A 69,921-nucleotide genomic window follows, 5' to 3' on the forward strand; every position below is an offset into this window, starting at 1 on the left:
ATCCTAACTAATATAGGACGAGAATAAGATTGTTGACCTGCCCCTCCACATCCCTCAGGTATACTTGAATATTCATGAGTTAGAAGCCTGAGCACAGGCAAAACTGGGAGACTCTGTCCACAGAGTATAGGACCCATGACTGTGGGTACATCTTCTAGAGGTGAATGGTTGTGTTGCTCCCATTTGTGAGGGCACATGTAGAGCTGATTGAAAAGGTGACAATCAGAGGAAGCTCAAGCCACAGAGCTTTAACTTCCTCTCTTCTTCTTACCCACACCGACCTTAGTCTTTCCCATGTTATTTTATCTCATCTGGAAGTGGAGAAAAATATTTTACTTGAAGCTAAGTGAATGAGACTCCGACATGGAGATTATCAGAAGCAGCAAAGGCATAAGACGGCATGCTGCCACTGAGGCAAGATTGCTCCTCCCAGGGCATGAGAAAAGAGATGGTAGTGTCCATATAGGGTTGCCAACCTAATTTTCTAAGCTTTTGAAAGAGGGACATCTGGGCTTGTATTTTGGAATACTTTTTAAAGCTCTGTTAAGGTATAATTTGTGTAATTGACATGCAACAAAGTGCACTTATCTATTGTTAACAATTTGATAAGTTTTGACATGTATAAAGTCATGAAACTACATTGTGAAAATCAATTTATCTGTCACCCACATTTACTTTGTGCTCATAAAATCTCTGCCTTCTCCAGCCTTCCAGGCAATCATCAATTTTCTTTCCTTTACATTAGGTTAGTTTGTATTTTCTATAAGGCATTATTAAGTATATGGTTGTTGTTTTTTTTCTGTACTTGTTTTGCTTCATTCTGCATGCTTATTGAGATTCAACAATGAGCTTATTATCTTATCTTCAGGCAATACTGTAGTTGGTCTTCAGCCCTTTCTCTCAAGGATGAGAGAGAGATCTTGAGGAGAGAAGAAAGAGTGAGGCCTAGAAAACACAGATAAAAGGTGTGCTTGTCTGTGGATTTAGAGGAAGAGAAAGAGTTGATAGATGGCAAGAGATGCTGAGGGGACACTGGAGGATGTGAACGCTGAACCAAAAAGTTAGGAAGGTTGTTCTTTTTCTACTTCTGGTGTGAACGTGTCTAAGGCTCATAAACTCTAAAATCTGACTTACCTACATCATGATCATAATAGCTAATATTTATTGATCATACATTGTGAGTCAGGTTTTTTTAATTTTAGAAGATATTTATTTATTTATTTATTTATTTATTTATTTATTTATTTGAGAGAGAGAGTACAAACAAAGGGAGAAGCAGAGGGAGAAGCAGACCTCCACTAAGCAGGGAGCCCAACACAGGGCTCTATCCCAGGACCCCAGGACCATGGCCAGAGCTAAAGGCAGACACCTAGCCAACTGGGCCACTCAGGCACCCCATGAGTCAGTTTTCTAAGCCCTGTGAATGTCTGTGTCTGTGCATGGTGATGGCGAGGTGGGTAGAGAGAAAGAGAAAAAAGGGAAGAATAGAGAGAGAATCATAATAATAACCCTTCACAGAGATAGTGAAGGCTCCCTGCATGGAGCCTGCTTCTCTCTCTGCCTGTATCTCTGCCTCTCTCTCTCTCTCTGTGTGTGTGTGTGTCTCTATGAGTATGAGTATACACACACACACACACATTCTTCCAGAGTGCGCATGGAACATTCTGCAGAATAGATCATATATTGGGTCATGAATCAGGTCTCAACTGATACCAAAAGATTATTCCCTGCATATTTTCAGACCACAATGCTTTGAAACTGGAACTCAATCACAAAAGGAAATTTGAAAGGAACACAAACACTTGGAGGTTAAAGAGCATTCTACTAAAGAATGAATGGGTCAACCAGGAAATTAAAGAAGAGTTTTAAAAATTAATGGAAATGGATGAAAATGAAATCACAACTGTTCAAAGCCTTGAGATACAGCAAAGGCAGTCCTAAGAGGAAAGTATATTGCAATACAAGCCTTTCTCAAAAATTAGAAAAATCTCAAATACTCAAGCTAACCATACATTTAATCTAAAGGAGCTGGAGAAGGAATAGCAAATAAAACTTAAACCCAGCAGAAGAGAAATAATAAAAAATAGAGCAGAAATCAATGAAGTAGAAACCAGAAGAACAGTAGAACAGATCAACGAAACTAGAAGCTGGTTCTTGGAAAGAATTAATAAAATCAATAAATCCCTAGCCAGACTTATTACAAAGAAAAGAGGAAGGACCTAAATTAAAATCATGAATGAAAGAGGAGAGATTGCGACCAAGACCAAGGAAATACGAACAATTTTAAGAACATATTATGAGCAAATAAATGCCAACAAATTAGGCACTCTGAAAGAAATGGATGCATTCCTGGAAACCACCAAAATTGAAACAGGAAGAAATAGAAAATCTGAAGAGACATATAACCAGCAAGGAAATTGAAGGAGCAATGAGAAACCTCCCAAAAAGCAAGAGTCCAGGGCCAGGTGGCTTCCCCAGGGAATTCTAACAAACATTTAAAGAAATAATACGTATTCTTCAGAAGCTATTTCCAAAAATAGAAATGGAAGGAAAACTTCCAAACTCATTCTATGAGGCCAGCGTTACCTTGGTCCCAAAACCAGACAAAGATCCTATGTTCCTGATGACATGGTTGCCAAAACACTCAACAAGATACTAGCCAATAGGATCCAATAGTACATTAAAATGATTATTCACCAAGAGCAAGTGAAATTTATTCCTGGGCTTCAAGGGTGGTTCAACATTCACAAATCAATGTATGATACACCACATTAATAAAAGGACAAGAATCATATGATCCTCTCAGCTGATGATGAAAAAGCATTTGACAAAGTACAGCATCCTTTCTTGATTAAAACTCTTCAAAGTGTAGGGATAGAGGGAACATAGTATCATAAAAGCCATCACTAAAAGCCCACAGTGAATATCATTCTCAATGGGGGAAAACAGAGTTTTTCCCCTAAGGTCAGGACCATGACAGGGATGCCCATTCTCACTAGTGTTATTCAACATAGTACTAGAAGTACTAGCCTCAGCAATCAGACAACAAAAAGAAATAAAAGTCATTCAAATCAGCACAGAAGTCAAACTCTCACTCTTTTTTAGATAACATGATACTTTACAAGGAAAATCCAAAAGACTCTATCCCAAAATTGCTAGAATTCATACAGCAATTCAGCAATGTGGCAGGATATAAAATCAATGCACAGGAATCAGTTGCATTCCTATACACTGAGACTGAAGAAAAAGAAATTAAGGAATCAATCCTATTTACAATTGCACTGAAAATTCATAATATACCTAGGAATATGCCTAACCAAAGAGGTAAAGGATCTGTACTCTAAAAACTATAGAACACCTATGGAAGAAATTGAGGAAGATACAAAGAAATGGAAAAACATTCCATGCTCATGGATTGGAAGAATAAATATTGTTTAAATGTCTAAGCTACCAAGATCAATCTATACATTTAATGCAACCCCTATTAAAATACCATCAACATTTTTCACAGAGCTGGAACAAATATTCCTAAAATTTGTATGGGACCAAAAAAAAAACCCCAAAATGCCAGAGGAAGGTTAAAAAGAAAACCAAAACTGGTGGCATTGCAATGCCAGACTTCAAGCTCTATTACAAAGCTGTGATCATCAAGACTGCATGGTACTAGTGCACAAAAAGACACAGAGGTCAATGGATCAGAATAGAGAACCCAGAAATGGACCTTCAACTCTATGGTCAACTAAACTTTAATAAAGCAGTAAAAAGTATCCAGTGGGAAAAAGACAGTCTCTTCAATAAATGGTGCTGGGAAAATTGGACAGCCACATGTAGTAGAATGAAACTGGACCACTTTCTTACACCATACAAAAATAAACTCAAAATGGATGAAAGACCTAAATGTGAGACAGGAATTTTTCAGAATCCTAGAGGAGAATGCAGGCAGTAACCTCTTTGCTCTAGGTCGCAGTAACTTCCTGTTAGACACGTCTCCAAAAGCAAGTGAAACAAAGGCAAAAATGAGCTCTTGGGACTTGATCAAAAAAGCTTCTGCACAGCAAAGAAAACGGTCAAGAAAACTTAGAGGCAACCTACGGAATGGGAGAAGATATTTGCAAATGACATATCAGAGAAATGACTAGTATCCAAAATCCACAAAGAATTTATCAAAGTCAACACCCAAAAAACAAATAATCTAGTAAAGAAATGGGCAGAGGACATGAACATATATTTCTCCAAAGAAGACATACAATGGGCAACAGACACATGAAAAAATGTTCCACATCACTTGTCATCAGGGAAATACAAATCAAAACCAGAATGAGATACCACTTTACACCAGTGAGAATGGTTAATAGGACAGGAAACAACAAATGTTGGTCAAGTTGTAGAGAAAGGGGAACCTTCTTACTACTGCTGGTGGGAATGCAAGCTGGTGCAGCCACTCTGGAAAACAGCATGAAGGTTCCTCAAGAAGTTAAAAATAGAGCTACCCTATGACCCAGCAATTACACTACTAGGGATTTACCCCAAAGATACAAATGTAGAGATCCAATGGGCACCTGCACCCCAATGTTCATAGCAGCAATGTCCACAATAGCCAAACTGTGGAAAGAGCTGAGAGGTTCATCAACATATGAATGGATAAAGGAGATGTGGTGTATACACATGATGGAATATTACTCAGCCATCACAAAGGATAAATACCATTTTACATCGACATGAATGGAACCGGAGCAAAATAAGTCAATCAGAGAAAGACAATCATCATATGGTTTCACTCATATGTGGAATATAAGAAACAGCACAGGAATCATAGGGGAAGGGAAGGGAATCTACCATTCAGGGAAAACCGAATGGGTAGTCATCAGAGAGGGAGAAAAATCATGAGAGACTCCCAACTATAGGAGACACACTGAGGGTTGCTGAATGGGAGGTAGCTGGGGAATGGGGTAATTGGCTGAGAAGGAGGATAGGTGATGTAATGAGCACTGAGTATTATACAGAACTGATAAATTGTTGAACACTATATATGAAACTAATGATGTAGTCTATGTTGGCTAATTGAATTTAAATTTTAAAAAAAGAATTTGGGGTGCCAGAAGCAAATTCGTGATCTTAGTGAGTGAGAATAAATTTGGGAATGAGGAACCAAAAGTCTGGCTCTAATTAGCTATCACTTCTTTGATATGACTGCTGACTGGGTGGATCCACCCAATGTATTAATTTGTGCTTTAGTGTCAGTATTTCTCCTAGGATGGTTTTGTCTATCACATTATGCTGGAAAAGTGAATGTTGGTGGCATTTTGTTTTGCTTATTTGTTTATTTGAACTCATTATTCTTAGGAAATATCCACTAAATTATAATATTATGAACTTTAAAAAGGCTCTGTGAAACAAACTCAACCCTATTTTGAGGTGGTTTTTTTTCAAACTTGTGTTAGATTCTGTTGTAAACAGAATATTGTAAATATTTTTAAGAATTTTTGTATCAATATTAATAAGTAAATTCATTTAGGTTTTTTGTTCTCTCGGTTTTTTTTTTTTTTAAGATTTTATCTATTTATTTGAGAGAGAGAGAGAGAGTGCACAAGAGAGCATGAGCTGGGGGAGAGGCAGACGGAGAGAGAGAGGCAGACTCTGCTGAACAGGGAGCTCAAGGTAGGGCTCAATCTCAGGACCCAGGGACCATGACCCTAGCTGAAGACAGCTGTTTAGCCAACTGAGCCACCCAGGTGTCTCTCATTTATAGTTTTTATTTTTGTGCACTGTCATAGTTTAACATTGATATTATACTTACTTCACTAAAAGAATACTGTTGGAATTACTGCTCTTGAACCATTTAATTAGGATTAGAATTCTCTCTCTTTTTTTTCCTTTAAAGTCTTTATTGTATTGCCCTAAATATCAGTACCTGGAGCTTTTACGGGGGTAGCTCTTTTACAATTTTTCCTGTTTCTTCATTGGAAATATTCTATACAAATAGTCTACCTCTTTTTTTTTTAAGATTTTATTTATTTATTCATGAGAGACACAGAGAGAGGCAGAGACATAGGTAGTGAGAAAGAAGCAGGCTCCCCACAGGGAGCCCAATTGTGGGACTTAATCCCATATCCCAGGATCATGCCTTGAGCCATAGGCAGACACTCAACCATTGAGCCACCCAGGCGTCCCACACATAGTCTACCCCTAAAGGGATTGGTTTTGCTAAACTTTTCAAGACAATTATTCATTTAATCCAAATTTTCAAGTGTATTTTTATAAAATTGAACAAAGTAATCTATAATTTTCCCCTGTTCATGTATTAATTTTGTCCTAGTCATTTTTTATTTTCTCTACTTTTCTTGATTAGGTTTGTCAGTGGTTTATTTTACTGAAATTTCTTAAAGCTTTTGAATTTATTCTATTTTTCCATTTTCTAACTCTTTAATTTCTGCTTTATTTTTATTACCTGTGATTCATTGTATTGTTCTTTTCACTTAATCTTGGTTTCATTCTTTCCTTTAATCAATTTAAGCAATTAAGTCCATGAATTCTCTGCTGAGTACTGCCTTAGCTATATCCCATGACTTTTGATATATGATTTTTAATTATAATTCTTCTAGAAATTTTTCATGTTTGTTTTTCTCTCTGATCAAGAAAGACACAGTTTCTTTAAGGTTCTATGTGGAGAAGTATTTCTCTTTCCTGATTTTTTAAATTGTTATCTGGCTTGTTCCATTATGGTCAGAGAATAGTATCTATATCATTTCTACTTTTAGGAACTTATTGAGGCTCTTTGTACCATAGTATGTAGTCCATTTTCATTAATGTTTTGCTGGAATTTGAAAAGATGTATTCTGTACTTTTAATGAAGAAGTCTTAATATAGATCCATCAGATCTAATTTTATACTGTTGGAATATCTTCTGTGATCATACTTATTTTTGTTCACTGAGAAAAGCAAATTAAAGTCACCTAATATTAGTACATTTCTGAATGTTTTCCTTGTATCTCCCTTAATTTCAGCTTAATGAGAGTTACTTATGTGCTGTCTAAACTTAAATGCACATCTCTTATGCTCTTATATACTCATTATGAATTTTACATTTTACATTAAAAAGTGCCTTCTTGTCTCACTCAATTTTTTCCGTTTGAATTTCGCCTGTTATAACAATGGTGTTGTGACCTCTGTTTCTTGTTTGCATTCTTTTGTTATGCCTTTCCCATGATTTTATTTTTTGAATAAACAAATGAAACTTTCTGAGTCACTCTTAGGTGTGTTTTTTGTATATTACAAACAGTAGTTTTTCTTTCAATCTAATCTAAAAAGATTTTTATTTTATATATCAGTTAAGCCCATTTGCAATTTTAGCAAAGAAATTCAGTGTAATTTGTGATTTGTGATACTATTTTCTGTTAAATATACCATTTATATGAGTATTTTTTTTAGAAAATCTTTCATTGTGCCTCGTGTTTTCTAAGTTGCAGTTTTTCAGATATTTTAAATGGTGTATATTTTGGGATTGTCCTGATAATTTTATTCTTCATTTAGTTTCCTCTTTCTTTAGTTTCTGTTGGTTATGAACATCATAAAATTGACAGCCTAAATCCTCTCCTTTTCCATTTTTTTGTGTTTACCTTTGTACTCTTAATGTGTTCTAAATGCTAATACTTGGCTTATCCATTTTGTGAGATAATTTTAGACTCCCAGATAATTATACACAAAGTCACCAATAGGTTTATCCTACATCCTTACTCATTTTTCCATTTAATCTGTAATTATTGAGAAATAAGTTTCTGTTTGTCAATTTCTTTTTATAATTCCATCTATATTTTCCTACATATTTTGTATGTATATTTTGTGCTATTTTTTGCTACGTGTAAACTGATCTGTTTTAATATAATGTTCTAGTAACTTCTTATCATTATTCAATGATCATCTTTCTACTAATTCTTTTGATGTTAGACTACATTTCTAGGTATCAAAGTAACTACAAACATTGTCTTCTGTTGGTGTTGATTGTTTATATCTTATTGCATGTTTTGATTAACCTTTTCCTGTCTTTAGGTTTTCTTTGTGATTAATGGGAAGTGTGTAACTGGACTTTGTGATCCCCTTACTGACTGCTTCACCTTCAGTGATACATGGTCATCTGCCACCCAAAAGTCAACGATCCTCCTCCTGACATCAGAAGGTCAGAAGGTCAGTGGTAGTCTAATGCTAGGTCACCATGCCCACATCATTTGCCTCACTTCATCTCATCACATAGTCATTTTATCATCTCACATCATCATAAGAAGGGTGAGCACAGTAGATGAGATATTTTGAGAGACAGAAGCAATACATAACCTTTATTACAATATATTGTTATATTTGTTCTCTTTTATTTTTAGTTACTGTTGTTAATCTCTTACTGTGCCTAATTTTTAAATTAAACCTTATCATAGGTGTGTCCATATAGGGGAAAGCAAAGTATACATAGAGTTCAGTTACTATCTGTGGTTTCAGGCATCCATTGGGAGGTCTTGGAACATATCCCCCACAGATAAGAGCAGGACAACTGTATTATTAATCCAATCTGAAAACCTCTTTTAACTTCAAATTTAATATATTTACATATATTGGGATTACTAAATTTTCTGGATTTGCTTCTACTAATACTGTGTTTTCTATTTTGTTATGCTCTTTCTTTGCTTCCTTTTTTTCTCCATCACATATTAAATTGATAACATTTTTAAGTATTCTCTATTTTCCTCTTACAGGCATAGTAATTTTAAATTTTAATTATATTAATTAAGAGTTAGCCCTACATTTAAAATTTTTTAATTTAAATTCCATTTAATTAACATATACTGCATTATTAGTTTCAGAGGTAGAATTTAGTGATTCACCAGTTGCATATAACACTCAGCACTCATCATATCAAGTGGCCTCCTTACTACCCATCACCCAATTACCTCATCCCCCCACCCATCTCCCTCCAGTGACCCTCAGTTCATCTCCTATAGTTAAGACTCTTATGACTTGCCTCCCTCTCTGTTTTCATTCTATTTTATTTTTCCCTTCTTTCTCCTATGATCCTGTTTTGTTTCTTAAATTCCACATGAGTGAAATCCTGTTGTATTTGTCTTTCTCTGACTTATTTTGCTTAGCATAATACCATCTAGTTGTATCCATGTCGTTGCAGATGGCAAGATTTTGTTCTTTTTGATGGCTGAGTAGTATTCCATTATATATATGCCACCTTTTCTTTATCCATTCATCTGTCAATGGATATCTGGGCTCTTTGCATAGTTTGGCTGTTGTGGACATTGCTGCTATAAACATTCGGGTGCAAGTACCCCTTTGGATCACTATGTTTGTGTCCTTTGGGTAAATCCCTAGTAATGCAATTGCTGGGTCATAGGGTAGCTTTATTTTTACTCCTGCATTTTTAACATCACTACCTAAATTAGCAATATCCAAAGTTAAACTCTACCCTCCTTCCAAATAAGGCAAAGACTTAATTTTTTTTAAAGATTTTATTTATTTACTCATGAGAGACAGACAGAGAGAGAGAGAGAGAGGCAGAGACACAGGCAGAGGGAGAAGCACGCTCCATGCAGGGAGCCCAACGTGGGACTGGATCCCCTCTCTCCAGGATCATACCCTCGGGCTGAACGCAGCACTTAAACCTCTGAGCCACCTGGGCTGCCCAAGATAAAGACTTTCGAATGTTTTACTTTATCTGCCTCATTCTCGTGCTGTGATCATTCCATCATGTCCTTAAATTTAATAGTCATAATTGTTGGTGATTTTTATAGACATTTTTCATTCCTCATGCATATTTTAGGCAGATGAGTTGTTGTTGCTGTTGCTTTGTATATGTGTATGTTTCTCATCTTTGTTTCCTGTGTCCTAATTTTTCTTGCTGAATTTAGTATCCTTATGTATGTGGTAATAAAAGAAAAACAAATGACAACTATGATATGATGTCACTTTCCGTAAGATTGACAAAATCTAAAAAGTTAACACTGTGTTGGTGAGAATATGGGGAAACAGATAAACTCATATTGCTGATAGAACTGTGCATGAATATAACCTCTGTAAAGGCAATTTTTCAACATATATCAATATTAGTAATGTATATACACTTGGACTCAGAAACTCCCCCTTTAAAATTTTATCCTATGGATATTCTTGCACATGTGTATTATAATATCTATAGAAGGCATTGCTTATATTAGTTAAGGACATCCAACCGCCCAACTACCCATCAATAGGAGAAGACAAGCTAAATGAAATATGATACTTCCATAAAATAGAATATATTTATATTCTATATATATATTCTATATATATATATTCTATATAGCCATATATTTCTAAGTGTAAAAAATAAAGTTCAGAACAGTGGATCTAAGGACTTGCTCTTTGTGAAAATAGGGAACAAGAGTATATACACATATTTGCTTAAATATACATGAAATTTCTCTAGAAGGATAAACACAAGGCTTACGCATGAGTTGTGTATACAAGGGGTCTTGGTAAACCACGAGAAGGATGGGAGTGAGGGTTTCCTCTGCATACCTGTTTGTGGCTTTTGGATTTTAAATCGCATTAGTGTATTGCTTATTTGCATAAATGATATTTTAAAAAGAGAATAGTAGGAGAATAAGCAGATAGAGGAAATATAGGTAACTCTTTTGAGGAGTTTTGTAGTAAAGCTGGGCAGAGTCCATCTTTTCCAAGCTTTGTGACCCAGGCAAGTTAGTAAATGTGCCTAAATCTCCATTTTCTCATTCTCAGAACTAATACAGTAATATCTGCCACTTAGGATTATCTTAAAGTAGGAAGATATATGTCAGGCACTTAGCCTAGTACTTGAATGATTATTGTCATTAAAGTTATTACAATTTATAAGTACATAAAACTCTAGTTTCAAAACCTAGTATTTGCTAGGATCATTAGATGGACACCAGACTCAATCAGATGGGTGCTTTTATTGCTCACTTGGCACCAAAAACTGGGAAGATCTTTGTTTTCCTCATTCCCTACTTCTCCAAGATTCTGACAACTGTACTCTTCCTCCTCTTGAATCACAACTACCATGTGGACTACAAGTGGCTATCCGACTCAGCTAGGGCATAATGGACTTGGAATTCAACACTATTTCCACATAGGGCAAAGTAGATGGGGTGGGAGGTCATCTGGGAGTTCCAAAGAAATCCATGAGACTTTCCTAAGGTTTCCCCTCTCCATTCATATCTTCCTTTGGAATTAATAAAATATGACCTAATGGGAAAGATTGACAAAGGTACATAAGGAGGAGAAGTTAAGTGGTGGACAGATGAAATGGTGTTAGATGGTAGGCAGGGTGATTACTATTATCTGTGGTTACAGGACCAGAGCACACTCGTTGGTATTTGCCTAAGTTCCACACTTTGACCTCCAGGGAACATTTTCAGAATGTGTCCCTGATATAGGACCTACTTAGGAATTTCCCTGAGATAACCAACTTTCCAGACCTTAAGGTCCTGAGATTTGCCACATCTTTCTGAACTGCCCCACTGGATGTCTGGGTTTTCTTCCCAGCTCGATCACTGAGTAGCCATGCAATTTCAGTCCAGTTTCTCTTTTTGTAAAGTAAGATTTGACTGCTATGTTACTTTTAAGATGCCTTCTGGGCTTAAAGTATTAGGAGTCTATGGGTGTCACTATACTGAGGATATCAAAGAATTTTAACAGACCATCTTCCATGAGGAAGATGCCCTCCCCATGAGGGCAACAGTTTCCATTAGGTTGGGAGATACAGGAATTATTATTCCCATCATATACATAGAGGAAGGACGTTTGGTTGAGGGGGGAAGGAATTAGGCCAGATTTCTCTCTCTCCAAATGGGTGAGGGGATGGGATAAGTAGGTGACAGACATGAAGGAGGGCACATGATGGGATGAGCACTGAGTGTTATATAAGATTAACGAATCACTGACCTCTACCTCTGAACCTAATAATATATTATATGTTAATTAATTGAATTTAAAGCAAAAAAAAAATGGAGGAGAAGGAAAAAAGTGGGTATTTCATGGTAGGTGATATTCAAGACACAAAAAGCAGACTGAAGCAAAGGTTGATCTGCATAAGAAGCTCCCTACTCTGACCCCACCCTATTCCCAAGGGTTGCCAAGCAGAAAAAAAAAGGCAAAACAGCAGAAGTTCTGGCTAGTTCGTTTGAGAACTGGAAAGTACCTGCTGTCTCTGGGAATGTGAAACTTTCTCTTTCCTAGAATAGGAACCTTCAAAGGTAAGTCCCTCCCAAAAGGCAGTAATGAACACAGCCTTGAATCTTCAGTGGTTGGCATGTGAAGGGAAGACTGAGAAGCTTTACTAATTTGTGTGGTCTACTATGAATCGAGCCCTGTGCCAGGGAGTTGATATAAAGCTTAATAAGATATATGGCCTTCCTTCCAGGAGCTCATGGTCTAGTGAAAGAACGGAGGGGTGGGAAGACAAAGAGTTTAATCCTTGAAAGACGTAAACCCTGGAGTGATAGAAGAGCCTGGAGAGGACACTTTCTCCAGACTGAGATCAGGAAAGGCTTCCTTGAAGACCTGACCCCTGAGTTCAGTCTTGAAGGACTTGGGGTAAATCGGAAAGGGTAGTTCAAGAAATGGCAAGCACACACCATATGCAAAGGCACAAAGACATGAGGAGGGCAGGGAATTTGCCACAGCTGGAGCTTAATGCAACAGAAAGGGTGCTGTGAGTGGGCTGCACAACCTCGTATGCTCTGAGGAAGATGTGAGCAGAAAAGGAATGAAGAACACTTGAAGGATGTTACAGAAGTGACGTTGCCCTGTGTGTCTGCTAGAAAGAAAAATGACTTCACAAAGAATGGCCAGAAGACGTGAACCAATGGAGGGGAAGGCTCTTTGGAGATGGGATTGTCTAAGACTAAATGAAAGTTATAATAACAACAGAACTAGAGAGAAAGCAGTGATTTCAGAGCTATTTGCCTGATCTGATTATGGATTCGAGACTATGAACACAGGATATACATAATTTATTGTTTAAGATTGTGGACTCAGGGGTCAGGCCTAGATTCAACTCCAACTCCACCACTGTGTAACCTTGGGAAAGTTATTTAATCTCTTTGAGACTCAGTTTCCTTGTCTGTAAGATGAGATAACCAATCTCACAGGGTTGAGGAAAAGGACTAAAATGTCTGAAAAGCATTCAGCATAGTTCCTATTCACATTAAAACTCTATAGACAGATGTTATTAATGTTTTATTAACACTATTAATTAGGAACCTACTCTACCCCTCCATACCTTAGCCTCCTCCAAAATATCAGACATCAGTGTGAATGGGGAAAGATACAGAAAGGCAACCTCACAAATATTTATGTCACATTGGGTAATATCTATCTCAAAGAACACATAAGACACAAGATAGCTGGCAAAATAGTAGCTATGGCAACCTCTGGGAAATGAAACAAGGGTTAGTTTTACTTTTCTTGATGAATACGTGCTATTTACATAATAAGGAAAATATTTTTAAATAGATGTATCATGCCACAATATGCTATGCAGCACCAGAGAAATGAGGCTCTTGGACACAGACAGCACCACCACCTCTCCCCACCTCGACTGCCAGCCGTGGTAGGAGCACACATGGTCCAAACTTCCATCATGCCCCCAGCTCCAGGAGCAACTATCCAGGGGCACAAGCCCAGGGAAACTCGGAGCACGAGCTACTCTGGATCATGGAGATGGCCAGGAGAAGGGCCCTGGAGCCCTGGGGCCTCAGTCCTCCAGTAGCTGCTTCACCAGGCGGGAATAGAGGTCTTGCCCCTCCAGGATCTGTGCATGCTCTAGCAGCTCTCCCTCCCTGAGCACCAGGATCTGGTCAGCACTCTGCACAGTCTCCAGCCTGTGAGTGATCACCAGCACCGTTCGGTCCCCATGAGATTTCCAATCCTGCAGCTGAAGAGGGAGGATCATAATACCTCAGAGAGGTAGGAACAGGGGCACCTGGGTGGCTCAGTTAGGTAAGCATCTGCCTTTGGCTCAGATCATGATCCTGGAGTGCTGGGATCAAGCCCCAGCTCCCTGCTCAGCAGGGAATCTGCTTCTCCCTCTCCCTCTGTGCTCATCCTGCTTGTGTTCTCCCTCTCACTTTTGCTCTCTCAAGTAAATAAATAAAATCTTAAAAAAAAAAAAAGAAAGAAAGAAAGAAAAGAAAAGTAAGAACAGGATGGGCACCATATCCCAACTGGGCACCATCTCTTGTAGCATCAGGTAAAGGAGGTGTGAAAGATGAAAGTCAGGAAGAGTAGATGATAGAGTCTACACTGCGCTTCTCTCTCAGCTGTCCTACTGCAGGAGGCAGGTAGTAAAGGAAGCTGTGGAAGAAGGGTGTCTCCACACCCCATGTCCTCCATTCCACTCCCTGCCCCCCGGGGAAGCACAGACACCCCTCCACCAGTGATTACCCTCCACCAGTGAGCCGTTCATCTTCTCTCTGCCCAGTTCTGTGTAGGCTGATCCTTCAGGGGTGCTCCTCAGGCGCCCACTGCCCCCACCCTCCCACACCAGTACTCACAGCGGGCTCACACTGGACATCCAGGGCACTGGTGGCTTCATCCAGGATGAGGACTCGTGGGTCCCGCACGAGGGCCCGGGCAATGGCCAGGCATTGTTTCTGTCCCACAGCCAACTGGTTCCCTTTCTCCCCTACATCTGAGAAAACCGAGAAATACCTTTCCTCAGACACAAGTGGCCTCAACAACATCCTCCCCAGGAGCAGGGACAAGTGCACACCAGCAGTTCCACTAGCACCCATCAGGAGTGCTCACAAGAGAGCAGGAGCAGGGAGGACAGGGCCTGCTAGGCTGCCCTCAGAGAGGGAACACTACCAATGGCTGTGAGGCTGTCAGGAACAAACCAGATGGGCAACTTGAGAACTCCTGGTGCTGGAGAAGGTGGGGAAGTCGGAGCCAAACATCGGGCAAGGAAACAGCAGATAGAGTCACAGGGACACAACCCACGCCCCCACGAAGCAGCTCCAGGTCCTCCACTGACTGAAGTTACCTGTATATAGTCCATGTTCCATCTCCTGTATGAAGCTGGCTGCGTTGGCAGCCTGGGCAGCTGCCAGCACCTTCTCGTCACTGCAGCTCTGCAGCCCGTAGGCAATGTTGTCTCTCACAGAACCTGAGAACAGCACAGGCTCCTGCCCGACTGAAACCACCTGTGCAGAGGAGATGGGAGCATGGGACTGCGCATCAACCCCCGTGGCAGGGATCCCCTTCTCCTCTTGGCCTACCTCTCTCAGAGTGGACTCCTTGGGTTTCTTCCCACTGACCCCCCCTTCCCATGCTCTCTGCACACGCTTCTTCCCTCCTCTCTTCTATCCCTCCTCCTCCTCTATGACCACCCACCTGTCGGTGCAGGTAGCCATGCTCATACTGCCAGAGGGGCTTCCCATCCAGCAGCAGCTGCCCCTTGGTAGGCTGGTACAGATTCTGCAGCAGGGCAGCCACGGTGCTCTTACCAGACCCATTGGGCCCCACCAGCACCGTCATCTGGCCAGGACGAAGGGTGAAGGTCAGCCCCTGGAAAGGCCAGGCAAGGGTTAGAGGCTTACCTCAGTTCCCTACCCTTCTCTCTCTGTCAAAGGTAAGATCAACTTCTCAGAGGCCTTGCTGCCTGAGAGCCACGGGTCCACATTCCCTCCTTGTGGCCCCTTTCAGGCACCTTGAGGACAGACTGGTCAGGGCAGTTGGGATATGCAAAGGAGACATCCTGAAATTCCACCAGGCCCTGCAGAGTGGGAGGGGCCAGCGTCCCCGGAGGATGCAGGTTTGGCTTTCGTTCCAAGTACTGAAACACCTTCTCAGCAGCCCCTATGTTGCTGAGCATATCCCCACACATGTACACCAGGGTCTGGAAAAGAGAATTGGAGGAGTCAGCTAGTCAAATGTTGCTTCACCAGAAACCAACTCCCCAGCTTTCACACACTCCCAGGCCACACTCTGCCCAAGCCAGGCTTCTCCTTCCCTCATCCAAAAAGGATTGCCTACTTGAAATGTGCAATTTGGATGGAATGTAAAGGCAACCCAATACCCCAGTGTGCCAATTTGCAACACAAAGGATAGAGAGGTCCATACTCCTCCTGTTCAGCGCTCCTTCTATCCCCAGACCTTCCAATTACTGTTCTGTATTACTTGTGCACAGTAAGTTCTGTTTTGCCTAACTAGACAGGGAGCTCCTTAAAACCAGACGCTGTGGGCAGCCCCGGTGGCTTAGCGGTTTAGCGCTGCCTTCTGCTCCAGGGGTGATCCTCGACACCCGGGATCGAGTCCCACGTCGGGCTCCCTGCATGGAGCCTGCTTCTCCCTCTGCCTGTGTCTCTACCTCTCTCTCTCTGTTTCTGTGTCTCTAATAAATAAATAAAATCTTTAAAAAAAAAAAAAAACAGGCACTGTGCCCACCTCATCTTTGCAGCCAACAGAGTACCTAGCACAGTTCTCCATACATAAAAGACATCTCACAAATATCTAGGAAAATTATAAAATAAAGACCAAGATGAAGTAACTATTTTTGAAATCTGGTAAATATAGGAAAAAAACTAAATGCTATTCCACCTTTCCTACTCAGACTGTACCACTGGTTTACCAAAGAGTGGATGAAGAGAAGTCTTCTTTCCTGGATAGATGTATTCCAGCGAATAAATGGAGGAATGGTAAAGTGTCACTGTCTTGCAACCCCTAATAATGGACCTAGGCAATGAACATTGATGGCTGATGCTACCTCAGACATACATGAGAGAGATAAATGTAATATATACACATATGTTACATGTATCAGACAAGCGGAAATATAAACACTGTATTTGATAAATTTTAGGAATTACTGATTTGAACTTTTTTGGTGTGATAAGGGCTTCATGGCTATATTTTTTAAATGTTTATGTTTTAGAGACATGTATGTACCGAGGCTTTTATAGATAAAACTGTATCTTGAATTTGCTTCAAAATAATATGGGTGGGGGTACAGTTGAAATAGATTGGCCATGAGTTGATAATTTTAAAGAAGGTAATGGGTACATGCAGGCTCATTATAGGTATTTTGGTTTTTCTGCATATGTTTGAAGTCCCCCATAACACAATCAGTTGGGATTTTGTTTCATTTGTATTATATTTTTAAGGGGAGCAAATAAAGCTCAAGGCTCACCAGAGAGAAAAATGGGGGAAAAAAGAGTATGCCCAGGCTCCTGACTTACCTGCACATAACGGCCCAAGTCCTCTTGGTAGAGCAGAAAGGAGAGCAGCCCACCTTGGGTGAGGTCCCCAGCCTGGATCTGCTGCCGTCCACAATTCAGCATCAACACGTGCATGCCCAAGTGCAGCATCTGGAGGGCAAAAAGAAAGGCACTGAAAGAGTCCGCATTCTTTACCTTCTCCACTCCTACCACGCTGAGCAGCAGGGTCCCCAGGACGCCCTGAAGTTTCCCATCGCTCCCCCGGCCCCACACTGAGTACTCCTGCCAGCCACCAGCCTCTCACCCTCTGAAAGAGTAAGTAGAGGGCACGTTCCAGGTCTCGTTGCCACCACAGCTGCCGGCATCGCTCCACCGCCTTCTTATACAGACAGACCTCGTGCTCCTCGGCCCCAAAACTGCGCACAGTCTGCAGCCCTCCAACTGCCTCCTGCACCACCTGTCCTGCTTTCGCCACAGCATTCTGGATTTCCCGAAGCACTGCCTGCAAAAGCGGGCCAGGGGATGCAAGGGGCTGATGTAGCAGAAGACAGGAGACCCCTATGTCTCATCCCTGCCCTGGGGATGCTCCACTCATTGACCTAAAAATATCAAACTGTCCTTTTTTCTCCTTCCTCACATTTCTTTCCAGAAAGACTAATGAGTAAAGAGGGAGGAAAGAAAATATGATGAGCTCTCAGTGCTGGATAGGGCAGGGGATACAGGCTTTTTCTGCTCCTTCATTTAAGGTAATTCACACCACCCTCACTGTCTGAGTGAAGAAAGAAGGGATAATTTTCCTAAGGAGCCACAGCTAGCTAACTGGGATAGGGACAAGGTGGGAATGACACTCAAAATGGATCAAAAACCTAAACCAGAGCTAAGACTCTTAGAGGAAAACATCAGGGCAAAGCTTCATGACACTAGATTTGGTGATGATTTCTTGGATATGAACCCAAAGCACAAGCAACAAAGAGGGAAAAAAACAGATAAATTGGTCTTCGTTAAGATTAAAGAAGATTTGTGTATCGAAGGACTCTATCAACAGAAAAGGAAACCCACAGAATAGAAGACAAAATTTCCAAATCAGGTATCTAATAAGGAGCTAATATCCAGAACACTGAAAGAAGTCCTACAACTCAACAAATAAAACACAACCCAATTTTTAAAAAATGAGCATAGAACTTAAACAGACATTTCTCCAAAAAAGATACAAAAGTGGCCAACAAGCACAGGAAAAGATGTTGAACGTTAGGGAAATGCAAATCAAAACCATGGTGGAAATAAAAATCACCTCAAAAATATAAGAATCGCTATTATTCTTTAAAAAGCAGTGCATAAATGTATACAACAGAATTTCACTCAGCCATAAAAAAGAAGGAAATCCTGCCACTTACAACAACACAGATAGACTCTGAGGGCATTACACTAAGTGAAATAAGCCAGACAGAAAGACAAATACTGTATGATCTCATTTATATGTGCCATCTGAAGAAAAAAAAAATCATAGAAAAAGAGATCAGATTTGTAGTTACCAGAGACCAGAGGCAGGGGTAGGGGATTTATTGGAGGAAGGTGGTCAAAAAGTACAAACTTCCAGTCTTAAGTAAATACAGGGGAAGGTAAGAAAGAAGAAACAAACTGAAGATAACAAGTATTGGAGAAGGATGTGAAGAAATTGAAACCCTTGTATATTGCCAGTGGGAATGGAAAATGGTGCAGGCACTGTGAAAACTAGTACACTGACGGCTCTTCAAAATATTAAAAATAGAATTACAGTCAGATCCAGCAATTCTACTTGTATCTATCCAAAAGAACTGAAAGCAGAGACTCAAGCAGATATTTGTACACCACGTTCACAGTAGAATTATTCACAAGAGCCAAAAGGTGGCAGCAACCCAAGCGTCCAGCAACAGAAGAACGGATAAACAAAATGTGGTCTATGCCTCCATGGAATATTAGCCTTAAAAACGAAGAAAATTCTGACACATGCTACAACATGGATGAACCTGGAGGACATTATACCAAAGTAATAAGCCAATCGCAAAAAAACAAACACTATACAGGGATCCCCTAACATCCCCACATACCTGATGGCGGACATTGTACACCTTTTCAGCAGTTATTGCCAGAGGCACCTTGAGCAGAGAGAGGAGGGCAAGTCGAGGTGACAGGCTCAGCATGAAGCCATACAACCCCACCACTTTGACCAGACTTCTCAAGAGCACATTGGCATTAAGAGGAAGCCAGCAGCTCATCAATTTGGTATCTGAGCTCAGTCTTGAATTCAGCTCCCCTGTAGAGGACAGTGCCAGTGAGGAAACCAGGTATAAGGCAGAACCCCAGGGACTCCCCGTCACAGCCTTCCCCATTGACAGAGCCTCCACTTCCAAACACCCCCCTCACTTGCAGAGACCAGTGGAGGCCACCTCACTCCCCTGTCCCAAAAGAGAGCACAGAAGCTCCTTGCCCTGGCACTATGGGTACAGGTGGGAAGAGAGGCTGTTTACGGGTGGAGGTAACTAAAGGACAAGAACTGTCCAGGGGAATCCTAGACCTGGACTCCAGGCCCCACCTGTCTTAGTCTCCTGGAAGAAACCAAGGTCCTGGCGCAGAAGGGAGGAGAAGAGCTGCTCCCGGACCCGCACATTGGTTCTGGACATGATGAAAGTGAAGCAGCTCCCTCGGCAGCCAGCACACAGTGAGCTGTGGAGGAAGAAGGAGATGGGGGAAGAAGGGGACACCGGTGCAGAGAAGGAGAGAATAAGTGAGAGAAGCAGAGGAGAAAGCACAGAATGAAAAGAAATATAAGGTTGGAGAAAGTGTACCATGAGAGGCAGAAGAGAAGCAGAGAGAGAGGGAGACAAGGGGAAGGGCAGGAATAAACAGGGGGAGGAGAAACAGGCCAGGGAGAGCTAGATGTGGGAACAAAATCATGACACGTACAAATTCACGAGTTTTTATGGAGCTCACTCCATGCTAGACATAGGGAAGACTATAATAGAAATTAAGAGATGTTATCAAGAGAAACAACCTCTGGCTGGCTTCCATCTGGTCTCCTTCAGATCTGTCCCTCCAGTCTTCCCCCTCTGTCTTGGTTTCTTTCCTTCCCACCCCAAAGTCCTTCTTCCTACTTTATTGTAGGAATTGCAGCAATGAATTCCCTTGGCCACCCCTTCTCTGGAGCCCCAGAGACATGCTATTCCCTCATCTCTACCGTCCCTGGAGCTGAGGATTTCTCTTAGACCAACCATTTTTACAGCAAAACTTAAAGGAAAAATGTGAAAGCAGAGAAGCAAGTATTTCACAAATATGGTTTCTATGTTTAGAAGGCTGTTGGCACAGTCAGACATAAAATGAGGAGGGTTTGAGCTCCGGCAATCACAGAGAGAATGGCCAGAAAAGAGCCGCAAGAGAAATACCTTGAAAGCAGAAACCATTGGGGCTAGTGTCTAAACATCAGGATGGCATCAACATGGGTGTTATACTATATGTTGGCAAACTGAATTTAAATAAAAGAAAGAAAATGAAAGAAAAAAGAAAGAAAGGCATCAACAGTACTGATGCTTGGAGCCTAGGAAACTGATTGTTTCATATGTGGAAATAAAAGACGGGGCCACTTTCAAGAAGACCAGAAGGGAGTATTAATACATTTGAAGCTCTGGGTATGTGCAGTGTAAGTTAAGAGTGGGTTTTATCCAATGAGAATGTCAAGGAGGCAACTGGATTACAGGATTGGAGCTGGGTGTAGAAATATGGATCTGCAGAGAAAATCAAAGAACTGAGTCATGAGGAAAGGCTGTATTTAAGGGTCCAGAGAAGGAGAATAAGTTCTGCAGGGGCGGTAGATTGGATTGGCAAGTAGAAAGGGTGTCCGTAAAAACTAAATGAAGAAAGAGATCAATAATAATAAGAGGCTATTCTAAGGCCAAATGCTGCAAAGAAGCAAAGAGAACTGAGGACTGAATTAAAAAAAAAAAAAAAAGGCAGTGAATTGATCAATAGGAAGTACACTTTTGAGTAACTGCTTTCAGCAAACAGCAAATATGGATTGGAAGCATAATTTGGTAAATACAGGGATTGAAAGAATGAATGGATGAGTGTGTGAAATAGAATGGTGAATAAACAACTCACACATATTTTAAGTATTTTATGCTCGGTGTACAAAAAGGACCTGACAACAGAGCTAGGAAATGGACAGCCGTGTAAAGATGAGGCGCTCGCAAACGGATCCAATTGAGCATCACCTACCTTCCAACGGAGAAGAGGCACATGAAAAAGATGGCGGTGGCAAAGGCGTCAGGGTCGAAATCACCTCTCAGGATATCAATGACACGACCAGAATAGTAAGGGATGACCGTCTCACCTGAGAGAGGTATGAAGGAGAACAGATGACCGAGCTGGCACCAAGGGCCCTTGCCCACCTCCAGTTCCCAGGGCCCTCTTCCTGACTCACCCAACACAGCAACAACAAGGAAGAAGAGGGCTGCGACGAGGTAAGGCAGGTCTGGCCAGGAGAGCCTCAGCAGCCTCCACATCAAGTCTGTTTTGTTCTCCTGGCCCTGCTCCTTCTCCCGGGCTTCCGGGGAGCTCAGCAGAGCCCACATTGCCCAGCTCAGCCACGCAGCCCCGTGCCCCACCAGCCGCCAGCTCCAGGGGGCCGAAGCCACTGTGACTAGGGGGGCGCTCAAGAGCCCTGGGGCCAGGGCCCTCAGGGAGAGGAAGAGCGGAGTCCCCAGGCAGAGCGGGGGCAGCAGGGTCCCCACCTGTCCCAGCAGCCCCCCCACTTTTAGCAGCCACCAGAGCCCGCCAAGCCGCAGGGTCCCCTCCAGCCACAGGCCTGGAAGCCCCCGGGGAAGGCGAGCCCCCAGAGTCCCCTGAAGCAGCCAGAGCAGAGCCCAGTCAGCCAGCAGCAGGAAGGCCCAGGGTCTCAGGTCAGGGGACCGCATGGCGTTAGCTGGGGGAAGAAGATGAGCAATTACAGAGGTGGGGTCCCCATCTTTGCCCTTATGCTCACCACCCCGACTAGGCCCAACCTGTCCCTCGGCTTCTCATTTTACCCAGTCGTACCCCAAAAGGCCCGCCTGCGTCCCCGGGGCCCATCAGTACGCCCCGCTTGTGACAGACAGAGGGCGTCCCGCCCGCGGAGGGAGCCTCGGCCCGTATAAAATTCTCGCGACCCCCCGCCCGCCGCCGCCGCCGCCGCCGCCGCCGCGTTCCCCGGAGCCGCCTGCGCTCCCCGCCCGGCGTCCTCGCGCTGCCCGGGGGCCCGCAGAGAGGGCGCGGGGGCGCCCAGCGGGGGCGTGGGTCGGCGCTCGCGGCTTCCGGCCGCGCGAACCCACCGGCGGCCTCGGACTGCAGCTCCGGAGCGCTCTCCGCTACGTGCCGAGCACCGGGCTCGGAAACGCGCTCGCCTGGCTCACCTTCGTCCGCGCCGGCGACACTCGGCAAACGGGGTGCCCCGCACCCAACACTTTCACTTTCGCTTCCCCAGACCGGGCCCCGGTTCCCAGCAGGGCGACCAGCGGGGACGCGCGACACCTGCCGATCGCCGAAGCCCAGGGCGGAGCCGGCGCTCGCTCGCCACGCCGGGCCGCGAGCCTCGAGCCTCCGGCGCTTAGCAAGTTACCCCGGAACAGAAAGCTCCTGCAAGGGTTTTAAATTGTTATTAAGTGAAATAAAGCTATTTCAGGGACTGAAATGCTTTGTAATTGGAGAACAACTGGGTTTTCTTGCCTCAAGCTCTGATTCTCAAGCTCCTACTGCCTCAGGCTCTGATCCTATGTTGAGAACTGCCTCTTCTCCAATCCAGGCGCCAGTGTTAGGGTCTGGGATCAAGACAGAGCCAGATCCTGAGCGAGAAACACTCAGATCTCTCCTAAATATAGGGTTCCAGACACTTTCACCAGGGCCTAAATGGGTTTCCACTTGCACAGATTTTGAGCTGAAAGGCCCTGATTCTTTTTATCTTCATCTGCTCTCCTCAATACGGCACCTTGAGCAGAGGACGTGTTCAGAATGCCTCTAGGTCGTTTCAAATTATGTTCTCGGAGCACCTCTGTCATATGAGGAGAATGGACTTTGCTTCCTGGTCTATTGTACATTAAGCCCTAAACAGGATTCTATAGTTCCTGCCTGACCCACAGCCCATCTATGGAACATGCTGGTTGGTTTATCCCAGAAATAGCTCTTCAGATTGAAACTACCTCCCCAAAATAAAATCTTTAAAAAGGTGGAGTGTGGTAACTCGGTGGCTCAGTGGTTGAGTATCTGCCTTTGGCTCAGGTTTTGATCTCAGGGTCCCAAAATCAAGTCCCACAACAGGCTCTCTGCAGGGAGCCTGCTTCTCCCTCTGCCTATATCTCTGCCTCTCTGTGTGTGTCTCTTATGAATAAATAAATAAAACCGGAAGGAAGGAAGGAAGGAAGGAAGGAAGGAAGGAAGGAAGGAAGGAAAGAGAGAGAGAGAAAGAAAGAAAGAAAGAAAGAAAGAAAGAAAGAAAGAAAGAAGAAATTGCCTCTCCAACTCAAAATATCCCCAAAGGTAGGATCACTTGAATTCCAAACCATCCTTTTGAAATGTTACTAGTATGTTTACCAGTGACTTCCTTCTAGTTTAAAGGCAGGGGTGGAGGGGTATTTGAAGTAAAGGATTATTAAAATTTCTCCAACCTCGCCATTCTGGGATTTTAAGAATCTCTTCAAAATGGGGGGTGGGGGGTGGGGGTGGGGGTGGGAAGCAAGCTCTGTATTCAGCTGCTAACTACTTTCAAGTTTTTTCTTTGACTCACTCTCCCTAAGAGGTGACATTGTCTGTGCTCCTTGCAGCTCCAGCATGATTCAGAAAACCTCATTATGTCTGTCTCATTTTCCTAACCTGCTTACTTTTCCCTCATATCTCCCTCCTCAGGGAGGGAGTCCTCTTCCTCTTCAATCATGGTCTTGTCATCTTGCAATTGAGCATGACACATCATGAAATTGAACCCCTAATGTCCAACTTTGCATTCAATATCCAGTGTCCCCAAACTATTATTTGAAGTAAATGTATCATGCTTACAATCACCATAGACATGTGAAATAGAAGCTTTTTCAGTGGACTCCACAAACTCAAAGACAGTTGTTCTAGCACTCTACTCCCAGACACCCAAACCATTAATAATGGACCACACAGGAGTCTTCAGGTTGTGTCCCTATAAGGAGAACCCTGACCTAAATTAAATGGCACATATGTGTCCACAGATCTTGACTGACCTTCCTGAGGGCATGGAGAAATGAGCTCGGAAGGAAAACCCAAGAGAAAGATTTGGTGAGGCCCCATTTCGTAGGTTGGGGTTCAAGTCTCTTCTCAGGGAAAGCCTTTCTATCTCCCATCCCCTTCCCACAATCCCAGCCCCAACCCCACTCACCCAAGACACAAATGAATTTATAACCATTTTCCTTTATTCTACTTAGTGGGGCACCCAGAGGGTGGGGTAGGGGGGAGCTACCTGAAACAAGAGAACACACAGGAAGGTAAACTCTACCCTACCCCCACTGGCCCCTGGTTCTTTCCCTCGGGGCTCAGGTTAGGCTTCCCTTTGCTCTGGGGTATAAGCCAACCCAAGTCCCTGAGTTGACCAGGTTTTGCCAGAAAAGGCATGCCCAGCCACCCCTGTTACTGATTGGCCTCTTGGTATTGGTGCAGTAGTTCATTGACATCTGTACTTTCCACTTTCACCCAACCATCTTCCTTCATGTGGTACACTGTGGGCAAATGAGAATGAACATGGAGTCACCTTTCACTTCAAGTTCCTGTCATTGATGTTATGTGGAAGATGACAACATCATAGGCCCAAACATACCCTCAACACATACTTTATTACTGAAACTTCAATGCCCCCTCTTTGGATGCCAAAAACCTCCTCCTCATGCCTGAGTGGTTCAGTCGGTTAAGCATCTGACTCTTAGTTTTGGCTCAGGTCATGATATCAGGGTTGTGAGTTCGAGCCCCTCATCAGGCTCTGCCCTCAGCGTGGGTTCAGCTTGAAGATTCTCACCCTCTGCCCTCCCCGCCCACCACCCACCACTCTCACACATGTGCTCTCTCTCTCTCTCTCTCTCTCTAAAATAAATAAATCTTTAAAAAGATTTTCTTTCTTTCTTTTCTTTCTTTCTTTCTTTCTTTCTTTCTTTCTTTCTTTCTTTCTTTCTTTCTTTCCTTTTTAAAGATTTATTTATTTATCTCTACCACTCTGCCCTCTCTAACTCTCCCAATCTCAAATCCCCCTTCCCCACCCAGGAGGGTGGTAGCATTGGTTTCTTACTGTTGATAATACCGCCAGAATAGCTGTCTCGGTGGGTGGCATAAGTAATAGCCCTGCGGCCCAGTTCATAGGCCTCTTCAGGGCTGAGATTGGGCTGATAGCCACTATCCATGACCCCATAGGCATAAGTGCTCCCACTGCCAGTGGAGAACATATTTCCTGAGAGCCGAGTCCCATTTTCATCCACATAGTAGAGTCCAGGACCCTATAGGAAGCAAGAAGTTTCCAAGTTGGAGTCGGAGAGGGAGTTTTTAGTAATATACAGGTTCAAGTGTGAGCCATAAAAAGTGGATAAAAGAATAAGAACTACCCAGAAACATTTGAACTAGGAGAGCACTTTCGTAACAACCATAGAACTTTAGGGGGGAAAAGTTGGAATCAGCTATTTCAACAAAAGGAACAAGCTTACAAAACAATGGTCCTTATCTGGACCCAGAAATAGTCCATGGATATGCTGGAACAATTCTATAACCCAGTGTTCTATGTGCCACCCATCCTTTAAGCGAGGGGATGGAAGTGTATCATGGGGAATCTGGTCTCTCATCAGTCGAGGGGGAATATGAAGAATGGAGAGCACGTACCTTCTTATCCCAGCCACAGATCATACTGCCCATGGAGAGGCCCATGCCCCGGTACTGGTACACCATGTTGGAGAGCAGTTTGGAGGCTGCTGACACTGAGATACGCTCCCCGTTCCGCAGGTAGTACAGCCTGGGTACAACAGGGTGGTGGGGGCAGCAGATTCAGAGGTGGCAGGAGAAGGCTAGCTGTCTGAGCAGCCCACTTGATGTGCAGGAAATAATTAAAGAGACAAGCATTTAAGAAGAATGGTTTTGGGATCAGGGAGAGATCTGGAATTTAAAGAATCTAAACCACATAAAGAAATCCTAGTAAATGACACTGTCCCACCAGGGTTGATGATGTCAGTGCTAAATAACTGATAAATTATCTGGCTTATTGGCAAGAGTACAAGCTGAGATCTGGGACAAGGTTTTTAATCACCAAAAGGCTCTTTTGGTACTAATGCTACATTAGTACCAAAATGCTACATTAGCACTGGGGTGAAAGGATGAGCAGCAGTGATCTGGAGGTTCCAAGATCCAGGACTGACCACTGGGCTTAGGAGAGCAATAAGAGGCCTGGCCTACCTGCACTCTTTGGCCAGCAGACGCTCCCAGTACTGACAGTCTGCAGCACAGCCAGACATGGTGCCAAGCAAGGAAGGGTTAATCTCAATCACCTTGTTAACCCTTGAGGAGCCTGCAAGAAGATGGAGTTTTGAGAGAGGTAGATTGACCCCCACAGCTCTCCCTGTGTGTCCAAAATCAGTATCTTCTTCTGCTTTGGTGCAGATGTTGGGCTCCTGCTGAGAGGCACCCCAGCTCCCCATATTCTACCGGGGGGAACACACACACTCACTAATATAATTCCCAGCAGTAGCCCGAGAATCCACCGCCACAATCACTCCATGCTGGAACTTGAAGGCCAGTGTGGTGGTGCCATGGACCATCTCATTCCGAATGTTCTTTTCTCCATTCTCACCAAGGGACTGGAAGAACTCAGTGGGCTAATGAGAGAGAAAAAGCAGAGAAATGGGCCCTGCAAACTTCTGAAACACAGGGCTCTAGGAAAGGATAAGGATTTACCAGGATTTGGGAGTGAGAAGATAGGCAGAAATTCTCCAACCATTAACAACCGGAAGAGTTAATAACCCATCTCTACAAGGATGTGACTTGGGAAAAGGAAAAGAAGAAGCAGGTGACGCCAGCCTTTTCCATCTTCCCACTCAATGGATAAGAAAGGAAATAAATGTTAACCGTAACTAAACATTTTAAGGCCGACTTTAATGCTTTTTTTTTTTCCATTCATAGGTCATTTAACCCTCACAACACGTCTTATTAATAATATCCCCATTTTACCGAAGCAATGCCCCAGACCTAGACGAAGTGATTGAGCCAAGACACACAACGTTGAGTGGCTGAGAGAGGCCAACAGTCAAAGTTCCCGGGTTTTCCGAGGCACTCCACAGCCCCTAGAGCAAAGGACCGCCCCAGGAGAAAGGCTTGGCGATTCTGGTCTCCCTCTGGTCTCCCTCCACCACACCTCTAACTCTTTGTCCTAATCTTTTCTAACCCTGAGCGGTCAGCCCCAATTCCCACGTGGCCTCCTCCCTGGCACCGGGTTCTGGAAGGTTCTCCTTCACTAAAGGATGCCCCCTCCCCTGGGTTCCCGGCGTCTGGGTGGTCTCAAGGGCGACCCTCCACTCCTCTGCGCCTCCTCCCCGCCTGCTAACACACACCCCCCTTCCCCGCCCGGGTTTGCTTCAGGGCCCCGACCTGCATTCCCCGGGGGACGGCGAGCTCCGGAGATCGGAGGGAGAAACTGTAGTGTCCGGGGTCCGAGCGCAGCTGGCTTCCCAAGGCGGGGAAAGCGCAAGCCTTCCGCGGCCCTCGGGGGGGCCCGCACACCTCCAGCAGCGCCATTGTCGCCCAAGACCGAGAAACCGTCGGAGAAGGAAGCGAAAGCGAAAGCCCCGCAGCCCTAAGGGGAGGGAACCAGAATTTCTTCCACATCCCCCTGCCCTTTCCAAGAGGAGGCCAGTGGGCGGCTGGAGACCAGGGATATCGTATTGGGAACAGGCTCCTCTCTCCGCCCTTACGGCGGCTGGGGGAGCACAGGGTGTCAGACGGTCAACGGACGGGGCGAAGGGCAGCGAGCGGCTTCGAAAGCCGCCTTGGCGCTGAGATTCCGGCGGGCACACCAACACGCCGCCCCGCGGGCGACCCCTGGAGCAGCTACCCCGGGGGGGGGGGGGCTGTTACCGCCCAAGGCTTAGTTAGCCCCGACCAGAGAGCTGCAAGTCAGCAAGAAGCTGGGGGCACTTTTCACCTCCGGGGCTTGGGGCGTCCGTAGGAACATCATTTTATAAAAGTCGGGGAAAGAGGAGTAGGTGGGGGCAGGTTCTGGGGCAACCGGCAGCAGAATATACTCGCAATGTGGGGAAGGCGGCACCAGGGCGAGGACGCAGTCTCTGAATCTTTGGACTTGGTCCTTCAGGGCCTCTCCTCGTCCGACGGGCTCCCTAACCTACGGCCGCCCGCAAGAACCGCCCTCTGGGCGCGCACCTCCTCGCAGGACTCTCGCTCCTCTGAGCACCACGGAGGATGTCCTCTAAACGCCGCCCCTCCTTGCAACCCGGCTGGGCCTAACCTACCCGGCAACTGTTAACGTCACACACCGAGGCCCTCCCAGAATGGACGAGACTCACTAGACAACCCCGCCCATTATGCTGAAAGGACCCGGGCAGGTGCCGCTTCAGAGAGGAGCGAGCACTCGAGCACTGGGGGAAAGGACCAGGGCGGGGGAGGTGGTAAAGTCAGTTTCTCGGTCGGCGCGCTTGCACTTCCTCTAGCTATGCTCACTCCATCTTCTACTTCAGAAAGGCCAGGGCTTTCTGCAGCTGCAGCTGCTAGTGCTTGGAGGGTGCCATAGCCCACTCTGGTTCATCCTAAGGGCAGACGTGGGGGCATGGGAAAGTGGTGGGGGCAACCGTAGGAAACAGAAAACTTAAGGGAGGAGATGGCCCACTTAGGACTGTGAACAGCATTGGGGCTGCTGAAGGAGGGCGACACCAGAAAAATGCATTGCAGAAGTTGATGAGCCATTTGGTATGCTGAACACATGAGAAACCACAGTACGAAACACCAGTATCAGTTTTATTATAAATATCGAGAATCCAGAGTGTGTTATGGGTCAGCATATGACATTAGCCATATTGGAAAGCAGCCGATCTTCCCTTCTCTGTACCTATTAAAGTTCTTATTTTCGGGGTTCTATCAACACCAAAATCCTGGCTCTACACTCAGTTACACTAAGGTGTTCTAGATCCTGTTTTCTTCCAAGAAATCTGCATCATCAAGAGTTGTTTGGAGAGGGCGCAACACTCATGGCAGAATTTTAGGTATCAGTTATGGAGCTGTGCTCTAGGATGTCCCTCCTCCTAGAAGCAGCTGCCTCCTGTGCAGCTCTGGTAAGCCCTTTGTTCCCAAATTCTCCATTAGAGAGGTGAAAAGAAGGGAGGGAGAGAGCCTATGCAGGTCTAAGCAGTCTTTCATTCCGGAACACCTGACCCGCCAGGAGCCTGCATCATAGTCCAGAAGCATCCCCTCCTCTCCATGAGCTGCTGGTAGGTTCCTGCTTCACAGATGGTGCCTCCTTCCAGAAAGAGGATTTGGTCAGCCTGCTCCAACAAGCTGAGACAATGGGTGATAAGAAGCACAGACCGAAAGCGCCGCTCAGGACTTTTGTACAGGAGTTGCTTCACCTGAGAAAAGACACAGACTCTGTCAAGAGCCCAGGGAGACACCTGTGTTCCAGAGCCCAGACGGCTCTCACCAGCATCACTGCCACCTGTGCCAACAGCCCCAAAGAATCGAAGATTCTTGTTCTGAGTGCTTCTCTGTCTGACTTTTGACTTATTAAAGACTACTTACATGAGGTGGCAACAGTAGAATAAAAGTTAAGAGTCCTAAGATGAAACCCATAAGAAAAGAGGGAAGGGTATCAAATAGTCTCTTCTCTCTAGTATAAACTGGGAATTTTATATTCTGTTGTATTTTTTTTATATTCTGTTTTAAAAGAAACATAACTCAGTGGCAAAAAGAATGAGCATTCAGATCAGGCAGGCTTGACTCTGGGTCCATGCTCTGCTACTCAACAACTCAATGACATTGAGTAGGTCATTCAACCTCTTTGTCCCCTTTTTATCCTCTATATAACAATGCTCCAGCTCACAGGCATTCACGGTGAATAAATGAATGAGATAGTAGAAAGAAAGGGCTTAGCAGCATGTCTGGCACACAATAAAAGAGTAAGAGCTCAACTGACATTAATGTTATTAGGATGGTCAGGATGCCTGGGTGGCTCAGTGGCTGAGTGTCTGCCTTCGGCTTGGGGCATGGTCCCAGGGTCCTGGGATCGAGTTCCACATCAGGCTTCCTGCAGGGAGCCTGCCTCTCTTTCTCCCCGTGTCTCAGGCTCTCTCTGTGTCTCTTATGAATAAATAAATAAAATTAAAAAAATATATATATATATATATAATTAAGATGGTCTTCTTATGTTTGGCTTCAGAGATTTAGAATCTTTAGACAGTCTCTTTGAATTGGATCTTGGGGAGCAGCTATCGGAAACTGAGGATTGCAAGGATTGATTTAGATAATTATGTTAGTACAACCATAAGTGAATGAAGGAAGATTGGGGAGGTAGGGATATAGTAGTCACTAACAAAATGTCTCTCACCCGCAACTGGCTGTTTGCATCAAGGGCACTGGTAGCATCATCTAGGATGAGTACACGTGGTTTCCGGATCAATGCTCGAGCCAAGGCCACTGCCTGTCGCTGACCCCCTGAGAGCTGGCTCCCAGCCTCGCCCACCTCTGCAGAGACAAGAGCCAAGGTGAGGGCTGGATAACCCACACACCTCCACATATACACTCACACATATACACACCAAGGACTGATGGATACAGCTGGATAGGGAAGGTTCTGGGAAGGTGAACAAGTTCTGAGAATGGGGAAGCCCATAGGAACAAGATCCTACAGCTTCAAAGTGATGTCAAGGGGTTGGAAGAACTACAGAATAAAAGTTTCAGCGAAGATGTCTGGGAGGGGATATGAGCTGAAAGAGCACCTGTGTCATAGCCCTGCGGGAGTTCAGAGATGAAACTATGGGCTCCAGACGCCATTGCAGCAGCTATGACTTCCTCCATAGTTGGCTTCTGGACCAGGCCATAGGCAATATTTTCTCTAAAACTCCTTCCAAATAGCTGTGGCTCTTGTCTCACTGCAGCCACCTAGGACAAAATACATGAAGAGTCATAGGGGCAGCCCAGGTGGCTCAGCAGTTTAGCGTCGCCTTCAGCCCAGGGCCTGATCCTGGAGATCCTGGATTGAGTCAGGCTCCCTGCATGGAGCCTGCTTCTCCCTCTGCCTGTGTCTCTGCCTCTCTCTCTCTCTGTCTCTCATGGATAAATAAATAAAATCTTAAAAAAAAAAAAGTCATAGAACAAGGAACATAGGACTATGGTTATCTAGAGATTGACAACTCAAAATCTTTATTGAAAGCATATCACAAAATTACTCTCTCTCTCCTGACACCCCATCTCCACCCACGGCCCTCCTTTCAGAGTGCTTGGTGAGAGTGTTCAGTGAGAGTTCTCATTCGATGTCCCCTGCCCTCCCCTCTGCCATCTTCTTGCTCACCTGTGTGTGCAGGTAGCGGTGCTCATATTGGGGAAGGGGCTCTCCATCCAGCAGCACCTGCCCCTTAGTGGGCTGGTACAGATTCTGCAGCAGGGCAGCCACAGTGCTCTTCCCAGACCCATTGCGCCCCACCAGCCCTATCACCTCACCAGGATGAAGGGTAAATGTCAGCGCCTGGAGGCCAGAGAATCAAAAAATAAGAGACACAGTAAAGCCTTTAACCTTGAGGCTGTCATTGTCTTATTACATGGCATGATGTCTTACCCCTAGGAAGAAAGGGGGGGAAATTGGAAAAACATAGCAATTCCTACTCTCCCACAGGCATAGATTTCTGTTCCTCAGGGATGACGGCTCCCCAAGGAGTAGAGATGGAAGGTGAGGCAAAGGCCAGAGCAAAGACCAAGCACCACTATGTCACACCCTTGATATCAGATGTCAAGAGAAAACAGAAAGAAAAAAAAATCCCATTCTAAATTACAAATGGAAAGAAAAGGAAGAGATAGAAGATGAGAGGCAGATTTTGCTTCAGCAGTTTCTTGGGATGTAAGACTCTTCTCCTGGAGAGCCTCTTCTCCCGTCCCCCCTTAGAAATCCAAGCCGTTCTAGAGTTTGGGGCAGTTGTATGGAGTAGACGGGGCTCATCTTTGCCTTTGAGGGGTTAGGAAGTTAGGAAGGATCTATCTGGACCTTGTGTTAGGCAGGCTGAAGACAGGACCAAAGTTTAGGATGGTAGAGGTGAGAGTGAGGCTGGTGGAAAACAAGGATTGGTAAGTTGTACCTGCAGCACTGGGACATCCGGATGGTTTGGGTAGGCAAAGGAGACATCTTGAAACTGGACAAGGCCCTCCAAATTTAAAGAAGTCAAGACACCACTGGCAGGACAGCGAGGGATCCGGCCCAGGTATTCAAATATTTCCTTTGAGGAGCCCACAGCCTTCTGTACACTGGGGTAGGTGGAGAATAGTGCCTGGAGGAGCGGTACAACTACTGAGAAGAGGAAAACAAATCTGCTTGCCAGATTTATGTGATATGACAAGGATAAAGAATGGAAGGAAGGTGACACAGACGGTGATGAGACCAGGAACGAAAAGCCCTGGGGAGTGACAATGGAAGGCTCTCACCTCCACAGCTGAGGTGAACTGGATCTGGTAGAGAATAAACGTGACAAGGTTCCCGCTGCTTATAGTCCCATTTGTCACCAGCTGCCCACCTATGTATAGAATTCCCACCTTCAGCAGCATCCCTGAGATCTGTGGAAAGACCACGGGGGCGAGGGTGGGGGGAGGGATTGTGGTTGAAAAATCTAGAAGGGGGTGCAAAGAAGCAGACTCATTAGCATTATGGAGATATCAAGTTCTTTTCCCCCAGGTAACAGCAGGAGGCACCACGGGGGTAAAGGAAGCATGCACCAGTGGAGGCTCCATGGAGTCTTGCTCAACTATGACTGTCCTCCCCATCACTGCTGTCGTCTTGTGTGAGGAGCATGTGGCTCCTCACAAAAGGCTTTTATTAATGTAATGTCACCTAATATTCATAGCAAGAATCCTACAAACAAGGTTACACTATTCCCCCTTTTAAAAATGAGAAAACATGGGCACCTGGGGGGCGCAGTCGGTTGAACATCCGACTCTTGGTTTCGGCTCAGGTCGTGATCTCAGGGTCCTGATATTGAGCTCTGCATTGGGCTCCCCACTGAGCAGGGAGTCTGTTTGCCCTCTCCCTCTCCCTCTGCCCCACCCCCTGCTTCTGCTCGCTCTCTCTCTCTCAAATAAATATATAAATCTTTTTTTAAAAATAAAAATAAAATTAGGAAACAATCTCAAGAGAAAATAAGTTACTAGCCCATGGTCACAGAGCTAGTAAGTGGCAGCATTGAGCCAGGAATTCCTGAATGCTGCTCTCAGACTCTTTCAATGATGTAACAGATGTCCCTCACCCTTGGCTTCTGCTATTCCCATGGCTCTCACTAGCACATCCACATAGTCCCAGCAGGATGCTGGCACAGGTACAGGAATTTATGATTCCCCGAGTTCTGCCTGAGAGGCAAAGGGAGGCCCTGTGACTGGAAGATAGGGCATCTCCCCAAAAGATGGCGCTGGGTGGATTCGGTGTACCATGGTGACATGAAGCCATCCAGCAGGTCTAAAAAAGACGGAGGCAGTTAAGAACACTAAGTAGGGTAATTGAGCTCCAGCCTGGTAGGATGAGAACACCAAACCACTGCCGGGGTGTGTGGAGCAGGATTAATGGAAAAGGGAATGGAGTCGAGGCATCTCAGGGACAAGGGAACAGGCATTCTTCTCCAGGTGCTCACATTGGTGATCCAGAGGTTGACTGCATAGGCCAGAGCCTCCTTCTGATGGAGGGTATTCATTTTCTGCAGCTTTTGGCTAAACTTCTGGGCCTCACACTCCTCATTGGCAAAGCTCCGGACTGTGGGCATTGCTGACAGCACCTCAATGGCCACCTGGCTAGACTCTGCTAGAGATGTCTGCACCTGTGTGGCCAGCACCTGCAGAGACATGGACAAGAACTGTCACCCAGGTTGGCAAGCCATCAGGGACACTACTAGCACCTGAGTTGCTTAGTTGGAGATTAAAGGTGAGAAGAGGCAGGTAGATAAAGGAACGAGAAAGGGGCACAAACGAGAAAGGGGCACAGTTATACCTCCTGGATACTGAAGAGTTACAGTGGAGAGGAAATTTTTACTGAGAAGGGTCACAGGGAATCATAATCTTGAGAGTGGTGATCATGTTCATAAAGATGGATTGTGGGCAGAAGTTAGAAGAGAAGACACAGAGAGTATGGAGCCCAACACTGAGCAATCTGGGGACATGGACTACGGGGACAGGGAGTCCCATGGAGATGGGGAATCACTTGAGGGTGCCAGGAAAGAAACCTCAGAGGAGTTAAATCCACCCAATCTGGGAAATGAAGGACTGCAACTCCCTGGACATACCTGGTGCCATCTTCCTAGCTTCTTAGGCAGAAGGAAAAGCAGAGGCAGGGTGACCAGGGTGACCATGGTGAGGGACAGTGACTCCCAGAGCATGAGCCCCAAGAGACACAGCCCCCGTACCAGGTACCACAACAATAGGCTCAGCTTCTCACTCAGAGACTCACTCAGGGTGGATGTGTCCTCTGTCACCCGAGAAGTGATGGCTCCTACCAGGGGTTGGGGAGAAGAGAGAGGATGAATGAGAGGTTCAGAGTGGTGGGAGGGACTAGCAATGACCCAGGGAGGCGGGAGGGGGGGTGGAGGGGGAGTAGAGAGGGGGTAGAGGGGGTGGGAGGAACATGGTGTTCTGAGGAGGCTGAGGAGGACAAGGTAAGGGGAATAGGGGAGTTTAGGGACCTCCATGCAGGGAGAATGAGTATTGGAGAGGAAAAACCTGGCCAAAGACTTTTGTTTTAACTATAAAGAAATTGATTCCTATGTGAATTTCCATTTCTCTGACACATTTCTGTTCCTTAAAGATGTATACCCCATGCCGCACATGAGGGCGAGCTGGTCACATAACAAAGCTGGACAAAAAACAGAGAGTGCTGCTAGAAAGCAGTCCAGAAAACTCTACTGAAAAAAAAAAAAAAAAAAAAAAAAGAAAACTCTACTGAGCTCTGGGCTGGGAATCAAAAAATGGGTTCTATCAAGCTCATCTCTATCCATATGTGACCATACCAATTTCAGCATTTAGGGTCTGGGCCTCAGGTTCCTTCTCTGCAAAATAGGCAATTGGACTCTGTGATCTCAAAATTTCCAGGTCTTAAATTCTATAGTTTCTATCTAAATATACGCACAGGGATATATTTATGGAAAAATCTTAGATGGAAAAATTAGGTTTTTCTGAAGGTAAAGAACATAATACTCTTGAGGTATACCAAGAATAAGAAATGACAATGTGACAATGTGTGTCTGTGAGAGAGAGAAAGATCATGGTTATAAGTAAAAGATGGTATATGGGGAATATAAAGAGTATACAGATGTGTAATGAGTTTCATGAAACACCTGTTTGGTTCTGTTGGAAAAACTCTGTTTCCTGGCGCAGGACAGCCTGAAATACCTCTCCCTGCACCTGGCTGTGCACACGACCCATGATGCTGTTATAGACTCCATCACCCAAGAACTCCAGCACTGCACTAGAGAGAGATGGGGAGAAGAAGGATCAGGGTGTATTCAGAGGACAGAGAGAAGGTCCCAGAGAAGTGCACTCTGGACAGCACCGACTTCCAGCTCCCTCTTTTTCAGGGTCCCCCATCCTCAGCTTCCAGCTGCAGCCCCCAGACCTGGTGGTGGTGAGAATGGACATGAGTGTTATGTTTCGTGTGAAAGCAGAGGCCGTCTCATCTTGTAAAATCCAGTCAGTGAGGTGGCCAGTGAAGAATGGAATGGCCATTTCTCCTGGAGGGGAAGAGGAGGGAGGGGTCAGCCACAAATACCAGGTCTAAGCAGATCAGTTCCAAGCAGACTGTCTCCTCCCCCATCCCACTCTTTCACCTGTCACCAGGCAGAAAGAGCACACTGAGGACCCAGCCCTGCACCCTGGAACCCACAACCCTGAACCCCAGGCCCACCAGACCTTCAGGGGGTTATTTAGGAAGACCAGAGGTCATAGGGCATGCTGCCCAGAAAAAAGGACACTTGCCCAGGGTGGCTAGTCCTAGAAGACACTGGAGTGGTCTTCTCACGACCGGAGCCCGGTCGCCTTCCCCTGATCCACATTTCCCAGAACCCACACCAACCGATCTCACTGCCCCTTAGTAGGATTCCTGCCCAGACTCCAGGGCCGCCCCTCTGCCCCTGCACCCTCTTACCAAGACTGGAGAGAACCAACAGGACCAGCAGGAGCGGCAGGCGGCGCATCTCTGAACCCAGGCAGCCTAGCAGCCGGCGGACCGCGTCCCCTGACCCCCCCTGCCTTCCCGGCGCCCAGAGTCCGCTGAGTTTATGCCACAGGGCGGCTGCGGACAGTGCTGCCAAGTAACTGAGGGCGAACACATCCAGGCGGCTTCCCCAGTGCAGGAGCCTGGGGCTGTCGGAAGCCCGGGGAACTCTCCACGAGCGCAGCTCTCGGAACAAGGCGAGGCCGGGCAGGGCCAAGCCCAGCGCCGCCGCCGAGGGCTGCAAAGCCGCCAGCCAGCCCCCGAGTCCTGCGCTTTCGCTTCCGGAGCCGCCCGCCGCCCCGAGCACGCCGCGGGCGCCCAGCCACAGCACAGCCCCGCGGCTCAGGCCCAGCACCCAGAGCCGGAGCAGGGGCAGCGCCGTGGGGACCAGCACGGAGCAGGCGGCGGGGAGCGCCTCCCGGAGCAGCACCCAGTCGGCGAGGAGCAGCAGCGCTACCCCCAGCCACGCCAGGGGAGCTCGGGACGAGCAGGGGCGCCCGCCGGGACCGGGGGGCCCTGAGCCGGCCATGGCAGGGTGCTGCCCGAGGCTGTGCGGCGAGAGGGCGCTGAGGCCCACGGCCGGGAGCGGGGCAGGGCGGCGGGGTCTCGGAAAGTCCCGGGACCCGAAGCCTGAGGTTTCGCGGAAAGGGAAACCGAAAGCGGCCGCGGGCTCGGGAGGTCCGCCCGGCTGCAGGGGGCCGCCCGCGCAGACTATTTTGGGAGAAGGCGTGGAAAACAGATCCGAGGTTCTGGGGAGCAGCCTGCGGCCCCGCCTTCTCCACCAGGCACACCCGTCCCTCCTTTCTTTGCTTCCTCTGGCGAATTCCACTCGTCGGACTCCCCCCGACCCCGACCCCACCCCCAGCCTCCGGACCGTGTTACCCCAGCCCCTTCCGTCACCCGTCTCCGGGCAGATCTGCCCCGGGTAGGTTAGCGCGGGCGGCGAAGCCTCGCGCCCGGACCAGGCGCCCCTAGCGGGCGGGGCGGAGGCGCGGGGCTGGGGGTGGCGCCCTGCCGCGGTCCCGGGACGCGGAGCAGCGCCGCAGGCTGCAGGCAGCGCGGCGCCGAGATGCTGCGGGCGGGAGAAGTCCACACTGGGGTGAGGAGTCCGGCTGGGGGTCAGCAGAGAGGGGGAGGAAGGGGAGCGACGGGGGCGACCCCAGAGGCTCCGCGCAGTGAACGCGGGGACTAACAGCGAGGGGGAGTTTGCACCAGCCGGTGCTGGCAGAGATGCCCCGCGTTGAACCCAGGGCGTCCCTGCTCTGAAGGGGCTCGGGTGGGCGTCCGCGGAGGCACTGCGCGCGCGAAGCTGGGGGCGGGGGGTGCAGGCGCTTTGGCTCCTAGCTGCAAGCACCAAGGGAAGCTGCTCTAAAGCGCTTTCGCTTTCACCTCCGGACTATAGAGAGGGGCTGAATAAATCAAGGGAGGCGGTTGGAGAAGGTGCAAACTGATGCAGAAAGGGTTCCCTGGTGAAGTGGGGCAGCACTCGGGCGAGGGCAATGTGGGCACTGATTGAGAGGGGGCAGCGCATCACACACACCTTTGATACACTGGCCGGCCGCTGGGTTACTCAGAGCCGCAGCCCTGATAGCGGGGTTCCTTGCGAGCCGGCGGTGCCCTGCCCGTCCTCGCCCAACAAGGCTCCCGCTTGGCCCAGGGGCTGCCATGCTCTCTTCCCTGCGTCCTGCCGGCCTGCCCAGGGCTGCCCGGCTTCTGCTCCCAAACTCCTGCCACAACTGTCCGCTTGGGGGTGGCTTTACTTTAGAGAATGACCTCTGGAGTGGGGCTGCCCTTTTTCAATGGCCCTCAATTCATGGTGAATCAGTCTGTGGGAATGCACTTGCAGGGCAATGGCCCTGGAGCCTGGACCTACAGAGTGATGAGGATTCACTGAAACCATTTGTCAGGTGAGCAGTGGGAAATAGGAAGCAGAAGTCAAAACAAGAGATGGGAGTTAGACCGGGGCGTTAGTCCCAATCTGCTATTAATTCTAGGTGACCTTGACTAGTCAGACACCCTCCTCCATGATTCAGTTTCTTCATTTGAACCAAGGATCTTTAAGGCTCTTTGCAACTCAAAAAGGAGTAGCAAAGGTAGCCTTATGCCTTTCACCTTCCTTAATTCTTTTCCTTAATTTCTTTCCTTGACCTGAAAAGTCAACTCAAACTCCCCAGGCAAATACTCTCTTCATACAGAGCTCTTCCCCTGGACTGAGATGCACATTGACCTCTTGATCAGAAATCCTTAAATGAGGGGTGCCTGGGTGGCTCAGTCTGTTAAGCAACTAACTCTTGATCTTAGCTCAGGTATCCATCTCAGGGTCCTCCTGTGTTCAAGCTCTGTGCTGGGCTCTGCGCTGGGCATGGAGCCTACAAAAGAAAAGAAAGAAAGAGAGAAAGAAAGAGAGAGAGAGAGAGAGAAAGAAAAGAAAGAAAGAAAGAAAGAAAGAAAGAAAGAAAGAAAGAAAGAAAGAAGAAAGGAAAAAGAAATCCTTAAATGAAACCATTTTTTATTTTATTTTAAACCAACTCATGTGTTCCTAGGCTGCCTCCTTCCTTCCTTAATGCCTGACCCTGCTAACCACCATACCACTTGTTGATTCTGTTACTTAATAAACTGGTTAAGGAGTGTGGGGGTGGAGAATTAGGGCCAAAAAAAAAAGACATGAGCTTGTTTCCCAAGGTCAGAGTAACCTTCCCTGTGTTGGGTCTGACCACATCTGCAGCAACAAGCACATGTGGTGGTCATTCACTTGTGGGGCTGCCTCAACCACCAGTGATTGGAAGCACCCCATCCCTCCTCCCTACGCCCCGAGCCAAATGTCTACCTCTGCAAACCTCATCCTCACCTCTCTCCTTATGGTGGGAAGGATTCTACTTAGGACGGTTGGGGCCTAGAGATAGGATTCTTTCTATGTTGTTGCCACCACCAGGCTCTGACATTCCCCTGCAGTTGGGAGAGGAGATGGAGATAGTGGAGAGATAGAGGGGATATCCTATACTGGGAGTCAGCTCTGGCCTAAATTGCTAAATGATCTTGAATCGGTGACCTCCTTTCTCTAGGAATGTTTCCTCATCTGTAACATGAGGGAATCAAAGCTCTTCCTGCTATGACATTCCATCCTCTGTGTCTCCACAGACAACCATCATGGCGGTAGAGTTTGATGGAGGTGTTGTGGTGGGTTCTGATTCCCGGGTATCTGCAGGGTAAGTACCAGTCAATGTGAATGCTTCTGGAAGGAAGCCAATGGCCCCAAGTACAGATTTTTTCTTACCCATTCATGAAGATATTAGTAAAGTGGAGCTTCGCAGAAACTGAGTTAACCTTTTAGAAAGGCCCCTATAATGAGATACTGGGCAAGTGCTTGGGTCCCTAAATTCATGGAGAATCTGGGGCCTAAAAGCTTATGTGGCCTGTCCCTGCAGGGTTGGGTATAAAACAATAGGGTATGAGAAGAAGGTAGGATGCAAAGATTTCAGCCTTCCTTTTATGTTTAGAGATAGAAAAGACGGCTCTGCCAGGAAGATATTCTGGTTTTTCATCCAGCACATGTTGATCTAGTTCTGTCTCCTCCATTCTGTCCAGTTTCCCCCTATGCAAAATGAGTATATGGGATTAGGTCAATATCACTTACTTTACATCCCATAGAACACATAACTTTCTCAAGATGGATAGAGCAAAGAAGAATTGCTTAAGAATATTATTCTTAATTTACTATTTTTTTTGTTTTAATTAAATCTAAGCCTGAAAATAAGTCTAACTTTGATCATTACTTGCTGTTTCATTTGAGATTATTTTTTTTCCTGTTTTTTTTTAATTTTTATTTATTTATGATAGTCATACAGAGAGAGAGAGAGAGAGAGAGAGGCAGAGACACAGGCAGAGGGAGAAGCAGGCTCCATGCACCAGGAGCCCAAACCGCTACGCCACCCAGGGATCCCTTTTTTTCCTGTTTTAATCCAAGTATTAAATATCATGGACTCAGGGATCCCTGGGTGGCTTGGTGGTTTAGCTAGCGCCTGCCTTTGGCCCAGGGCGCGATCCTGGAGACCCGAGATCCCGGGAGACCCGGGATCGAATCCCACGTCGGGCTCCCGGTGCATGGAGCCTGCTTCTCCCTCTGCCTGTGTCTCTGCCTCTCTCTCTCTCTCTATGTCTATCATAAATAAATGAGTAAATCTTAAAAAAAAAAATATCATGGACTCCAGTGCTCTACTCTTGTCAAATAAATTTGGGAAACACTGATTAACCTAAAAAATTCTGGCATTGCTAATGTTGCTGCCTGCTGACTCCTTCCCCGCAGAGAAGCAGTGGTAAACCGAGCATTTAACAAGCTGTCCCCACTACACCAACACATCTACTGTGCTCTCTCTGGCTCCGCTGCTGATGCCCAGGCCATGGCTGACATGGCTGCCTACCAACTGGAGCTCCATGGGTATGAAGCTTTGGGGATCTTCAAGTCCACACTCACTACAGTTCTCCCAACCAGCAAACCCTGAGACAGTGTCATTCCTGTTCCAGGAACACTGCTATGAAAAATGAAAATTTCTCATTTGGGCTCCTGTTTTTATTAGCTTTGAACTGGCACTTGAAATCTGGTTTCCGCATCTGTAAAGTGGAGATAATTAATAGTACCTACCTTACCTCACCGGACAGTTTTGTTGAGAATCAAATGATCTATGTGAAAATGGCTTGAAAATTGTCAATCACTATCCTACTAGAAATAGCGAGAAAGAAAATGATGGTGTGCCCACCATATGCCAGGCAGTTACTGTGTGAGAGACCAAGGTCATTAGTGCAGAAGTAAAGCTTATTTGGTTTTACTCACATGGGCAAGGCCCTTGCAGCTCAGAGTTATATAACTGGGAGAGGGTGGGTGGGACAGTAAAGGAGGAGAACGTTGAAATCTCCTTACCAGTTAGGACCTGTGCGAGACTCGGCCTCCTGTGCATGTGGGAAAGGAGCTGGAGTTTGAACTATTGCAGCTCTAGGTTTCAGGTTTCACATGTCACCTGGCAGGGACGATGGTAATGGGCACAGAAGGGGGGAACTTCAGGAAACTCTATTGACCCCTATTACTAATATTTCTTTTAGGTTGGAACTGGAAGAACCTCCCCTTGTCCTGGCTGCGGCCAACGTGGTGAGGAACATCAGTTATAAGTACCGGGAGGACCTGTCTGCACATCTCATGATAGCTGGCTGGGACCGACGAGACGGGGGCCAGGTGAGGGTCTTCCCACGTACACCCTCCCTTGGTGTTCCTCAGTACCCTACAGAGGGCGATCGAGGTTATATGTCATTCCAGCAATGGGCTCCAAAGACCCCGCCTCTAAAAGTGTAGTATAATCGCAACCCATGGGGGTAGGAGACCGTGGGGCTTCATTGCAGAACACGGAGACGCGCTGACTGTCTCAGTGGCAAAGAGAGGATTGACACTTCCATGGTCTAACCTGAGGATGCCTTCCGCAGGTGTATGGAACCATGGGAGGAATGCTGACTCGACAACCCTTCGCCATTGGTGGCTCTGGCAGTACCTATATCTACGGTTATGTGGATGCAGCCTATAAACCAGGCATGTCCCCTGAGGAGTGCAGGAGCTTCACCACAAATGGTAACTCACCAAGGGGAAGGGTACCTGGGGAGGATTTTTAAACATGAGAAGGAAGAAGAGTATGAGGAATATATGGGTGACCATTCAATTTAATGTCCAAACTGGAACACTTTGAGTGTGAAAGGAGCAGGACAATGCTAAACTAGTTGGGACTTCAGAACCAAAGGCATCAATCAGGACTGTTCTGAGTACCCCAAATTCAAATATACGGTTACTATAAGAATCAGTGGTGTGCTGGAGCTGACTTGGGCCAGCTCATGAGAGCCAATTGTTAAATATCCAATGGTTCCTGAGCTGCTTATTTAGCTGTTTATAACTTGAAATCAATCATGGTAGGAGTTTTGAGTTTGGATACCAGGAGATGTTACACATAAAGGGTTTTGTGTTGTTTTTTTTTTTTTTTTTAAGTTGATTTACTAGCACATTACTTGATGTGTGTTCCAAAGAGATGGGTTTTGAGGTCTGAGAGTGGTAGTAAGCATATGAGCGGGAGAGGAATGTAAAGATTTCTGAAGCTAAGTTATTCTCTCTCCCCCTCTCTACCCTGAAACCCTCTACAGCTATCGCTCTGGCCATGAACCGGGATGGCTCCAGTGGGGGTGTCATCCACCTGGTCACTATTACAGCTGCTGGTGTGGACTATCAAGTAATCTTGGGTAACGAACTGCCAAAATTCTATGATGAGTGAATCTTCCTCCCTTCATTATTTTGTAATAAACTCTTTCAGACCAGAACCTGGTATGGTCAATGGAAAATGGGTGCTCAGGGGGATGAAGTTTAGGTGGGGGCTTCTTCCTCCCAGATGTTAGATATCCTTTCATAATGACTTCATTCACATTAGAGATCAATACAAGATAAATGCTTAAAACTTAGGGATTTGTATATTTCAAAGGATGATAACAATAGCCGAAACACTGACTAAGGCATTAGCTTAATGCTTATAAGCTTTATCTCTTATAAACAAACAAAAGACCTTTATAGCTTATACTACTACATCTATTTACAGACAGATGAAGGCTTAGAAAAAGTAAGGCCCTTGACCAAAGTCACAGTGAATTCAAAGCTGAAAACTGGGATTTAGTTGGGGTTTTTTGTTTTGTTTTGTTTTTTATCATATGCCCTTCCTCTCCCATTACATAAAACTTTCATGCCTTCAAGCTTCATGTATCATGTCCTCCCTTGAAATCTGCGATAATTAGCCCAGCGCAGTAGTTGACACTTAGGAAGTTATGAGCAGATGCCTGAGTAACTGTTTTAAACAGGCCAAATTCTGGCCCCCAATCTTTGCCAGGCACTTCTCAAGTGAGAGGACAAATTACTTCCTTTCTGTGAGCTCTCATTTCCTCTTCTGTCAAATGAAGGTATTGAGCAACTTCTAAGGTGGTTTACAGCTAGAACACTCAATGCCATTTTGCTAAAAGGTAAACAGTTAAGAGGTATATTTAACAGCAATCATAGTGAGATCCCCAGGGAGCCTCTGTCTACTTTTCTTTCTGGATCTCAGGCTTAACATATAAATTCAAAGTACCGCAAACAAACCTATGTCCTTGGGAGCGTGTGTTTGGTTTGGAGGGGGAAAATCGAAAACTGTAGAGACTTGAGTTCTTTCTAGCCAAATAAATTGGTTAGTTCTTTCTAATCAAATAAATTTAAATGACATTTTTTTATTTTGAGGTTTAAAATAATAGTTTAAGAGCCGATTTCAGGGATCCCTGGGTGGCTCAGCGGTTTGGTGCCTGCCTTCGGCCCAGGGCGCGATCCTGGAGTCCCGGGATCAAGTCCCACGTCAGGCTCCCTGCATGGAGCCCGCTTCTCCCTCTGCCTGTGTCTCTGCCTCTCTCTCTCTCTGTGTCTCTCATGAATAAATAAATAAAATAATAAAAAAATAGAAAGGTGGATCCTGACCTACTACCACATACAATAGCAGGTGAGTTGAAGCCTCAAAAGGGAAATGTGTAGCTTTAAACATAACAGAATAAAACATAAAAATTATCTTTGGGACTAGAGACAGGGAAGGACTTCCTTATATAACCTCTGAAACCATCATGACAAATATTTTATTATTTCATTACATCAAAAGTGAAGACTTTTTTAACAGACACCATAGACAACTCTTATAAACAAATTGCAGAATGGCAGAGGATATTTACATTATCTAAAACCAATTAGGGATAATATCTAGAATATACGATGAAATGCAAAAAGTAACAAAAAAGCATCAATACCCTAGGAAAAAATGCACAAAAGACATAAACATGAACCTTATAGAGGGAGAAACAAGGAAGCTAATGAGTGTTTGAAGAGATAATCAAACTCGACAAAAATCACAATAAAACAAATTTATACATTACTTTATACCTATTAGACTGGGAAACATAGGAGTTTGCTAATGCCGAATATTGATATACAAATAGGGATGAGGGAAGCCTCCTACCCTGCTAGTGTAAATGCAAACTGGTTCAGCCATTCTGGAGAAAATTCTGCACTACTTAATCGAGTGAAAAACATTCAAGGACCCAACAGTTCCACTCCTGGAAATACATCTACCCTTTGCAACTGTTTCCCTGAGGAGACCTGTAGGAGGGAGTTCTTTATAAGTCATTTGTGGTGGCAGAGAGCTAGAGGCCATCTTCGTGTCTCCCAGAGAGACAGTAGGACAAATGCTATGAGTGCACACAGTAACATGGATTGGTCTTTGAACCAGAGGACTAAGGAGCAAAATAAAACCTAACAGAATGAGCTTTAAGCACAAAGCAACTCACTTTGAATAAAAAAATACACACAAAGCCATACACATTTTTCAAGAATACGTATAACAAAAAGATAGATACAAAGCACATGAGAAGGGTTGCCTTTAGTGAAAGGAAAGGAAACTGGAATTTGGGAAATGTACATACAAAGGAATAAATAATAACAAACATAGAGAAGATTTTGTATGGACCAATGATGACCATGCACCATGACCTGAGGAATATGATTTTTTAAAGTTAACGAGTCAAAGAAAACCATAGCTCTGAGAGCAATTTATTCTATATTTCCATGACAGGTATTAGATAGTTCCCTATTTTTTCCATCCAACTAAATAGATATAGTTAAAGTGTTCAGTTTGGAGATCAGGATTTAGAAAGGGAGGATAGAAATTAGAAAAACTGAGATTCCCCAAATGAATGAGAACATACACTGTCCTTCTCCGATTGACTTACTTCAAATATAAATAATAGTGAAAGGGAATGTAAGGGAAGGGAGAGGAAATGTGTGGGAAATATCAGAAAGGGAGACAGAACATAAAGACTCCTAACTCTGGGAAATGAACTAGGGGTGGTGGAGGAGGAGGGGGGGGTGGGGGTGAATGGGTGACAGGCACTGAGGGGGACACTTGACGGGATGAGCACTGGGTGTTATTCTGTATGTTGGTAAATTGAACACCAATAAAAAATTAATTTATTTAAAAAAAAGAAAAGAAAAACTGACATTATTCCCTACATTTACAGCATCTCCAATAATATGCATTATTTGTTTATTCTAAATCTTTTGGAATCTAATAAACATGTTCTTTTTTATATAATGAGCCTATATGAATGATCTTTGGTCCTCTTTACCAAATTCTTAATTCTGCAGGTTATGGACATACATTGTAAGAAGAAAAATGTCTTAATCCCATTGAGCTTATTCAGAAACACTGGGAATTGGTTCAACAATATTCAGTTTTACCCAGCAATGTTTATGACAGAGTTGTATGTGTACTACAAGCATGTATGATGCAGATGACATGTTCTCAAAAACTCAGAGATGAAGTATATCCATACTACATCAATTTTTATCTAAACTCTGTTGACATGCAAGAGAGTGGATTTCTCTGGGAAGTGCCTTCACTAGGAAATGTAACAGGGTTCTCCAGAAAAATAGAACCAATAGTATGTATATATGGAGAGAGACTTATTTTAAGAATTGGCTCATGTGATTGTGAGGACTGGTAAATTCCGAATCTGCAAGGAAGGTTGGGTATGTAAGGGAGAGTTGATACTGCAGCCCAAGTCCAATGGCAGTCTGGAGACAGAATTCCCTCTTTTTCAGTGAGCCTCAGTCTTTTCCTCTGAAGGCCTCCAACAGATTGGAAGTCCCACCCCTATTATGGAGGGTAATCAGCTTTACTCAAAAATCTACTGATTTAAATATTTCTCATCTTTAAAAATACCTTCACAGCAATATCTACACTACTACCCAAATATCCGGGTACCTTAGCCTAACTCAGTTGACACAAAATCAGCATTCACATGGCTCAAGGCGAAATTTCAAGATAAATATGGCGGGAGTCCTGAGGAAGGAAATGGACTCCAAACTAACCCATTAAGGCAGTGAAACATCACTGAAGTGTCGGACTAACCTCACATCCCAAGTAACGTGCAACCAGGTTTTAGATTAGGAGAGGTACCAGACAAATGCCGAGTGATTTCCTTGAGGCTTTTTGTCTCTACCTTTATAGGCAGACTGTTTTAGATTGCCCTAGAGAGCATACAAAGAAAAAAAGAGTAAATTAAAAGCTTTTCATCCAAACTCAAAAAATGAATGAGAAATTTTTAAAAACCACTGGAGCGGTTTGAAAGGATACCTCTTCTTCTATAACCTAGCACAGGTATAGATGAGGGTCATAGAGCTATTAATTGTATAAACCCATAGGGTCTTTTATGCTAAGATAAGGCCACTGGTTGGAGTGGATTTGGACTCTGAGATATGAAATGGAGACATATGAACAGACACAGGGAAGTCAGACAACTGTGAATCACCAAATCCCCTGAATATCTTTGCTAGAAGAAGCAGACCCATTGCATTAATTATCTATCACCCTGTCATACCCACTGTATTGGTGACAATACAAACATTTACTATGGGGCATTATTAGGACTATAGAAGAAATTTGAATGTGGACTGTGTATTTGATAAAATTGTATCCATTTTAAGTGTGTTGGGGGTGATGGTGGTATTATGGTTATGTGGGAGAAATGTCCTTGTTCTTAAAACACACATGCCCAAAAGCCAAAAACAAAAACAAAAAAAACACACGTGCCAAGCTATTTAGGGGTGCCTTGTCATAATGTCCGCAGATTATTCTCAAACGGTTTAACAAAAATAATTCCTCAACAATAAACAGATAAACAAAATGTTGTATATTCATACAATGGAATACTGTACAAGTGATGCATGTGAATAAATTAATAATTCAATAACATGGAAAAATCTAATAGAAACAATACTGAGTGAAGATTGCAGACACACACAGAATATACAATGTATGTTTCAGTTATCTATTGCTGTGTAGAAACCACCCTTAAACTTCATGGCTTAAAACAAAAACAATCATTTTATTATCTCTTGGGAGTCAGTAGGTTAGGTGGGCTTTAAAAAATACTCATGTAGGGATCCCTGGGTGGCACAGCGGTTTGGCGCCTGCCTTTGGCCCAGGGCGCGATCCTGGAGACCCGGGATCGAATCCCACGTCCGGCTCCCGGTGCATGGAGCCTGCTTCTCCCTGTGCCTGTGTCTCTGCCTCTCTCCCTCTCTCTCTGTGACTATCATTAAAAAAAAAAAAAAAAAAAAAAAATTAAAAAAAAATACTCATGTAGCCCATGAACCAAAGCACTTATTCATAGCAGACCCTCCACACTGGGCAGCAGGAGGAAATGGAGATCCACTCTACATTCATTTCACTAACAAAGGTGACAGAAGAAGCAACTGGCTTTGGGGGAAATAGTGATTAAAAAAAAAAAAAAGGAGAAGTTCCTGGAACAGAAGTGGTTGAGGAGGTGTCTTCAGAATTCGTTGTGGTAAAGTTCCATTCCTAACCATAGAACAAAGAGCAACATTTAGAAGTAGTGAGGCAGCAGCAGTGATGTGGTTTACCAAACGTACACTGTGTGTGTGGCGGGGGAACAGGGTGGTCTTGTTCTGTTTATAATCAATTGTCTCAGTATTTCCACCCCAAAATCCTAATTCTGAGAGACATGTATATTTTAGACTTTTTGAAGTCTTATCAAACTCATTAATGAAGGAGCCAGTAAGAATAAAGGAGACATGATTCAAAGACCAAAAACAATTGCAAAACCAAGATATACCTAGTCAGGAAAACTTGCTGTTAGAGATTAAAAATGGTTAATGTACAACAGGGCAATAAAATCATAACCTTGACCTTATCTTCTTTACCAGAGAAAAAGCAAAGCCTCCATACCTTATCAACTCTCTCCAGATTAATCTCTAATAGCACAGGGCTGGCTGCGTTCTTCTTACTCAAGACACCCAGATTTTGATCAGGCAGGATTATGAGAAAGTATCTAAATATGATATTAAGTAATCAAGCAAGCAAAATTTTGCCTTATTTCTAATTTTTAGAACAATTTTTCCTACACCATTCCTGTCCCCAAGGTACAGAATTGACCAAATAAGATTTTTCAGAAAAAATTTTTAAAAGATTTTATTTATTTATTCAACAGAAAGAGAGAGCACTAGCAGGGGGAGCAGCAGGCAGAGGGAGAGGGAGAAGCAGGCTCCCCACTAGCAGGGAGCCAGACTTGGGGCTAGATCCCAGGACCCTGAGATCACAACCTGAGTTGCAGGCCGATGCCTGACTGAGCCACCTAGGCACCTCAATTTTTCAGAAATGTTTCAATTCAATATCATTAATGGGATTAGTCTCTTTTATTTAGCCAGTTTAGGATTGAGACATAAAGAGCTCCTTGTTACATGTTTGGCAAAGCAAGAGTCTTTTTTTTTTTTTTTTTAGATTTTATTTATTTATTTGAGAAAGACCGAGAAAGTGCATGAGCGAGGGCTAGGAGCAGAGGGAGAAGGAGAAGCAGACTCCCCACTGAGAAGGGAGCCCAAGGCAGGGCTCGATCCTAGAATCCCAAGATCATGACCTAAGCCAAAGGCGTAGACGCCCAACCAACTGACTCACCCAAGCACCCCCAAAGCAAAGGTCTTATTATTTCTATTGAAGTATAGTTGACATACAATGTTATGTTAGTTGCAGATGTGCAACATAGTAATTTGACATTTATATACATTACAAAATGGTCGTCACCATAAGTCCTATGTACCATCTGTCACCATATGTAATTATTATCACATGGCCTATTCTCTGTGTTGTACTTTACATCCCTGTGATTTATTTATTTTATAACTGGAAATCTGTACTTTTTAATCTCTTTCATCTATTTCACCCATCCCTCTACTCTCTTCCTCTCTGGTAACTACCAATTTGCTCTCTGTGTTAATGAATCTCTTTCTGTTTTGTTTGTTTGTTCATTTCTTTTCTTTCATAGATTCCACATTTAAGTGAGATTATATGGTATTTGTCTTTCTCTGACTAACTTCACTTAGCATAATACCCTCTAGGTTTATCTTTGTTTTCACACATGGTAAGATTTTATTCTTTTTTTACGGCTGAATAATGTTTCTGTGTGTGTGTGTGTCTGTGTGTGTGTGTATAACCACATCTTGATCACTTCATCAATTGATGGACACTTATATTGCTTTCATATAATATTTGGCTATATATATAATGAAGATTAATTTCTAAAAGTCAACTGTCTATTTTCTTTTAGGATTTTTCTGGTTTCAGGTCTTACATTTAGGTCTTTAATGCATTTTGAGTTTATTTTTTTAAATGGTGTAGGGAAGTGTTTCAGTTTCCTTCTTTTGTATGTAGCTGTCCAGTTTTGTCAACACCATTTGAGGGTTTTTTTTATTTACTTAAATTCAAGTTAGGGGCAGCTCGGGTGGCTCAGCAGCTTAGTGCTGCCTTCAGCCCAGGGCGTGATCCTGGAGACCCGGGATCGAGTCCTGTGTCCGGCTCCCTGCGTGGAACCTGCTTCTCCCTCTGCCTATGTCTCTGCTGTTGCTCTCCCTCTCTCTCAATCTCTCTCTCTCTCTCATTAATAAATAAATAAAATCTTTTTAAAAATAAATTCAAGTTAGTTAACATATTAAGTAGTATTGGTTTTAGGAGTAGAATTTAGTGATTCAGCACTTACATGTAACACCCAGTGCTCATCCCAACAAATGCCCTCCTTAATACCCATCACCCATCTAGCCCATCCCCCTACTCACCTCCCCTCTAGCAACACTCATTTTGTTCTCTATATTTATTTATTTTTTAAAAGATTTCATTTATTCATTCATGAGAGACACAGAGAGAGAGAGAGAGAGAGGCAGAGACACAGGCAGAGGGAGAAGCAGGCTCCATGCAGGGAGCCTGATGTTGGACTTGATCCCGGGACTCCAGGATCATGCCCTGGGCTGAAGACGGCGCTAAACTGTTGAGCCACCCGGGCTGCCCATGATCTCTATATTTAAAAGTCTCTTATGGTTTGTCTCCCTCTCTGTTTTTATCTTATTTTATTGTTCCTTCCCTTCCCCTGTTTATCTGTTTTGTTTCTTAAATTCCACATATGAGTGAAATCTATGATATTTGTCTTTCTCTGACTGACTTATTTTTCTTAGCACCATACTCTCTAGTTCCATCCACATTAGTGCAAATGGCAAGGTTTCACTCTTTTTGATTGCCAAGTAGTATTCCATTCCAACACCATTTATTAAAGAAACTGTCTTTCCCCCATTGTATATTCTCTTTTCCTTTCTCAGAGATTAATTGACCAAATAAGCAAGGGTTCATTTATTAGCTTTTTATTCTGTTCCACTGACCTATGAGTGTTTTTGTGCCAGTACCATACTGTTTTGATTATTATGTATAATTATCGTAGTATAGTTTGAAATCAGGGATTGTGATACTTCCTGCTTTGTTCTTCTTTCTTAAAATTCTTTGGCTTTTGTGGGTCTTTTGTGGTTTCATACAAATTGTAGGATTATTTATTCTAATTCTGTGAAAAATGGTGGAGATTGCATTGACTCTGTATATTGCTTTGGGTAGTATAGACATTTTAACAATATTAATTCTTCTAATACACAAACACAGCATATATTTCTATTTATTTGTATCATCTCCAGTAACTTTCATCAATGTCTTATAATTTTCAGACCACAGGTCTTTCACCTTCTTCGTTTAATTTATTCTTATGTATTGTATTCTTTTTGATGCAATTGCAAATGAGATTATTTTCCTAATTTCTTTCTGATAGTTTGTTACTACTATCTAGAAATTCAACCAGTTCCTGTATATTAATTTTGTATCCCACAACCTTACAGAATTCATTATTCTTCTGAAATTCTCTGGTGAAGAAGTGCCTGGTGGCTCAGTTCATTGAAAGGCCAACTCTTGATTTCCACTCATGTCATGAGATCAGGTTCTGAGATCAAGCCCTGTGTTGGGCTTTGTGTACTCAGTGCAATCTGCTTGAGATTCTCTCTCTCCCTTTCCCTCTGCACCTTCTTCTCCTTTCTCTTGAAAGAAAGAAAATCTGTATTTAAAAAATGTTATTTTTTTTTTTTACCTAAACAGAATTAATCAAGGAAGGTTGAACTTCCATTATTTATTTGTCAGCTTTTTCTATATCATGGGTTTGATAGACAGGGTAGCTCTTTTGATAATACAGAATTAATTTAAAATATATAGAGCATGCCAAATGCACCTAATTACTTCCATTCCTCCTACATTTTATGATAAAATATTAAGTCTTTGGTGCCACCTTGTGGTCAAGTAGGTAATGACTAGTGGAAAAAAGCTTTTTTTTTTTTTTTTTTTTTTTTTTTAAGAGTCAGAAGGTATCAACAGTTGTAATATCCTGAATTCAGGATCTGGGTTTCAGGAAAGCAACAACAACAACAAAATTCTGGTCCAAACTGATTACTTAGTCAAATGCACAACTACCTGAGAGTGAGCAATCGTTTTAGCTTTTGCTCTCCCAATAACCAGAGTGACAATAAAACATTTAAAATAAATATAAAGATGGTAACATGAAAATTATGAGCAAAGGGATTTTACTTGTTTTAAAAATAATTTGAGAAAATTACACTCAGCACAAAGCACTCAAAAGTATCAGGTTACTGAGTGAGAGTATTCTAAAATAAATCTTCGCTAGCTAGGCAGATTATAGTAGAGGTAAAAAGAAACTTTTTCTACCTCTTTTTAAGAGTATAATGAATATTCTAAGGGCAGCCTGGGTGACTCAGCAGTTTAGTGCTGCCATCAGCCCAGGGAGTGATCCTGGGAATCCAGGATCGAGTCCGATGTCGGGCTTCCTGCATAGAGCCTGCTTCTCCCTCCACCTATGTCTCTGCCTCTCTCTCTCTGTCTCTCATGAATAAATAAATAAAATCTTTTAAAAAAAAAAAGAAGAGTATAATAAATATTCCAAGACCAAGTTTGAACTACAAGTTTTCTACTTTTTTGGTTGTTAATTTTAATCTATCATTATGTATGCAACTATACAAAAATATGTATATAGTTAGATGACAGTACTATTTAACTTTAAGATGTAACTAATTTTATTAATACAATACACTAATGTGTATGCCACATTGAATTTACCACCTTAATTTCAGTTGTGCAACAGTGAATACAGATAACAGTGTATATATAAAAGCTGCTTAATGACCCAGTGCTCTTTCTCTTTGTCTCTATGAAGTACCTCTTTTTGGGGGAAGGGAGGTAATATAAATTCAAATTAATTAACATGTAGTGCATTATTAGTTTCAGGGGTAGAATTTAGTGGTCATCAGTTGCATGTAGTACCAGTGCTCATTTTATCACATGCCCTCCTTGATGCCCATCACCCAGTTACCCCATCCTCCACCCACCTACCCTCCAGCAGCCCTCAGTTTGTTCCCTAGAGTTCACAGTCTCTTAGATTTGCCTCCCCTCTTCTGGAATGAATTCTTTTCAGAATTTTGCGGGTAATCCAAAGTCACTTATTCATTAACTTAAATTAATCCGAAGACATAAAATTCATTTAAGTTGAAATTATAAAACAATATAATTGCTATTGATCTTACAAATTTTTCAAAGAAGCAAAATTTTTAGATTTCACAAAGAAAGTGGAGTACCTAAGTCAAATGATTTTGACATTGTCTAAAGTTCACAAGAACCAGTCATTTAAAAAAATAGAGGCTGTCTTCTAACAAATTGGATTAGCTGCATATGTTTACCTTTAGGTTTTCTTCCCATAAACTGAGACAACAAATGAGTCAAAGAATAAGGAACAAATCTCCATTTTTTTCTCCCAAAACCAATTAACAGTGATTAAAATCAAATTAATAGCTGTCTGCAGTGGGGCGTCCAAAGGGGTAGAAGGAGATTACAAAAGTGCAAAAGGGAATCTGACAGGCAACAAAAATATTTGTTTCATGTAAATTACACCTCAATAACATTGATAAAAACCATAAAATGAGATCAAAAGTTTCAGTTGTGAAGTTTGGGAGCTTTAGCGACAACCAAAGAGGTCATGATATCGAGCATAGCACAAATATACCTTTTCCCTTTTCAGTTTTTAAAATTTAGTTTATTAAAACTAAAAAACAGGGGATCCCTGGGTGGCTCAGCAGTTTGGCACCTGCCTTCCGCCCAGGGCATGATCCTGGAGTCCCGGAATCAAGTCCCACATCAGGCTCCCCGGAGGGAGCCTGCTTCTCTCTCTGCCTGTGTCTCTGCCTCTCTCTCTGTGTGTGTCTCTAATGAATAAATAAATAAAAGCTTTAAAAAAATAAATAAACTAAAAAACAAAATACAACAACTCACCCATTTCTACCACCATCTATCCCCACAAATTTGTAGTTCTGGTAATTTATAATTTGCTTCCAACAAATAGAAAGAGGACCTCACCAAGTTGTAAGCTGTAACAATATTTAAAATAATTTTTGATGATACATCACTATTTGATTTAGAAAATAAAGTTCTGCAGAAATTCAAAATTAAGCAAAATTGCTATGACAAAATTCCACCCATTACCACCTCCTTATCTATCTGCACAGTTTCCAAGTGCTTAAAGGAAAATTCAAAATAAAACCAATGTTGCATTTTTGTCTCATTCTAGAAAGAAGTATTATTTATCCACTGATAACATTAAACTAGTTGGGAAAAGCCTCATCTATCTCACTAAGAGATTCATTGTCAAGATAACTTTACGTTTTTCTGGTTGATAATTACTGATTAAAATGTCTAATAAATTTATACTCTTTTCAAAAAATAAATAAATAAATAAATAAAAATGTATACTCTTTTCATCTTGGTGTACTATAAGTCAAACAAAACAAACACTTTTTTTTTCATTGAGGAGCATTTTATTTGCACGTATGTATTACATCTCTAGAAAAAGAATCCCTGGATTTTCCCTCCTGTGTGAAACTATTGAGGGACAGGAGCAGGTTATTCTGCATTTTTTCTAGATCTTTCAGTTGTACACCAAATCTGGGGCAAATCAGTCCACATGTGTTTAACCTGCCTGTGAGGCTCACAACAATTGTCCCAGCTCTGTGATCATTGATCATTTCAAATTCGCCAGTGTAACCATACTTTATCATCATGGTGAGAAACTGCACCATGACTTTGAAGTGTGGCCTGATAAGAACCTGGCATTCACCACTCTTCAGCATTGTTAATGCTCTTGAGAGTATCTGCCAGGACATTCATGTGCACCCTATGGTGGCACACAGAGATGGCGGAAAGAGCCCAAAAGAAATATTTTAACTCTTAGAAATGTATGGTAATAGAAACTTTATATTGATAGACTTTGTTGGGTTTTTTTTTTTTAAGATTTTATTTCCAAATGATCTCTGCACCCAAGCAGGGGCTCAAATTTACAACCCAGAGATCAAGAGTCACATGTTGTACTGACTGAGCCAGTCACGCATTCCTATAGATTTTGTTTTTGCAGACAGGTAAAATATGGCAATCAATCAAAATGTTTTGCATGTGTAAATTTAGGATAAAATTTAGGTAATTTGAGAGTGAAATTGGAGAAAATTTGAAAAACAATGCAAAATGTCTGAATGTTTATATTTATGAAACAGATGCCAGGTATAAAATCTTGGACACATTTTTAAATGACATAACAGTTTTATTATTTTTTAAACACTGATATTAACCATAAACTTACATATATTTAAACTTAATAATGAGGATGCCCTTGTCAACTTCAAAACACATGGGGAGAATTCTGCTTCCAAGAGATAGAGTAGATGTGTTTTTTCCTGTTCCTCTCACTAACTACAACTAATGTCCACACCATGGACATTATTACAAAACAAGTATAAGGAGACTCTGAAAGGTGGAGAAAAAGCAGACTGACTAGCTACTTCAGGACCCAAGGTATCACGGGATGGTGAGGTCCCCAAGATTCCCCTTTGCCTTAAGTATCTCAGACTCAAAGTTCAAAAAGCCAGCAACCCAGAAACCACAGGGAAAACAGCGAACAGGAACAGCCACGGGGGGGGGCGGGGGGTGGGGAAGAGGTGGGGGCAGCCTAGAAGGCAGAAAATTTTAGACAATTGCTCTACTCCAACCAAACCCCACAAAAAATCTGACTCCACCTGCAGCAGCAAAGGCCAATTGAGAAGCTTTAACTTCCAATCCTACAACATAACACACACACACCAGGATGATGTCAGTGAAAATGGGTAGGGAACCTGAATGTTCATCCCTTCCTGGTGGAAATAGTTTCCCAGCCTCCAACCCTCAGTGTTGATGGAGAGTAGACTTCTACACCTCATCAGACATCTACCCCCATCACTTCTTCCCGGCCCCAGCGGTGGTGGGAGGGAGTCACAAAATGCCTAGTGCAGAGTCACGGTTCTATCAAGAGGGTAGGATGTGATCTAATATGACTGGTGTCCTTTTATAAGGAGAAGAGATTAAGACACAGGCATACAGAGGGAAGGTCATGTGAAGACATAGAGAGAAGACGGCCATCTCCAAGCCAAGGAGAGAGGTTTCAGAAGAGATCGACCCCACTGACACTTTGATATCAGACTTCCAGCTTTCACAACTGTGAGAAAATAAATTTCTGTTGTGTAAGCCTTACAGTCTATATTACTTTGTTATGTCAGCCCAAGGAAATTAGGTCCTATATTTGGCCCTAGGCCTAATCCTTATTAAGGAAGGAATTTTTTTTTAGGATTTTATTTATTTATTCATGAGAGACACAGAGAGAGAGAGAGAGAGAGGCAGACATAGGTGGAGGGAGAAGCAAGCTCCACACAGGGAGCCAGATGTGGGACTCAATCCCAGGACCCCGGGATCATGACCTGAGCCAAAGGCAGATGCTCAACCACTGAGCCACCCAGTTGTCCCTTAAGAAGAAATTTCTAAGGGAAGACTGTAACATATAATTTGATTGTACTGAGGTTTGGGCACAATTGAAGGAAAATGAAAATAGGAAACCCTTGAATTCTGATGGCAAAGAATACAGATGTTAGAGACCATAGGCCCCTACGAGGATTTTCCAACTAGAAGCAGAACAGGAGTTGCTTATGCTACCAATACCTGCCCGAATTTCTTAGGCCCTACCCCTGCACTGCACACTGGCTGGGCTCCTACTGCTAGCACTTGCATCTCTTTCCTGAAGGTTTTCTCCAAAGCTCTGGAGGTCACTGCCCCACTCACAGCAAAATAAAAGGGACAGGGAATTCATACACCAGGAAGCAGTGTTCAATGTCTAGTGGAAGTTAGCTCCCCCATTCCCCAGTTGGGATGACTCTGAAGCATGCAGTTCACATCATTTCCCAGAGTTCCCCTACAGGATTCAGCTCCAGTCATTCACACCTCATTGGCTGTCCTCCCTTCCTTGTCTAATTCCCCCAAAATCTGCTATTGAAATTTCCCCACCTCCAAAATAAACTGCTTTCATTCATGTCCTTGTCTCAGGAACTGCCTCTGGTACAAACTGAAATAAGGCGTAACCCTCTCAGGTCCCGTCCCTCTTTGAGAGCTTTGTACTACAATTCAATAAACCTTGCTTTGCTGCCCACCAAAAAATAAAAATAAAAATGAAAAATAAAAAGAGGGCCCGGGTGGCTCAGTCAGTAAAGCTGTCTACACTCGGCTCAGGTCATGATCTCAGGGTCCTGGGATCAAGCCCCAGTTGGGGCTCCCTGCTCCCTCTCCCTCTGCTGTTCTCTCTCTCTCAAATAAAATCTTTGAAAGAAAGAAACCAAAGTAAGGCACTAGGCCAACTTCTTGGCTTCACAGCAGTACAAGTCAACTTCTCTCTACCCATGACTCAAGAGTTATTAACAGTGACTCTTGATTGTGGTGCGTGGGTCTCTAGCACCCTGTCACTCAAAACTCCTTATTCTTTTTGTTGCCAGCACAGATGACAGCCCAGTCTATTGAGTATTAAATAAAGATAGTTTAGAAATTGAATTAATTAGAAATATTTTTATTCTCTTCTATTCGTAATAACAGAAACTACTTGACGGGATGAGCACTGGGTGTTATGCTATTTGTTGGCAAATTGAACTCCAATAAAAAATATACAAAATAGGGCAGCCCCGGTGGCTCAGCAGCTTAGCGCCACCTTCGGCCCAGGGTGTGATCCTGGAGACCCAGGATAGAGTCCTGCGTCCCACGTCGGGCTCCCTGCGTGGAGCCTGCTTCTCCCTCTGCCTATGCCTCTGCCTCTGTGTGTGTGTGTGTGTGTGTGTGTGTGTGTGTGTCTCATGAATAAATAAAATCTTAAAAAAAAATACTCAAAAAATATATATACAAAATAATAGTAATAATAATAACAGAAACTATACACCCCCTCTGGGCCTGCCCTTGTATGCCCAGATTATCTGAGTGTTGGCGACCACTGACCATCTGTAACACAGTTTTAAAGGATTATAGGGCATGAGGCCCCCAGACTGGCACCCTCTCCTGAGCCCACAGATTTTGTATCAGCTCCAAGTCAGGAAAATTGGCTCAAGAGTCCTTCACAAATCTGTGATTTATGGCATAAGCACTGGCTTGAGACATTTACTAATCAAAGCCTGTCTTTCATCCTGTCTCTACCATGGTTTTCAAAAATAAATTTTAAAATCAAGAGCTTATTCTTTTGATCATAATTGTTCTGCTGTGGTCACCCAAGGTATAAAGGGGAAATGCCTTATCTGTCTCTGAAAGTAGAAAAACAAAACAATCCTCATTTGACATCATAGAATTTTTCCTACCATTATACCTGTCTTATACCATTCTATATGGTTTGAACATTTTATAACAAGATAGAGTTCGGATATTTTCTATGGAATTTTTTTAAACAATAAGAAATAGGACTTTTTTGTAAAGAAGGAATTTCCACTAGGTGGTAGTAGAGAATCAATATCAGTCTAACCCTGAAGGGCAAAAAGAAATGTTCATTAAGCTGAGAATCAAATGCTGTAGCCATTTGTAGCTACAAGTGCTTATTAACTAGTTCAGTCTAAGGTTTAATTTCTTCAGAAATGCCAGATGATACATATCATGCTCTTCTGAGCAATGTTTTTCTACTTACAGTCTCCTATAACCCACTTTTCTGTAAACTGGCCTGCATCCATTTATACAGAACAATTGAACAATTGGGGTCCACTATGGTTGGAACAATAGAATTTGGAGAGGAGACACACTGATAATAAAAACACGTACTCTTTTCCCTTAAGTGAAGTAAAATTATAGCAATATACGTTGGATCTGCACACATTCCTCTCCTTCAATCTCCCTGGATAAAATGAGGCACGTGTCTTCTGAAAAAGGAGTAACCAGAAGTGGGCTCCAGTAGCCTTACCCTATCAACATGTTTGACCAGACTGCATCAATGACCAGTTGGTTTGCCCATTTCTTTTATTCTAGCACATCCTCAGCTCTGACCTGGCCAATAGGTGTGAGACCTGGATAGTCTCACCTGTGATATGCTGAGGCCAGATTTGGGTTCTCACAACCACCTGTATCCTCTTGCAGGGACACTTGAAATTTGTGGCCAGATCCAGCTCATTATGGCTGGGGACCACCATGACCCCACAGACTTATTTCCCCTGGGATCTAAAATCTTCCTGTACTGAGCAGCAGTTTAATCTTGAGTGTGTTCTACTAGACCCTGGTTCATGACCCCTTGCACCGCATCCTGTATCGCCCCCTCCTTGGCGGTGCCTTATTTCATTTCCTCTGATTCTAACTCATGCCAATTCCAGGAGAGACACAGTCTCCTTCATCACTGGTCAGAGTTCCAAGCAAATTGTGCTGGAAATCCAATGGGCGAACCAGACCTATTTCTAAGTTCAAAGTCTCTGCCTCTGGGTCACTTAATCTTGATCATTTGGTTATTTCATTTCAATCCTTGAAGAATTGTTCTTACTCTTTGCTTTCAAATGTGGTGCCCTGCTTGTTCTTGTGCTCTTTTTTTTTTTTTTTTTTCAGTCCTTGGACCAAGCACCATCTTTCCAGCTTTGGCAGGAAGCCAAGTAAACTTCTCTCACTTTGGCACCCTGAGTCCCCGCCTAAGTAAACTTGATAATGTTAGGTATTTTGGATTTTGTCTACCTAGTGGTTTTTGAATGTGATTTCAAAAGCAGTTTAATTCACCATTCTTTGATAACTATGGTAAATATGCATATTTTAGTATATTTATTGGTCATATTTCCTCTGATGTGAAATGCCTATTCACGTCTTTTAACTATTTTTCTCTTGGATTATTGTTAAATATTCTGGATATAATCCCATGTAAAATATGTGTGATGCAAATAAATCTGGTCTGTGGCTTTTGGGTTTTCTTTCTTAAAAATATAGTTTGACAAAAGTTTCTAATTTTAATGTGGCCAGATTCATAAACTTTTTCTTTTCTTTTTATGTTTCTTTTTAAATACTGTATAGTTAACATGCAGTGTTATATTAGTTTCAGGTGTACAATATAATGATTCAACACTCCTATGTATCACCCTATGTATCACAGTGCTCATCATGACAAGTGCACTCCTTAATCCGCATCAACTATTTTACCCATCCCCTCACCCACCTCCCCTCTGGTCACCAGTAGTTTGTAGTTTGTACTCTATAGTTAAGAGTCTGTGTCTTGGTTTCTCTCTCTTTTTCTCCTTTATTTGTTTTGTTTCTTAAATTCCATATACGAGTGAAATCATATGGTATTTGTCTTTCTCTGACTGACTTTACTTAGCATTATAACATCTAGATCCATCCAAGTTGTTGCAAAAGACAAGATTTCATTCTTTTTTATAGCTGATCTAGTACTATATTGAATAAAAGTGGTGAAATTGGATATCCTTGTTCTTGATCTTAGGAGTAAAGCTCTCAGGTTTTTTGTTGTTGTTGTTGTTGTTGTTGTTTACCATTGAGTATGATGTTAGCTGTGGGTTTTTCATATATGGCCTTTATTGTGTTGAGATATGTTCTCTCTATTCCTATTTTGTTGAGGATTTTTATCATGAATGGATGTTGTACTTTGCAAAATGCTTTTTCTGCATCTACTGAAATGGTCATATGATTTTTATCCTTTCTCTTGTTGATGTCATGTATCACATTGATTGATTTTAGAATATTGAACCACACTTGGAACCCAGAAATAAATCCCACTTGGTATGGTGAATTATTCTTTTAATGTATTATTGGATTCAGTTTGCTAATATTTTGTTGAAGAATTTCACACCTTACTGGCACAAAAACAGACACATAGATCAATGGAACAGAATAGAGAATCCAGAAGTGGACCCTCAACTTTATGGTCAACTAATATTCGACAAAGCAGGAAAGCCTATCCACTGGAAAAAGGACAGTCTCTTCAATAAGTGGTGCTGGGAAAATTGGACATCCACATGCAGAAGAATGAAACTGGACCATTCTCTTACACCATACACAAAGATAAACACAAAATGGATAAAAGATCTAAATATGAGACAAGAATCCATCCAAATCCTAGAGGAGAACCCAGGCAACACCCTTTTTTAACTTGGCCACAGTAACTTCTTGCAAGATACATCCATGAAGGCAAGAGAAACAAAAGCAAAAATGAACTATTGGGACTTCATCAAGATAAGAAGCTTCTGCACAGCAAAGGATACAGTCCACAAAACTAAAAGACAACCCACAGAATGAGAGAAGATTTTTGCAAATGACGTATCAGATAAAGGGCTAGTTTCCAAGATCTATAAAGAACTTATTAAACTCAACAGCAAAGAAACAAACAATCCAATCATGAAATGGGCAAAAGACATGAACAGAAATCTCACAGAGGAAGACATAGACACGGCCAACACGCACATGAGAAAATGCTCTGCATCACTGGCCATCAGGGAAATACAAATCAAAACCACAATGAGCTACCACCTCACACCAGTGAGAATGGGGAAAATTAACAAGGCAGAAACAACAAATGTTGGAGAGGATGTGGAGAAAGGGGAACCCTCTTGCACTGTTGGTGGGAATGTGAACTGGTGCAGCCATTCTGGAAAACTGTGTGGAGGTTCCTCAAAGAGTTAAAAACAGAACTCCCCTATGACCCAGCAATTGCACTACTGTGGATTTACCCCAAAGATACAGATGCAGTCAAACACCAGGACACCTGCACCCTGATGTTTATAGCAGCAATGTCCACAGTAGCCAAACTGTGGAAGGCGCCTCGGTGTCCATCGAAAGATGAATGGATAAAGAAGATGTGGTTTATGTATACAATGGAATATTACTCAGCAATTAGAAATGACAAATACCCACCATTTGCTTTGACGTGGGTGGAACTGGAGGGTATTATGCTGAGTGAAATAAGTCAGTCAAAGAAGGACAAACATTATATGATCTCCGTCATTTCGGGAATATAAAAAATAGTGAAAGGGAATAAAGGGGAAAGGAGAAAAAATGAGTGGGAAATATCAGAGAAGGTGACAGAACATGAGAGACTCCTAACTCTGGGAAACGAACAAAGGGTGGTGGAAAGGGAGGAAAGCGGGAGGTGGGAGTGACTGGGTGACAGACACTGGGGAGGGGGCACTTGATGGTATGAGCACTGGGTGTTATGCTATATGTTGGCAAATTGAACTCCAATTTAAAAAAAAAAAAAGAGGGGTTCCTGGGTGGTGCAGCGGTTTGGCGCCTGCCTTTGGCCCAGGGCGCGATCCTGGAGACCCGGGATGGAATCCCACGTCGGGCTCTCGGTGCATGGAGCTTGCTTCTCCCTCTGCCTGTGTCTCTGCCTCTCTCTCTCTCTCTGTATGACTATCATAAAAAATAAATAAATAAAATAAAAAAAAAATAAAAATAAAAATAAAAAGAATTTCACACTTTGTTCATCAGAGATGTTGCCTGTAGTTCTCTTTTTTTTTGTAGTGTCTTTATCTGGTTTTGGTACCAGGGTAATGCTGGTCTCCCAGAATGAATTTGGAAGCTTTCTTTCCTCTTCTATTTTTTGGAATGTTTTGAGAATAGGTATTAGCTCTTCTTTAAATATTTGGCAGAATTCTTCTATGAGGCCATCTGGTCCAGGACTTTGTTGGGAGCATTTGATTACTGATTCCATTTCATTTCTAGTGATTGATCTGTTCAAATTTTCTATTTCTTTCTGATTCCGTTTTGGTAGTTTATGTTTCTAGGAATTTATCCATTTCTTCTAGGTTGTTCAATTAGCTGGCAAACAATTTTTCATAATTCTCTTATAATCCCTTTGTTTTTTTTAAATACTTCTTTTCCTTTTTTTTTAATTATTTATTTATGATAGGCACACAGTGAGAGAGAGGGGCAGAGACACAGGCAGAGGGAGAAGCAGGCTCCACGCACTGAGAGCCCGACGTGGGATTCGATCCCGGGTCTCCAGGATCCCGCCCTGGGCCAAAGGCAGGCGCCAAACTGCTGCACCACCCAGAGATCCCTTATAATCCCTTTGTATTTCTGTGGTACTGGTTTTCATTTCTCTTCTTCCATTTCTGATTTTGCTTATTTGAGCCCTCTCATTTTTTATGAATCTGGTTGAAGGTTTGTTTATCAATTTTAATGATCTTTTCAAAGAATCACCTCTGGTTTCATTAATCTGTTCTATTGTTTGGGTTTTTTGTTTTTTGTTTTTTTTTTTACTTTCTATTTCATTTATTTCTGGTCTAATCTTTATTATTTCTTTCCTTCCACTGGTTTTGGGTTTTGTTTGTTGTTCTTTCTATAGTTCCTTCAGATATAAGGTTAGGTTGTTTGAGATTTTTCTTGCTTCTTGCGGGTTTTCTTTCTAGCCTGTATTGCTATAAAATTCCCTTCCAGAATAGCTTTTACTGCATCCCAAAGATTTTGGGCCATTGTGTTTTCACTTTTGTTTATGTCCATGTATTTTTGTTATTTCCTCTTTGATTTCTTGGTTGCCTCATTCATTGTTTAGGAGCATGTTATGTAACCACCATGTATTCGCGTTCTTCCAAGACTTTTTCTTGTGGTTAAGATGCATCATACGACTTCAGTCTTTTAATTTGTTGAGACTTGTTTTATGGCCTAACATGTGATACATTCTGGAAATGCTCCATGTGCACTTGAAAAGAATGTGTATCCTTCTGTTTTAGGATGGAATGTTCTGAATATATGTGTTAGATCCATCTGGTCCAGTGTGTCATTCAAAGCCACTATTTTCTTTTTTTTTTTTTTTAATTTTTATTTATTTATGATAATCACAGAGAGAGACAGAGAGAGAGGCAGAGACACAGGCAGAGGGAGAAGCAGCCTCCGTGCACCGGGAGCCCGACGTGGGACTCGATCCCGAGTCTCCAGGATCGCGCCCTGGGCTAAAGGCAGGCGCCAAACCGCTGTGCCACCCAGGGATCCCCAAAGCCACTATTTTCATGTTGATTTTTCTCTTCGGCCGATCTATCCATTGATGTAAGTAGGGTGTTAAAGCCCCCTACTATTATTGTATTACTACCAATTATTTCCTTTATGTTTGTATTTATGTATTTCTGTTTTTAAAAATTTGTATGTGTCGTATGTAATAATATTGCCCCACTTAAAGTCATATAAGTTATTTCTTTTATATTTCATCTGAAACTTTTAATGTTTTTTAAAAATATTTTAGCACTTCATTCATTTGGAGTTTATTTTTATGTATGATGAATGTATATCCAATTATTCTGGTATTGAATAGTACATCTTTTACCTAATTATCTTTAATGCCCACTCACTCTTCACATCTAAGAAGCCTTGATGCCGTTTTCCATTCTATTCTATTGGTCCATTTGTCTACATACCCTGCCACCATCAGTAGTGCGGGGTCTTAATGACAGTGTATCAGTCTTCAGTAGTATCTTGCCTTTTCTTAACCTTGTACTACTTCATTTCAATTTAAAATCAGTTTGTCTAAATTCCATAAAATACCCTGGAGAGATTCCTCTAGAAATTATATTGAAACTATAGAACATATTGGGGAAAACTAACATCTTTATAAAATTGAGGCTCTTAACCATGATTATGGTGTATACAGGACCTCATCACTATCTTTCAGTGTTTTTAATTTTCCCCATTAGGATCTTGCATGTCTTCTCTTTCTGAGAATTTATTCCTGGTGACTTTAAGTATTACTATGTTACTCTCAAAAGGGACATTTTATCGCATTTCCTACTTTGTTTAATTGAAAAACGCAGTTGACTTTTTTGTGGATCTCTTTAACCACCTTGCTAAACTCTATTATTAATAGAGCTAAACTCTAATTATTAACTCTAAACTAAACTCTATTATTAATTCTTACGTCTTAGATTATTTTGTATTTTCTCTGTAGACAATCATATCACCTATGAATAATGAAAGCTTTCTTCCTTCCTTCTTATGATTCTAACTTTTCTTCCTTTTTACCTATTTTCCTTTCTTTTCAGCTGTTGTTAAAAGTCCCCTATTCCCTGCCTAAGTAGCCCTAATGTATCATTTTCCATTTATAGTATAAAATTTTACTCTCTGACAGGGTCTGCGTTTTTTAACCCAATGCCAATAATGGAATTTCAGTTCTTAGCCTTGAAATGCCAGTAACAACATTCTCAGCAAGATAAAAAGCAAAAAAATGTTTCTTTCTTTTCCCCAAAGCTGTGGAGAACAATGTATTTTTAACATAAAACTTTCTTATAGGGATCCGTGGCGCAGTGGTTTGGCGCCTGCCTTTGGCCCAGGGCGCGATCCTGGAGACCCGGGATCGAATCCCACGTCGGGCTCCCGGTGCATGGAGCCTGCTTCTCCCTCTGCCTGTGTCTCTGCCTCTCTCTCTCTCTCTGTGACTATCATAAATAAATAAATACAAAAAAAAAAAAAAAACTTTCTTATAAATGATATTTCTAACAAGGATGATTTCTCAAACCCCTAGACTCCAAAGATTCGGAGTGAGTGAGACCTGATAAAACGACCTTAACCAATAAAATACCTGTAATTTTGATTACTCATCTTTTTTAACAATTCAGTGTTCTTGTAATAATGTTGAGTTAACATCTCCATCTAGAGGAAGGTAAAATTACTTGTGATTTTTTTTTCTGTCAAACCAGAAAAGAAACATTGGCATTTCCCTGTACTCACACAGAATACAGCTGAATGGTTCTACTGGAATTTTTATTAAAGTAAATGTGAGAGGGCAGCCCGGTGGCTCAGCGGTTTAGCACCACCTTCAGCCCAGGGCCTGATCCTGCAGACCCGGATCGAGTCCCACGTCGGGCTCCCTGCGTGGAGCCTGCTTCTCCCTCTGCCTGTGTCTCTGACTCACTCTCTCTCTCTCTCTCTCTCTCTCTCTCTCTCTCTCTTTCTCTCTCTCATGAATAAATAAATAAAAAAGAAAATGTGAGAGACTGTTGAATAAACCAAGCAGAGCAGAGATATAAGGAGGGTGATTGCATGCTGAGCCTAAAAATGAGCCCACAATTAAAAAAAAAAAAATTCTAAAGATTTTTAAATTTTAAAAAGCCAAATAAGATAAACCTGTATTTACGCCTTTGGGTTGGTCCAACAGTTCCCCCGCCCCCACCGCGCGACCTCTGATTGACGGCCAGTCGAGCCAATCACAGCCAGGGCCTCGGGTGGGCGGGTCCGCGGAGGCGCTTCCGGGGGCCTCGCTGGTGCAGGGGCAGCAGCTTCTCCGGGGCGCGGCTGGCCCTCCCTGAAGTGCCCGCTCCGGGTATGGAGACCCGGACGGAAGCGGTCACTGCGGCTGGAAACCCGGGGCTCCGTGGCGGATCCCTTACTGTGCAGGGTCCCCGAGCTCCTGCCGCGAGGAAGAGGGCCCCCAGTGGTCTTGCACAGGCCTGAAGAACGCGCAGGGGACGCTAATCCGGGGACGTAACGGCGTCCCCCAGGCAGCGCCCAGCGCGGGCAGCACGGACGGGCTACGCACGTCCAGGTTTCTCCTGGTAGGAGTGTCCTGGTGCTCCGGGCCTCGCGGGATCAGTTGAAGGAATCCGGCCCCTGGGGAGGGCCCCTGGAGATTACTGGGAGTCCTGCAATTATTCCTTCGGTTCTCGTCACGTTTGTTGGGTATGTAACTCGTTCCCTTGAACCTGAGGTGGCCTGTGTCTGTGCCACGGCCCTCTTCTCTCTCACACGACCTTCTGGGCTTCACGCCGCATCCTCAGCCGCGCTGAGGTCCGGAGGAGGGCTACGTGGGGAAGGAAATCTCCTCGCAGACCGGGGGAATCGGGCACTGTGCAGGATGCCTCAGGCGTGACCAGGGTCCGGGCCTAGAGAGAAGAGGAAACCACCTCCTCTTCCTTCTGCTTCCATCATCCTGAATGCTGGCCTCCTGGTCCGCGGCGCTCTGGTTATTAGAGGAATTTGAATAATGTAGACGAAAAACTTGAGTGAAACAGTGAGGATACCAGGCCTCTTCAGCTTGACTGTGGGTTTCCCACACTAACTCTGAGCTTAAGAGCAATATCCCGCCACTCTTAAGCTAGGGTGACCCACAGATGTGCTACAGAGGATGGAGGGGAGTATGCCCCTCAGGAAGGCAAGTCCGCCTGGCAGGCAGAGTGTGGCCAAGGAGCCTTGGTTTGGGGGCCATTACATGCCAATGAGTTCCTGCTGCTTGCGTCAGAGGAGGTGTGGCAAGAGTCTGGTGAAGGCTCAGCCTGATGCTCAGCCTGAGATGCAGTCAAGATGGAGAACTGCAAAATCAGCAGTACAGGTTTTCTGGGAGCCTCAACGTCCAATGACAGGCTCCACCAGGAATGAGCAGCCCCTGTGGGCTGAGCTCTGCACCCCTGGCCTGCATTCGGATGGGCTGGGGAAGCTGAGCCAGGAGCTCGGAGAGTGACCAGAAGGGCACCCAGGCACCTGAGAAATGCTTCCCAGATATCCACTTCAAGAACTCTCTTCATGCATTTCCCAAAATTTTCGTCAGTGATCCAGTGGGAGAAAACCAGGTCCCAGACTTGATTAAAAAACAAAACAAATAAACATGATGCCTGGGTGGCTCAGTTGGTTAAGCCTCTGCCTTCAGCTCAGGTCCTGGGATCAAGCCCGAGTGGGGCTCCCTGCTCAGCAGGGAGTCTGCTTCTCCCTCGCTCTGCCCCTGCCCCCTCCTTGTACACTCTCTCTCTCTCTCTCTCAAATAAAAGTTTTAATAAATAAAACTCTGAGCGTGTGTTAAGTGTGTAAATGGTGCTATACAGTAGCGTGATTGGGTAACCAAAGGGACAACCATCCTGAGGAACAAATCTGGAGTCAAAGAAGCTTGGTGTGGTCCCCAGAGGCAGAGTTCCTTAGAGGAAAGCCTTTGCTTCATGAAGGACAGGCTTCTAGGACAGCAGTGGTCTAACCCCAGGGACTCTCACCTCTTTTCCAGCATTGCTTCCAGATTTTGCCTGGGGACTGGCATTTAAATGGTTCTACCACTGCAAGTAATGAGACAGTAATGCAAGTAATGAGGAGGTCTGCTCTACAGCCTCCTGTCAGTATCCGCTAGCCTCACCAAGGTCATTTTCTTTTTCCAGGTAGTGGAAGGGGGTGATATCCTCATTTTCAACTAAATAAAGAGGAGGGATAAAAACTGTGAGGGAGGGGGAAATTTGGGTCTTTGCAGTGGGGAAGAGTCATTAAAAATTAAAGAACATAAATAAATAAATAAATAAATAAATAAATAAATAAATAAATAAATAAATAAAAAGAACTTACTGTATAAAAGGGAGTTTTGGTGTTTAGTAATTCAGGGCTCCGGGCAGGCCTTCCAGAATGCCAAGGGTTTCCAGACTAGCCTGTCTTTCCATTAGTGTTTCCTTTCTCAGTGTGAGAGGGCTTTTTGGCAGAGACCTGACAAAAACTGTCCACTCTTTCATGTCTCTGCTGACACCTCGGTTCTTTCCTCCAAGTATTTGTCCATTTCTGATTAGGGGAACACAAGAAGGAGGAAGAATAGCTCTGCAGTCTTCCGTTCACACCTCTCTGAAGAGAGTTGTGAAGTATATACCTACCCCCACGGGCTTAGGTGGACCCAAAATTCTCAGCATGGATCCAAATAGTTGCAAAGAGTATAATTTCCAGTGCACCATAGATATTAACATATTTAAATAAAAATCACCTTGTCAAAGTGTCTAGTGGAATCGAATTACCATAATGTTTTGACACCCATCATTAATTTTTAAAATGCACAACCTCTTCCTTTACAATTGGAAATTTTACATTGCTCCTTTTTTTCTTTTAAATTCATACTTTCATTTTCCTCTCCCTATAGAATTTTTTTTTCCCTCAATCCTGGCCCAGCATCTTAGTGTAATTTATTTTGGCTCTTGGAACTACTCTTCTTGATCCATCTAGCATGCTTCTTTGCAATAAAATGTTCTTAAATTTTTTATTTCCTGATCTGATTGAAAAGTCAGATAAATTCAGATAGTACTATAATTCTTAGAGATAATTGATCAAAATAATACAAATAATAGAGATTTTGGTAAATAAAAGTATTAAACATATACTTTTTTTTTTAGTCACACACACAGAGAGAGAGAGTGAGGCAGAGACACAGGCAGAGGGAGAAGCAGGCTCCATGCACCGGGAGCCCGACGTGGGACTCGATCCTGGGTCTCCAGGATCGCGCCCTGGGCCAAAGGCAGGCGCCAAACTGCTGAGCCACCCAGGGATCCCACATATACATTTTTAAAAGTAAATTTTAATTGGAAATGCTTCTCTTATAGAGATGGATAGGGGCTTTATTTTCCCAGCTTCATGTTGATGAAAGTTACTTACTGTTATTATGAGACCAGGTTCCATATGATTTCTATTCCTTTAAAGATATTTTAACATAAAGAACTAAAAAATCTTATTCATGGGGTGCCTGCATGGCTCAGTGGTTGAGCATCTGCCTCTGGCTCAGGTCATGATTCCGGAGTCCTGGGTTCAAGTCCTGCATTGGGCTCCAAGAGGGAGCCTGCTTCTCACTCTGCCTATGTCTCTGCCTCTCTCTCTGTATCTTTCATGAATAAATAAAATCTATTTTAAAAAGTAAAATAAAAAAATCTTATTCACAGAATAAGTATAAGAATGGAAGAAATTTTGTTGTAGCAACTTTTTTTTTTTTAAGATTTTATTTATTTATTCATGAGAGACACAAGCTAAGGGAGAAGCAGGCCTCTCCTCGGAGAGCCAGATTCGGGACTCAATCCTGGGACTCCAGGATCCTGGCCTGCATCAAAGGCAGACACTCTCAACCACTGAGCCACCCAGGCGACCCTGTTGTAGCAACTTCATCCAGTTTTTAAAATTTCTTCTTAGTTGTATGCCAAAACTCACATAGTGAGCTATTATTAAATACTGTTAT

General features: G+C 43.5%; 4 protein-coding genes across 9 annotated transcripts; 1 reads left to right on the plus strand and 3 right to left on the minus strand.

Annotated features, from left to right (window-relative positions):
- Window positions 1-13,233: 13,233 nt before the first annotated feature.
- On the minus strand, window positions 13,234-23,076 carry TAP2 (transporter 2, ATP binding cassette subfamily B member). 4 transcript variants are annotated; one of them, XM_072729039.1, is made up of 13 exons: window positions 22,959-23,076; window positions 22,646-22,868; window positions 21,679-22,179; window positions 21,474-21,588; window positions 19,798-19,928; window positions 19,313-19,518; window positions 17,530-17,727; window positions 17,247-17,375; window positions 15,719-15,907; window positions 15,403-15,576; window positions 15,053-15,212; window positions 14,565-14,701; window positions 13,234-13,945 (listed from the first exon to the last, which is right to left on the minus strand). In XM_072729039.1, the coding sequence occupies exons 3-13, from the start codon at window positions 22,169-22,171 to the stop codon at window positions 13,766-13,768; spliced, it is 2,112 nt and encodes a 703-aa protein (XP_072585140.1). In that variant the 5' UTR covers window positions 22,172-22,179; window positions 22,646-22,868; window positions 22,959-23,076; the 3' UTR covers window positions 13,234-13,765. The 4 variants fall into 4 exon arrangements, with proteins under 4 accessions (XP_072585140.1, XP_025846446.1, XP_025846448.1 ...); XM_025990661.2 differs by lacking the exon at window positions 22,959-23,076 and having other exon boundaries at window positions 22,646-22,956; XM_025990663.2 differs by lacking the exons at window positions 22,646-22,868; window positions 22,959-23,076 and adding an exon at window positions 22,293-22,558.
- Window positions 23,077-24,639: 1,563 nt separating this feature from the next.
- On the minus strand, window positions 24,640-28,713 carry PSMB8 (proteasome 20S subunit beta 8). 2 transcript variants are annotated; one of them, XM_072729067.1, is made up of 6 exons: window positions 28,650-28,713; window positions 26,944-27,091; window positions 26,673-26,784; window positions 26,106-26,235; window positions 25,525-25,729; window positions 24,640-24,964 (listed from the first exon to the last, which is right to left on the minus strand). In XM_072729067.1, the coding sequence occupies exons 2-6, from the start codon at window positions 27,032-27,034 to the stop codon at window positions 24,876-24,878; spliced, it is 627 nt and encodes a 208-aa protein (XP_072585168.1). In that variant the 5' UTR covers window positions 27,035-27,091; window positions 28,650-28,713; the 3' UTR covers window positions 24,640-24,875. The 2 variants fall into 2 exon arrangements, with proteins under 2 accessions (XP_072585168.1, XP_025846451.2); XM_025990666.2 differs by lacking the exon at window positions 28,650-28,713 and adding an exon at window positions 27,861-28,065.
- A 506-nt stretch (window positions 28,714-29,219) lies between these two features.
- Window positions 29,220-37,601, minus strand: TAP1 (transporter 1, ATP binding cassette subfamily B member). The gene is made up of 11 exons (XM_072729075.1): window positions 36,598-37,601; window positions 36,070-36,184; window positions 35,792-35,922; window positions 34,745-34,950; window positions 34,100-34,297; window positions 32,907-33,035; window positions 32,564-32,752; window positions 31,786-31,959; window positions 31,214-31,376; window positions 30,823-30,959; window positions 29,220-29,848 (listed from the first exon to the last, which is right to left on the minus strand). The coding sequence occupies exons 1-11, from the start codon at window positions 37,193-37,195 to the stop codon at window positions 29,636-29,638; spliced, it is 2,253 nt and encodes a 750-aa protein (XP_072585176.1). The 5' UTR covers window positions 37,196-37,601; the 3' UTR covers window positions 29,220-29,635.
- A 30-nt stretch (window positions 37,602-37,631) lies between these two features.
- On the plus strand, window positions 37,632-43,011 carry PSMB9 (proteasome 20S subunit beta 9). 2 transcript variants are annotated; one of them, XM_025990672.2, is made up of 6 exons: window positions 37,632-37,765; window positions 39,805-39,872; window positions 40,970-41,101; window positions 41,761-41,890; window positions 42,136-42,277; window positions 42,838-43,011. In XM_025990672.2, the coding sequence occupies exons 1-6, from the start codon at window positions 37,736-37,738 to the stop codon at window positions 42,963-42,965; spliced, it is 630 nt and encodes a 209-aa protein (XP_025846457.1). In that variant the 5' UTR covers window positions 37,632-37,735; the 3' UTR covers window positions 42,966-43,011. The 2 variants fall into 2 exon arrangements, with proteins under 2 accessions (XP_025846457.1, XP_025846458.1); XM_025990673.2 differs by lacking the exon at window positions 37,632-37,765 and adding an exon at window positions 38,459-38,573.
- The last annotated feature ends 26,910 nt before the right edge of the window (window positions 43,012-69,921 follow it).

Source organism: Vulpes vulpes, chromosome 1 (assembly GCF_048418805.1).
Source record: "Vulpes vulpes isolate BD-2025 chromosome 1, VulVul3, whole genome shotgun sequence".
NCBI classification, from domain to species: domain Eukaryota; kingdom Metazoa; phylum Chordata; class Mammalia; order Carnivora; family Canidae; genus Vulpes; species Vulpes vulpes.

Coding starts and splice junctions, on each gene's coding strand:
- PSMB8 (XM_025990666.2), bottom strand. CDS start 28,007: ATGGCGCTGCTGGAGGTGTGCGGGCCCCCCCGAGGGCCGCGGAAGGCT. Junction 26,236..26,672: donor CTGCTGGCCAAAGAGTGCAG/GTAGGCCAGGCC, acceptor TGTTGTACCCAG/GCTGTACTACCTGCGGAACG. Junction 24,965..25,524: donor TTCTGGCGGTATTATCAACA/GTAAGAAACCAA, acceptor ATTTGCCCACAG/TGTACCACATGAAGGAAGAT.
- TAP1 (XM_072729075.1), bottom strand. CDS start 37,195: ATGGCCGGCTCAGGGCCCCCCGGTCCCGGCGGGCGCCCCTGCTCGTCC. Junction 31,377..31,785: donor ACCGCTACCTGCACACACAG/GTGAGCAAGAAG, acceptor ATTTTGTCCTAG/GTGGCTGCAGTGAGACAAGA. Junction 29,849..30,822: donor ATGCAAACAGCCAGTTGCGG/GTGAGAGACATT, acceptor GTCTTTTCTCAG/GTGAAGCAACTCCTGTACAA.
- PSMB9 (XM_025990672.2), top strand. CDS start 37,736: ATGCTGCGGGCGGGAGAAGTCCACACTGGG. Junction 41,102..41,760: donor TACCAACTGGAGCTCCATGG/GTATGAAGCTTT, acceptor TATTTCTTTTAG/GTTGGAACTGGAAGAACCTC. Junction 42,278..42,837: donor CAGGAGCTTCACCACAAATG/GTAACTCACCAA, acceptor AACCCTCTACAG/CTATCGCTCTGGCCATGAAC.
- TAP2 (XM_072729039.1), bottom strand. CDS start 22,171: ATGCGGTCCCCTGACCTGAGACCCTGGGCCTTCCTGCTGCTGGCTGAC. Junction 17,376..17,529: donor TCTACTTACTCTTTCAGAGG/GTGAGAGGCTGG, acceptor TTTGCCCTCCAG/ATGCTGCACTTGGGCATGCA. Junction 15,577..15,718: donor CTGACCAGTCTGTCCTCAAG/GTGCCTGAAAGG, acceptor TGGCCTTTCCAG/GGGCTGACCTTCACCCTTCG.